The 72089-nt window shown below is 35.0% G+C and overlaps 1 protein-coding gene across 1 annotated transcript; it reads left to right on the top strand.

The window, feature by feature from the left end:
• Nucleotides 1-44158: 44158 nt before the first annotated feature.
• Nucleotides 44159-49485, top strand: LOC145684811 (uncharacterized). Its single transcript, XM_081757179.1, has 2 exons — nucleotides 44159-45300; nucleotides 48130-49485. The coding sequence occupies exons 1-2, from the start codon at nucleotides 44288-44290 to the stop codon at nucleotides 48149-48151; spliced, it is 1035 nt and encodes a 344-aa protein (XP_081613305.1). The 5' UTR covers nucleotides 44159-44287; the 3' UTR covers nucleotides 48152-49485.
• Nucleotides 49486-72089: the final 22604 nt, after the last annotated feature.

Below are 72089 nucleotides of genomic sequence, written 5' to 3'. Positions count from 1 at the left end.
AACCTGTTTGGTCATGAACGCTATATTTTTTGGTCAGAACATTTGGTTGATTAATTTGGTTATGCCAAACAAATCTTAAGTGATTTGGTAAAGATTTGGTTTTCCTGACCAAAGTGTTTATTTACAAAGTCACGTGTATGGATTTGACTTCTGGGTAATCTTTATTAAAGCTATCAGTGTTTTGAACGTATGTTAGTCACAAATAAAACTGACTATTTAGCTGCACAGAATGAATGCTTGAAGGGTGTGATTCATTATGTAAATCGAGGTAAGCTTACTTTTTTGTGTAATATAATGTGTATTGGTTATTTTAGTGGTCGTATATTTGGCATAACAAATAGGCCTTTATACGAGTATACAGATGAAGCGGGCAAGTTATATTGACGACGCTAGGGCAGGGAGCAAAATTATAGCGTCAGGGGTTGGTTCATTTCCTATTCCTCGTCTAGAAACTTCCGGAAAGGGATAAATCAAGTGACACTAACACTAGAAGTTTGCAAAATAAACTGGTGCATTCACAGTTTATAGATGCACAAAGTACAAAATATACGGAAGAAAAAAGTAGTGTTTACTTTCTTCCCCAGATCACTTGGCATAGACTATGGTTCACTTGGTAGTGATTGCCATTCGTTATTTGTAACTGTGATGTAGTCATGAATATAAATGGAGTGTGAACGTGTGGTATAGAAACTACGGTGCATAAAACACGAACCAACTTGTGCTACATGGCCACTAGAAAGCAGGATTGCTATTTAATCGAGTCAGGACAGGAGCGTAGCAGAGGTGCCCGAGGGTTAAAAACGATGTGCGTCCGTAGGGAGCAGACGCGTCAGCGACGGTGGCTCTTCATATAAACGAGATAGTAAAGAACAGCTCACTACAAGTCACATTGCCGACTCCGGAGCCGTCGATGGATTTGGGGGAGATACTAAATGCCATCCGAAATATGAAGCATACTTTTGAAGAACTTTTCATATGGAATTCAAATATGGGAATTCTTACCTATGAGATCGATATTTCCTGAGAAATACGTTAATAAAAGCGTATAAGTTTACGCTTGGGACACCACTCGAAATAATTATTGAAAAAATATATGTTCCCTAATTTACTTCTTACTGACTCCTAAAAGATTTGCACTGGGCGACATGAAAATATCTCACTTGGCATAGGTAAAATTCAAGGGTTCTTTAGAAGTAATTGTTAAAAAATCACAATTCTTTCCGCCCATGAGAGATTGTGATGGACATTATCGTGTCCGTGAGTTTTCTCGAGGTTCTCCCGTTTCCTCACACATTCACATTCCATCATTTTTGTTGCAATCAATCCCTTCCATTAATCACCCGTCACCTTTGACATAAAGGGCACAAACATGGTACGTGAAACGAATTACTTTGTGGAAAGGAGTCGCGGTGGTTCAGTGGTAGAGCGTTCACCTCTGTTGCATGGGGTCCCTGGTTCCCTCCCAGCTCGCATCAAATGAACGTTGTGGTAGACAAACACCGTGTGCTTGGGTTTCATCGGGGTTATCCCATTTCCTCCCACTTTCTTCATTCCACAATATCATTCGTTTATCATCACCGTCTCCTTTAGCCTCCACAGCATAAGTGTGGGACGTAAACCTGAAAGATTCCATTTCATTTTGTGGAAGTTCCGTCAGGGCTTTTGTCGGTGGGAATCATTTAACGCAGATTATTTGAGATAAGTGGAAACGTACCATGAAGTGCACACGATTGGTGACTTTTTGCTTTTAAGTTTCCTTGTTTGTACTTTAAAAAAATGTTTAAATCTTAAAAAAGTTATTACGGGATGTATATTTTCATCGAAGCTACACGTAATATTTTCACATGTACTAACTTTCCATTTGCATATTTAAGAATTTCTTGCTTTGTGACGATATTTGTTAGGAAAAAGGTTCTCATGACTTTCGCGATAACCGCATTATTTTCAGTTTAGTACTTATACAGTATCAACAGTATTTGGTAATTTCTACCAAATGTTTTTGTCAAATTCACTAAATGCAGGTTTAGTATTTACAACCAAATTATTTAGTTCCAAGAACCAAATTTGGACCATTTTAACCAAATTTTTGGTATTCCCAACCAAATCCTGCTTATTTGGTTATTCATTGGTCAAAATTACCAAACACATATTTGGTACTCGTAACCAAATACTAGGTTCCTGCAACCAAACAAATCGTGACTAAATGATTTCGTGCTGGTGACCAAGCGTTTGGTTGGCGCTATATTGACCAAACGATTTGGTAACCAGCACCTATTTTTTGGTCAATTTGACCAAACCTTTTTTTCAGTGAAGGAGTATCCCTATACTTCAACTTCCTTTTCACAGTTCCTTTCATCGATAACGGAAGATGGTAAAACATTGATATTTAGATAGAGAACATACTAGTTCCTGTGTAATTCCTTTAACCGCTTGGGATAGGTTCTATAGTTTCTAAGTTAGGGAATTTTGAAAAATGATTTTTTCGAATTTTCAATGGATCGTGACTCTGAAAGGAGGCATTTTTCGGCCCATGTTTATTAGAACTTTTTTCTTTCATTTCGTATAAGAAATCGCTTCCCAAAGTTGTCGATGAAGTTGCCTACCACCCTTATATATATCTATAATATATATCTATATCTATATCTATATATCTATACACATTTTTAAATCCCCATAAGACGAGCAAATGAATTTTAAATAGGAAATGTTGAGTTCTGAGCACAAATACACTAAATGTTGCATTGTTGCCTTCTCGTTTTTCCATGTAAATAAACTGTAATCTTTCAACAAATTGTATCGCAGCTTTAATAATGTTCTAGCGTTGCCACTGTAGTTATAATTGGCTAGGACTATCACTAGATGGTGCCAGCGAGCAGAAATCTTATAATTTCAGTTTTTTTTTTTTTTTAACTATTTCATTTGCTAAAATTTGTGGTTGGTCGGTAAGATATCTATTAGCTATCGAATGTCCTCGGTTCGATTCCCTTTACGGACGTGATTTTATTTTATTTTATCTTCGTCACAGTGGTGAATCTAGAAGGTAAGAAACAGGGATCAACCAGACCCCAGATTATGATAGGTATATCATGAGTTTACTATAAATTTTCAGAAATATAATAAATAATAGCTTTAATTATATTTAAACTGCCACCACTGAACTATAATTTGTTTCGGTCTCTGCACAACTCTCTGAAGGTTAAGTTAGTTTGAAAAGAAGCTCGTGAAAACCACGTGTCACTTACATTCAAATTTGTATTGTTACGAGTAAGCAGGCCCGTATCCAGGGGGCTCTAGGGGACCGTGCCTCCCCTAAATTTTTGCTGGCCCCCCTAAACTTTTCACGGCAGGCTTGCAAATGAACTGTAATATGGTGATGAACTATAATATGGTTGGATCGGGCCCCTCTAACTTCAGCCGCCCCGTCCCCTACATTTTTGGGCTCGCTACCGGCCTGCGAGGATGCACAGAAGTTTTTTTAGCGACGGGCTTATGGTGTTGCTGCTAAAAATGGCAGAAGATAATGGAACAAAATGATGCATATGTGGACACACAGTGGCGTATTTAGGGGGGGGCTTCCGGGCTTAAGCCCCCCCCGAAATCTTACTTACTATAGTAAAGTATATGAAATATCTTGCAGAATTTTCACATTTTCAGGCAAAGCTCTCCCCGAAAGTTAGCAAAGCCCCCCCCCCGAAAGAAAATCGTAAATACGCCACTGTAGGACACATAATATCATTTTCAAATCACAAGAAATGTCTTCTCAATTTTGACCTCCAAAGCCTTAATACTATTTAGACAACCTGATAGATCGGTCCATTTGAAGGATTAAAAGGGGGAAAATGTTTCAGATTTTGCGGTTTCATCTGGAATATTCGCTGCAAATATCAAAAATGGTCGATTTTCTTTTATTTTTTAATGAAAGTAGTTGTGAAAAGTTTTGTTTCCTCGACACTTTATCCGCTTAATCGTTATAATTGATGAGACAGACTAATCAAAAAGTAATAAAAGCACCAGATTAAGAAGGAGGAGGCACTTATAATAAAGTATCTTCGTAATAAATATCCACCAGATGAACTTATATTTATTGCTGATCCAAACTTTTTAATATTCTTACGAAGTAGCCAGTTACCTTGAGCAAGCAACAGAGGGAAGAGTAAATTCTTAATAAACAGACAACAGGGGCAACCGTATCTTCACTTCTTTGATCCCGATTCAAACACTGTATTTGACTAGAGAAATAATCCAGTCATCCTATTAACAGCAATCATCCTTATGATCATTATTCATCGGTCGTAGTACACTTCTTTAGTTACGAAAGTTATATATATCGAAAAGGGAAAATGAAAATAAAAAAGAATACTATATTGAAGCAAAAAGCAAACAAGTAATTTATATTGACAGCGGTATGTTGTTTCTTATCGCCATTAAAAAGAATGATAGCTTTTAAATTTTAATGTGTTGTACATATTTATAAACTATTTGACAAAGATGTCGATATTAGAATATGTGAAACTAATTTATTTTTGCACAAAAATTTACTCAGAAATTTTAGTTGTTACTAAAGGTTTTTGAAGCCGAAAAACAAAAAAAAAGTATCAGAATTTTGAAGTACATGGTATCATTAGCGTGTAAAAAAAGGTGTATATAGTATAAGATATGAGATAAAAATTCTATTGATAACTCTCAGTGATGTGAAGAAAATGATGTGGATAAGAGTAAAATCTGATGCGTAGTTTTCGAGAAAATCCGGGGAAATAAGGTTTTTTGTAAACTCAATTGTTCTAATTGAAGTACAATAATCACACCACCTGGCAACTATGAAGAAAAAACTGATACTGAATAGTACCTTCAGCAAGCTTTTTATTACCATACTTGCAAGATGATAATACACAGTATGATTAATAAGATATATGGGGTGGAGCAGGGAAACGCGAAATTTTGAATCTAGAATTATCAAAACTGTACGGCCGGCATTTGATTAGGTCCGACAAGACAAATTTTCAAAAATACATAAATAATAGCTTTAATTATATTTAACCCTGGCACCATTTGTTTCGGTCTCAGCACAACTCTCTCATAGTTTGAAAAGAGGCTCGTGAAATCCACGTGTCACATTTGATTGAGAAGATTTTGGCATTTAGTAATAAATGAAACAATGAAGTTGTGCAGAACGTACATTCGCTGTGAAAAACATTTGATAAGAACGTTGACATTCTGTGGCCTCCGAGATCCCCTGAACTTAGTGTGTGCGATTTCTCTCTGTGGCGAATCTATGGGGACATGTCGAAAGCGAAGTGTATCGTACAAGTCCTGCAAACATTGGTGAACTGAACTGAGGGTTATAGGAGGACTCACAGGCCTTCTTCAAGACTTAATACACTTGAGCATTCCACCAAATTTCCAAAGCATACACTTATCATAATGGTATCCCGAGATGGAGCTCATCTTTCCGATGTCATCTTCAAGAAATTATGTAAGCGCCATAGCTAATGTCTCTCTAAATGCATCTCAATCATTAAATTATTATTTCCTGTGTTAATTAGTGCATTTTACGTCAAATTAAAATTTTCCTGTTTTTCTGTCCAACCATGTAGAACAAATTATGATTAACGCTCAAACTTTACTTTTTGCGTAACTATAATATTGTACAAAGATAAGACATTCACATATTAATTGATAAATGACATCGAGCTCGAAAAAAAAGTCACAACCTTCAGGATAAATTCTCAATCGTATTTTTCGAGAAAATCGAGAAAAACGGACTTTTATGGCACTAAAAGTTTGCTATTCATTGCCAATAATATAATTGATAATTCTGATTCTGCTTGAACAGATTTTTTATTTATTCATTTACAGCTGTGTGCACTAACGAAGTTCAAACAAGCGTTTACTCAAACGCGTTCAACATTAAATTTTCAAGTTTAAACGTGGTTCCAGATCTTTTGTTACACCATTGAAAGTCAAAGTTCAGTACCGTACATCTCGTTTAAGTAAACTTCGGTCAATTTGTAAAATCGACTCTGATTGGTTGTCGTCTTTTGTCTCTAATCTTCGTTTAACAAAGTAACAAATGAAGAAAGCATACCGCGGGCCGCGACTTTCGAGATTGTGTGCATACAGTGTGAGTAGTCTAATTTCAGTGATCGTAATTGTGATGGAAAAAAAATAATGAAACCACGAGCAAAATAATTGTATTGTAATTTCATTAGTGGAAAAATACAAAGACATTATGAATGTAAACGGACTGATGGGGATGGAAAGTTAAAATTGCATAAAAACGCAACGTAATTAGCAAGCAATTTAAAGGCGAAACACCAAGTGTTTGTTTTTGTTGAGAAACTTAACTGCTCTTTAATATTCCCCAACAACATTGAAACTGAAGTTTTATTCAACTGGAATCTTCTTCGAAAATCTTTCTCGCTGAACATTTCAAATGGATTACAACGATCTTTCATTACTCTACGAGGACAAATCTCCTCTAAATACTCTAAATCCTCAAGATCACTTTCGGACACCGTGTGCACCACAATAACAAATTCCACTAATACTACAGACTGATTTGGATCAAACGAAGTTTAAACCTCCAAATTCGGCCGCTCAAGCTGAAACAAAGTTTATCCACCATTTGACCGAGACTTAACCTTGAACGTGCAACAGACATTTTCACCGGAACTTGGTTATGACCCTCGTTCAACAGTTGAACTTCATTGGTACAGACGGCCGTTAATGAACGTAAATGAAAATAAGTGCACTGTTAAGTAGCAGATTGTGTGCATTGTTATTTGTCTTCTTTTAACGACGATACACATACTCCAGGCCCGTACCCAGGGGATCAGGGGTCTGCCCCCCTAAATTTTTGCTGGTTCCCCTAAAATTTTCACGGTAGGCTTGCAAATGAACTATAATATGGTGATGAACTATAATATTATTAAATCTCCCCCCCCCCCCCGCACATTTTGGGCTGTCTACCGGCCTGACATACTCCTAAGTGTAACACATTTATTTTTAACAATGATACACATACTTCTAACATAATCATAAAATACGTATAGGGCCTACCCTACGTTTAACTTCATCAATTGGTCGTACAGAATTGGATCCATGGACATAGTCGTTCTATAAAATGTCTCACAATTATGCATAGCATAGTTGAGAAGTTTATTATGGTAAAGAAGAAAGTGTATTCATATACGATACTAAACACTATTCTGTAATGCAACAATACATTCATTATCACTGTTTCAAATTATTGTGATTTTCAACAAGAAACAACAAGACAATCTTGTTTGTCACTTCTAGAAGGAGGGATCAGCCCTCTCTCCAACGTTTACTTTGCCCACGGAATTACATGTAGATAATATCGCATGGCAAGACGAAAACGTCCAACTAGAGTGTTTAATATATTTCTTCCTGCTTGGCAGTGACATCTTCTGCTCTACGTCAAATTACCCTTCGTATTAATTGGCTGGTTCAAGTAGCACTCGCGATTCTCGGCTTATCGCAGTCTATAATTTGGTACCAAAAATTTCAATAATTGCGCTCCAAATTCGAATTATAATGGCCGCGAGATATAGCCCACCATATAAGATCAGAATTATATTTAATTCGGGTCTTCACTTTCCATGTGACACTTCGTTGTTATCCGACTGCACTTGCTCACTACTCACCAGTAATTGCCTGAAGTACATATGGATATTTATTTCACTTCATGTACTCCTTAAATGTAAATGAAGTTAAAAGGAAATACATCCAGTCAACAATGTGTGCAAATTATGGTACTTTAAACTAACACACACACACACGCACAAACTATTGCTATTATATTGGTTCATTTCCAAAGAAGAAAGAAAAATTGAAGCATTTATGTTGGTCAGTCAGATAGCGCGAGAATTTCCCTCGATTTTCACGTTTTACCGCAAAAATTCCCTTTTTCCCTTCTTGCTAAATTTAGCTATGAAATTTCACCTACATTAGGGAAATTTCCCTCAAACTACTCAAACACTGGTCCCAACCTGTCATCGTGTGATAATGCATTGCAGTGTTGCCAAAAAGAGGACACAAGAACTCGCTAAATGGGAAGTGAAATTATTTCAATTTGTAACGAAAAGTCGCTAAAAAATTATTTTTGAAATTCTTTCTGTCTAGCAGAAAACTTAAACTCACTTCACTTTTACTTTTGCTACAAGCACGCCAGCAACGCTGCGGAGAATTTTACACCGTTCCTGAAGATATGTTATGAAAATGACACATACACACAGGTACTTTGAAATTAATGTCGTGTATATGCAAGAACGATTTCTCTATATATTTTGGGGGGGCATTCAGATGCAAAATGAAATGAAATCTTTGAGTTTTACGTCCCACGCTTATGCCAGTTAGGCTAAAGAAGACGGTGATGATGAGTAATGAATAAAATGGTGGAATGAAGAAAGTGGGAGGAAACGGGAGAACCCCGAGGAAACCCACGCACGCGGTGTTTGTCCACCACAGAGTTCACTTGGCGGGAGATGGGATCGAATCCGGGACACTAAGCACCAGAGGTGAACGCTCTACCACTGAGCCACCGTTAATTCAGATGCAAGAGGCATATATGAGGATTTTAAGACAAATTGCATTCAAATTATACCAAAAATTGTATAATCATAAATACAATACGGGGGGCCCACATGAGCATTGGAGGTATCCGGGCCCCTTCAGCCCCCCAGTCAAAGTACAGCCATATTAGCTCAGTTGTTGGAATTAATGTCCAGATTTTGTTTGGAATGCCACGTTAACGATGATTATAGGCATAGCTCTTGATAAAACACGATTTGTTTTTGGCAATTCTTCGCTTGTTATGTACACCGACAGTAAATGCCATCTAGTGGCAGGCTAAACAACTTTGTGGTTGCTTACTTTGGCCACGCTCTTTGAGCGTCGTCGCAACGTCCGGTTCCGCCCAGAAGATTCGCGCACCTCCCGCTCGCCTCGTTGGCTCCAGAACCTACGCCGACTTTCTAGAATAGTCTTGCTTGAAGTTTGAAGGTGGTATAAATATTGCGTACTTCGGCCAACCTATCCAACAGGCCAGTTTATTGCAGTTTAAGCTTTAACGGTTTCAGTTCGCTACTGTTCCTCTTAAGACAGAGAGTTTGTGCATTGTACCTATAGTTACATTCTTCTTAGTGCGATACGATTCAGAGACATTTTGTATACTTTGGTTTCCAAGTTCGGAAGCAATGGAAAGCAAGATGAAGAAAAACCCTCATATCAGATCAACGCGGGAAAGTGTGAAACGAGGCTTATTTGGCATTCCAAGTGAAATGAGTGAAGTGCAATTACCTACGTACGCTGACGTTATGCGACATTATCATTGGTTTCGAAGTGGTTTAAGTGGTGACGAAAGTGTAACTAAATTACGAGTGACTGGCATTTGTAAACTAGTTAAACAAAGAGTTGTACATATTTGGCGTAAAGCAAGCATTTCTGTGGTTTCAGAAAAGAGAGTTTTTTTTACATGCTGAAAACATTTTATAATAAGTGTCGCACCAAGGAAAAACATTTCAGTCGACAAGGACAAGAAGCAACACTTCGTGCAGGTTTTGTTGCACACGCGGAAAAGTCTCTTTTTGATATTGCGTCTTGCAAATGTAAAACCACCGAAGATTGCAACTGTGAAAGGACACGCAAGATTCCAAAACGAGAATTCAAGTTTCTCTGGGACCAGAGAAAATTACGGAAAATGAGCATTGGTAACATTGACGTCCGAACAAGCAAATCTCTGTCAAAGATGTTTTCCCGTAAAGTGAGCAGATTTAAGGGGCAGACAACCAAGAAAGACGCTGGAAGTGTTGAAGCAAGTCCATCAACCAGTGGGATTAGGCATAGGCACAGGTCAAAGATACTGGAGTCGTCAGGGGAATCCAGCGAAGCTGTTGAATGGAGAAGCACGTCGGGATCTGACCTCGAGGCGCTACCAAGAAGGAAACATAGTCTACAGCGCATCTGTCTTCAAAATACAGTGGAGGCAGCGTTTAGAACTGGAGCTTCAGACAGACAGGTTGCTTTGATCGCTTCTACCGTACTTCAGGACGCGAGACTCATAACGCCAGAGGACAAATATCTTGTTGTTGACAAATTTAGGGTACAAAGAGGAAAAAATAACTGGGTGAGAAGATCCAGGAACAAAAGACTCACATAGGCCGGTCGATTACAAGTATCTACTTCGTCGGAAAAAACGATGCGACTCTTGTGCAAGAAAGAATTAACGGCAAAGTACGAAGACGAGAGGTTACAGAAAAGCATATCACAGTTCTATCGGAGCCCGGTTCAGAATACTTGGGTCATGCCACACCTAAGTTAGGCACTGGCAAGGATATTGCCGACTCTATATTGGAGCTTTTAGAGAAGAACCAGTACGAAGTGTCAAGTCCTGAGGCAGTCGGCAGTGATGGTGAAGCCACGAACACAGGATGGGATAACGGCATGATAAGTCAGATACAAAAATCCCTAGAAAAAGAACTGCAACATGTAATTAGTCTTCTTCATACCAACGAGTTGCCATTTCGACACCCGATTACCGAATTGGAAGGTGGGACGACCGGACACCCATTCCCGTTTGAATGGGTGTCTGAAATCGAAAAACCAGATGGTTTAAGCAGCGACCAGAATTATCTCTTTGAAATTTGTAAGGCTGTTGCTACAGGAATGTGTACTACCGATCTAGCAAACAGAAAACCAGGACCCTTATCACATTCATGATGGCTTACGTTGGCCTGTAGGATCCTTCGCCACTACATCAGTACTGATAAACCTAGTTCAAGTTTGTGTATATTTGCCAGTACATTGTTAAAGTATACGCTCCCGTCTGGTTTTCAACACGGCGAAATCCTTCATGCGAAATGGGCGCCATGCACCTGTTTAGCATAGTTAAGCTATCACGTTTTCTGCCGGAAAATCTACAACACATAGTTCATTCTGTTCTACAAACAAACGGATACTACGCTCATCATGAAAACCTGCTGATAGTGATGACAGCAGAAGAAAACCCGCATTTTCGAACGATAGGCTGGACAAGGATAAAAAAAAAGTGAGGCAGCCAGTAGACTCCGAGATCAAGCCGCCCACGTGACTTCATTGTTCCGAAATTAAACTTTACAGCTGAAAATTACTACGACATAATTAATTATCCTAAATGTCTAACAAAGCGCCAATCACACGTAACATAACGGATCAGTAGCTTGAAGAAAGCATCCGAACTTCAGCTACTCTAACAACATTCCCTTGCCATAGTCAAGCTGTGGAACGCACAGTAAAGCTGGTAAATGAAATGAAATCTTTAAGTTTTACGTCCCACGGTTATGCCGGTTAGGCTAAAGGAGACGGTGATTATGAGAGATGAGTGAAATGGTGGAATGAAGAAAGTGGGAGGAAACGGGAGAACCCCGAGAAAACCCACGAGCACGGTGTTTGTCCACCACAAAGTTCACTTGGCGGGGGCTGGGATCGAAGCCGGGACCCCAAGCACCAGAGGTGAACGCTCTACCACTGAGCCACCGCGCCCCCCACAGTAAAGCTGGTGTCCGAGGCAGCGTCGAAAAAGTGCGACCAGAACGCAAGAGATATCTACGTTAGAGCCAAACTGAAGTCTAGAACAAGAATGCCCCGCTTCGAGACCAAGAAGAACTACGTGACCTAAGGTCAAATGTCAACGTATGTCTACTGGGTGGGTGGGTGGAACTCGATGTGCAACCACCTCCCTGTGGTGAGTTCTGGTTTGTTTTGCGTACAGAGCAAAATAAGCGAAGAGTTGCACAAAGAAAATCGTGTTATATCAAGATATGTGCCCATAATCATCGTTAACGTGGCATTCCTAACAAAATCTGGACACTAGTTCCAACAACTGAGCTAATATGGCTGTACTTTAACTCATAAACATTTTAAAATTATTTACTGGCATTGCTACAAGTTTCTTTTAATAAAATACTTGCATTATAGCCATCAGGTAACTCTAAAAACGACCACAAGCAGCTTTTCTGTCATTGGTGTTGTGCGTGTTGCCTAACCAAACACTTAAAAAAATTTTAAGTCCGTTGGGGCAGGGTAAGAGGTTGTCCAAAAAGTTTAAAAAATAAATCAGTAAGTAAAAATAAATCAATGGCACCTTTTCCGCACTAGCCGTCATCGAATTTCCATCAAAAGTGCAAAACGCTCCACCCTATTGTCTATAGCCTCTACAATTTATTCTGTATTATTATTATTATTATTATTATTATTATTATTATTATTATTATTATTATTATTATTATTATTATTATTATACTTTCAAACTATGCTTTGGATAAGTGTTGGAAGTCTTAGGCTATAGAACGGCTTTGTTCGTCCATCTGATGACAAGTATCACAGCAAAAACGTTAACATATATCGAGATGCAATATCTTGTAATCGATTCAGCGTCCCAATAATAGATTCCATCCAGTGCCGTGACGCAGAAAATCAGCGCCCGGGGTGAGAGTATACGACGGCGCTCTCCGTCCCCCCTTCCTGCGTACATATGAGTGAGGTCGACAAACCAGCCGCGGAGCGCCACCATGGTTGGCGTGAATCATTAGAAAATTGTCAAAAATAAACCCTGCTTTTCCTTGATTTTGAGCACTTTTTATTACTTTTCCTTCGATTTTATATATATCTTTTCGGCGCCCGGGGACGTCGCCCCGCTCGCCCCACTATGGCACGGTATTGATTCCATCTCCTCCGTTAACTCACTATTCAAAGCAAAAGTGGTTCAAATTAGTCATTTCGGGTTTCAGGGCTGATCGCCATAGAACGAAAACAGTAACAGAGAGCGAGAAGTTGTTTTTTCTTCCTTTTTTGCAAACGATTCAGCGTCTCAAAACATTATACCATGACTACCTCGAACACTCTATCAAAACCGAAAGTTCAGCGTCCGAAGAACATGTTCCATCTTTGATATTATTATTGCAACCTTAGTTATAGTTGTACTACTTAAGTATTGAATTCCTGTAGTGTGGAAGTCTACCGGAATTTCACACTATGAACTTGTAATTATATTTAGTATTATTATTATTATTATATCATCTGTTTTTATGTACTTTATTCGGGTTCACTGGAGCTGACTGTCATTCCAAATCGAAAATTTATAGGTAAAATAAGATGTGAAACATTTTTTGTGAACGAATGAGAGTGTGAATGTAAGGAGTAGCGCAAATATCGGGGGATGAGAGGGATATGTTCCCTCCAATCTTGAAACTGAAGGGGACTGTCTCCCCTAATAATACGATTTGAAATGATTTTTTTGGGAAGAAATGTGATAATTTGTGTCCGATAGCCACAAAGGAAAGTAAGATGAAATTCTCAGAATAAGCCTCAAATCTGCCCGCTTTCCAATGTTGAACACAACTCTGCTCCCCAAAGCTATGGGACCTACCATAATCGGGTCAAGATTTCACTTAGAAACTAGCATGTACCCTATTCAAATATACATGTTTCAGAATCCTGCGGTACTTCTGGAACAATTTTTATAGAGGTAGTTGGTGAGCACTTAAAATTATATGCCCGTAGACTAATTCCCTCTATAAAAATTGTTGCTTGAGTACCTCAGAATTCTAGAACATATATTTTTGGATAGCGCAATATTACTTCCTAAGTGAAGTCTTGACCCGACTACAGTAGGTCCCATAGTTTTGGAGCTATGGACCTTTAAAGTAAAATTTTCCATGTTTTCGGCAGCCTATAACTCCGAAAGGAAGCATTTGTGCACGCAGATTAGTTTATGCTTTTTGTCTTATCTTGGTGTCTGAAATTACCTCCCAAACGTTGTCGGTGTTGTTTTGAAACACCCTGTATATAGGGACAGATATGTTCTACTCTTGTTAATTTATTTTTAATGTACTTTGTAGATTTTATCTTTTTATATGTGTTCTCGCCAATCGGTTTCCTTATCTTCAATTTATATCTTCAATGTTCTGTAGCTTTCCTCACTAAACCGGTACACGGCTCCACGTTAATACTGGTAGCAGACGTCAAATCGTGTGAGTCGTGTGATCCGAAGAAAACGTAGTGCAGGGGATTTCGAAGAAAGTGAAAAGGAACTGGCGGCGTGTGAGTGAGCTAAGCAATTTGTATTTGAATATTACAAATTTATATGGCATGGGTCGAATCAGGGATTTCTCACACCAGAGGTGAGCGCTCACCATAACAGACACACTTTCCTCTGCACTATCTTTTGGTTCATCTTATTCTTAAATCTTCCCGAACCATTCCGAAAGTGACAGGAACACAGATACTTTGAAGACAGTTAAAAATACCTATGGTGTTCAATGGGAAACGAACCCATGACAGACTTCGTCTTGCGATTCGAAGTCGATGAATAAGAAGCAATGAGTCACTGTGCTTCCCTGAAAAATGTTAACAACCACTGTTAAGTTCCCAACCTATTTCACCAATAATTTATAAGTTAACATATGAATTTACATTCTATTTAACGTCCTGTTAGAACATTAGTACGTAGTTTCGATAACATCTAACGTCCTGTTAGAATATTAGTACGTAGTTCAGATAACGTCTGATTATTCATTTATCTGACGAGTCTCAATAAGTTTAGAGAACAGATACTTCATTAAGAAAAAAAAAATCTTGGTGAAATCTCTGGTAATTGTAGTACTTACCAGTAGGTTCTAACATGCAAATGTTCTTTTTCCTATCATTAAAATCGTGACCTCGAATAATCGATTTTTGTTGAGCATGTCAAAAGGTTAGCAGAAGCGGAAGCTCCAAGGTTCATTACAGTCCGTTATGTAATGACTCAAATGAGTTTCTCTCTATGTATTTTCGTATTACCTAATGACCTGTAGTCACACATTCACACACCTACGCATACATACACACATGCATACATACATACATACATACATATATTCATACACACATTCATACTTATCATTAAGAGAAGAGAAAATTTATTGGGTTAAAAAAAACAAGACATGTATAACTATAAAGATATGCTGAAATGGTCTTTTACCCACCTTCAATTAAATGTAGCATCAACAACACGTTTGTTCTCAAAAATGTCTTTCAATGAACCCAGGACGTGTTTTTCTCTTCCATGAATCAATAACAGGGAGATCATATACTGCTTCCTCTTTAAGAGTTTATAGCAACAAAGGTTAACATTTTTACGAGTCTGCTGACCTGTTGAAAGCTATGTCATGCCAATAAAGAAATTTGTTATGGTTTCCATTTCTCCAACAGAGAAAGAGAGAGAGAAAAATCATCTCGTCTTCCGGATTTGTATTTACATGCTTCAGAACTTTCCAAACAGAACAATTTTGCTATATCAAAATATTGCTTCTCCTAACTAGCTTTGGATATTTGAGTGTGAAGAACAAGAAATTCGTTCATCACGTCTCTATAAGGAAACAGCAATTAATGTTACCATTCAATTTATTCAAGCGGCGAAAAACAAATCAGGTAACGGATTGTAAAGTGTTGTGATATGAATTGCTCCCAAGCAGTTTACTTTCCACCATAAAACAACTCGCATGTTTGTCTGTTGTTTATTCTATATTAGAGTACCTCTAGGCCAAACAGTTAAACATTGCAAAAATAATAATAACTGGAAAATGTGCGTTTACAGCAATTATCACCACTTAGGCTTATATTTTAATACACTCATTCTTCGGTCTTAACCCCTATTTTTTGTCCTAAATTTTTTCGTATTTTTTTGTCGTGGGGTCAAACAGACTCTAATATGACTACTCTAATGATCACTAACAATTTACTATTTAGCTTAATATTCATTTAAAAGCAAATCTTCTTCTGTTTTACATTTTAATCTTTATCGATATTAAAAATACAATTTAACATTTGATACATTTCAACATATTTCTCATTATTAGAGGAGAATTCAGTCGAGAATCGAGAGGAGACATGGGTTCGACAAAAATTTCAGAGACTTGTCTCGTGGACAACGCGTTAAAAGAGAGACGTTAAACTCTAATTGATAAATCTGTCAAAATATGCCCTTCGAAAACATGTAAAATTTTATTGCACGCAAATTTTTACAAAAATTACAATGCATAATGAAATCAGTGAATCTACAAGGAGTCCGTCACTGAAATTTGAATAAGTATGAAAATATTAGTTGAAACAATTTATTAAGATATTCATACGAGGTGCTCAAAATCTTGTGTCAGACGTCCAGTTCAGACGAACTGTATATGAAAGTTACAGAACTCAAAATATTGCCCTCAGTAAAATATTTTAAAGACAACATAGATATTGAATGATAGACTTGGTTATGGTTTTCCTAGTATTTGATTTACTATTATCACAATTGGTAGCTAAAAGAACAATATATGCATATATTCTTATACTTATCCTTTTCTCAATCTTTTTTTTTGAAGGGGGGGGGCTCAAGTAAAAAGAAGCGCACAAAAAATTAACATTGTCCACATGTAACACATATTAGATATTAGGTATTCTCTTCATATGAGCGGAGAGTTCACCAAAGAGCTGATGCTATATGGTAGATAAATAATAAAAAAACTTCCTCATAGTAATATACGTACTACTACCAATACTACAAATAATAACAATAATGAAAATGAAGAAGACATGCACGCAGGTGGTTTGACAAAGCCATTAAGCAATCGGCGGTGACTTTTAAAAATTACACTTTTTTATTTTTGGTATTTCTGTCTTGAACAACTTGCTCGCTATTTCTTTTTTTGTTCAGAACAAAATCAAGAAGGCTCTACAGAGCAGCATTATTATAATAAAGTAGACGTAATTTGACTTGTGACGTGTAGAGAACAGATGCGTAGATTGTCGACAAAATCATGTGAATGAATAGCCACGCACATAAGTATATATATATATATATATATATATATATATATATATATATATATATATATATATATATATATATATATATGTGTGTGTGTGTGTGTGTGTATGTATATATACGAATGTGTGTATATATATGTATTGGGGAAAATGGAAAGGTACCGGGTGTTGCAGATTCCTTTGTGACTGGAGATAAAATTTACGATGGCAGGGACTATTCAACAATTCCTCTTTCAAAATAGATTGTAGTGTCAAGATTAATCTTAAAATAATAAAAAGAAAGAGGAAAAAAACATGCGTAGTAATGGTCAATGACATCATACATAACAGAAGAGGTGATAGGTTGATAAGAATATGCGTGTGGGTATAGTTTAAAAGTGCGTGACACAAAAACCATGATATATATATATATATATATATATATATATATATATATATATATATAGGCATATTTCTGTGTTATTTCTCTCAAGGCATCTTTAATAATAACAATAATAGTCGGAAGATTAATTCACATACACACTGACCATTATGTATATTATTATTAGTATTACTATTGAAGACACACACAAAATTTTGAAGACAAACAAAAGTGTATATATATATATCGTCTCCTTGTTCTTGTCTTTAAAATTTTAAAAAAGAATTTCACAGTAGTAACACTATATTTCAAGATCTTGTTGGGAGATCTATATTATACACTATTCAAAATTTAAGAACAAACGTGTTTGATACGTTGTGTGTAAAAAGTACCATCACATCAATAAACATCAATTTTCTTGTCAAAAGGTTGTTGGTAGTTTTTTTTAGCGGGGTGAGGGGAGAGGGTGATGAAACATACACGAGTCGAGATATAGCTACACTAAGATTCTACCAGCAGTAAAGACGGGAAGAAGAGAGATGAAAATGGCTATCTATTTAAGTAAAACGAGGTTTTCGAACTCATCCAAAAAGTCTTCATATGTTAAAAGACCAAAGCTAACATCAACATTCACACACACACACACACACACATATATATATATATATATATATATATATATATATATATATACGTTTTATATGTGACGATATATGCATAGAAACTACCGAAAAACAAGGCAGCTACGTGTAGCTTGTTTTCTAATATATGCTATTGGATGATTTGATCTGTTATCAGTCACGTTCGTTTTCCTCCAATGGATATATTGTGTTAAAAGAAGAATCACTTTTCAGTCTTCTAATAACAGAAATTACCTTAAAGAAAAATGCTGCTATACATTATTCCTTTCAAAAATAATGGAAGCTAAACAACCATTTTAAATGAATCGTTGAACCTAAAAACACCGAACTAATAGAATACGTATGAAGAAGCCTCCCAAGATGACAATGCCTAAAGAAGAAATATTGCAACATTTATGATATATAGCGTCTTCATATATAGACTATTTTTTTTTTCTGTGCATTCTTAAAGTGTTGTTCGGGATAATATAGCTATACATCACCATGTATAAATTGCTATATTTCACAATAATTTATTTACAATACCTAGATTTTTTTGTTGTTGTTGTTGTTTAAATGCAAAAGTTGTTAAGTTGTCACCTACAGATACATCCGGAAGATTTAGTTTTCTACAAAATGCACAGTAAATGACGAAGACCAGCAGCCGGTTTTGCCGATTTGGAAGTTTCTGGATAAATTGTTTCTGCAAACATTAGATGTTAGTATTAATTATGAAATGGAGAAAACTATTAAATGATACATCTATATTTTAAAAGATGTAACAATAAATTGTTTTATTTTTTTTAAAAAAAGAGTATGGCTTATCAAAATTCTTTATATATTTTCTCTGCCCGTGTGTCTATCCATCTGAGAGAGAAAGAAATAAACTCAAGAATCATTTAATGGATCACCGTCAATTTTGGCCACGATGTTGAGGACAAAATTTCACAATCCACTTCATTAATGTGGTAATATTGAAAACGTAACCCTCGCGCTAGCAATGCGGGGGAGGGGGTACTTTGTGCCAATCATAGTATGTTATTTTTTAATTACTTCAAAAAATTGTAAAAAAAAAATACATGCTATTGCTCAACATCTTTAGTTAAGAGTCTTCATCCCGGCGAAATTAAAGTACCGCTAATTTTACAGTAATTATGTGATATCTTCAAATAGCTAAAAGATAATTGAAATATGGAACAAGAGCGCCCTAGATAATATTATTTTGCGTGAGGTATCGTTATCACAAGTCACCTAGTGGCTTTCCGTTTTCAGCTGTTTAGAAACGCGAAAATAAATGCCGATTTACAAAATGGCTCGAAATCGAAAGCAGATAAGTGAGTCGTGATAACGGTACCTCATGTTGTCTTGTCTAGGGCGCTCTTGTTCCACGTTTCGATTATCTTTTATCTATTTGAAGATAGCACATAATTACTGTAAAATTAGCGGTATTTTAATTTCGCCGGGATGAAGACTCTTAAAGCGTATACCTTACAGTATTGCAAATTGAACGTTAGTGTGTCTTATAAATTTTGCTATTTTAAGTTGGTGAGCACAAAGTATCTCTCCCTTCCCCCCGCCCCCGTTGGTACGAGATGTGACTGTCATTTAGAAGTGTCACTCCTAGATGCCAGTTCTGTCAATAGCCGTGTACTGTTCACTTCAGTCACTGTAGCTTTTTGTGAGAGTTTCTAATTTAGTTTCTTTTGCGAGAATGACGCCTATTTTGGTAGTCCGAATTACAAAAAAAAAAAAAAAAAAAAAATCCTAGATAGTGCGAGGATAAAATTGTAGAAATCAACCCATTTCAGGTTTTAACGTTTATCACTTTAGAGTAAAAAACGATAATAGATAGCGAAAAGCGGTTTTCTATAAACAATTAAACACCCCCTAAGAATATCTTCTATCTTCACTCTAATATCTTTGCCAAAACCGGAAGCGGTAGAAATTTATCACTTTTGGTTTCAATATTAATTAAAGAAAATGTAACGTCATACAAATCAACTTCTTCATGGGGTATTCACTTAGGCACTTGGACCTCTTCGAAAAGTTTTGTTGGAAGAAGTTCAAGTTTTGGAAGAAGATCCAATATTACAAGCCACTACGTCCATGTAGTTTTAAACGAGTAGTGTACTGCAACCGAAAAGGCGATAAGTAAACGTAAAATATCTCCATGTTTTCAGGAAAAAATGATAGAACTAGAATGTTTTTATAAGAGAAAGTACAGATGAAATGTAAGATCATATTTTCATGCTGCACCAATCATTTTCCTGTTAAACAAGTATAGTTTTATTGAGAAACTATACATATGTATGTTGAGTTAGGAAGTTTTGGGGTGGGTGGGTCAGAACCCTGTGCTCCACGTGGCTGCTTCCTTGTTTACAAGTGACAATACTAGTAGTTCTTTTAACTTACCAAGTATGATGCTACACCAGTTTTTACCTTGATAGTTATTGCTAGCTGCACATAGTTTGGTTGACGCCTTCTGTTTGGTTGACGGATCAGTTGATTAAAGTTTAACATTTCTTTTCAATATAAATGAGATGGCGTCTACTTGTTAAACTGGGATTCACACTACTACTCCCCTTTCTATAGACTCAAGTAATCCCACCAGAAATTGAACCTAGGATCATGTGTATGAGCCACGCGGCTACAAATGGACACTGTCTTCTATTCAAGAAAGACATTTTGTATAGGTCAAAAATAGCTTTAGCCAAAGAAGCATTCAACAAGAGAAGATTACTTTTAACCAGTAGCCTTAATATTGGACTAAGGAAAACGTTGGTCAAGTGCTATATGACTGGTTCCAGTGAATAACTGGCTAAGTTGACCTTTTTTTTTTTTTAATTGAGATTTTACAGCTATAAACTTCTTTTAATGAGTTCTACATTGTGTAGAAGCGGCTAAGACGAATTCATAAAACTGAGGAAGCTACAGCATTTTGTTATGTCAATATTAGCCTGGTAACTATTGTATTTAAACTGCACTCCTGTAAAATTTACTTTTCCGGACTTAGCCGGTTATTCACCGGAACCAGCCAATTATATGGAGCACTGGACTCTGGTTCAGAGACTTTGACATTAAGGAAGTTAGAGAAGAAATATTTAGAAAGCTTTAAAATGTGGTGTTGGAGGAAAATGAAGAAGATAAAATGGATGGAAAGAGCAACAAACAAAGATGTTTTAGAACGGATAGGAGAGAAGAGGACACTTCTAGCCAGCATCCTTCGTAAGAGGGCCAATTGGATTGAACAAATCTTGCGAAGAAATTATCTTCATACCTCCATAGAAGGAAAAATGGAAGAAAAGCGAGGAATAGAAAGCAGAAGAATTCAACTGATCGATGATTTGAAAAATACAAGAAAATGTTGGGAGTTAAAAGAGAAACGTGAAAGATATATTTCCAGCGCAAATCTAAATTTTTAAAAAATAACATTGGTTCCAGACCTGCCAAAAGGCAGAATACTTTAAAATAATAATAATAATAATAATAATAATAATAATAATAATAATAATAAATAATAATAATAATAATAATAATAATAATAATAATAATAATAATAATAATAATAATAATAATAATAATAATAATAATAATAAAAATAGACAACTTGGATGCCAAGTGGTGTAACTCCGAACTCGAAATTTGCAGGAAAGAATTTTGAACCTCAACATCTCATATAAATCTTACCAAAAGAAGGTTATTCGCTATGAGCATTAGCAAATAAACTTCATAATTATGTCTTTGGTTGCAACCATAAAAGAAGTATGATTTTTTTTCTGAAATATTGAATTTCAAAATTCTCTCCTAAAGAAATTCAATTTCGGAAGTTACACCATTTGGCATCCAAATGGTTATAAAAGTAGATGGTCCAAGAAATTTATTTATTTTAAAACTTTAACGAATTCTTCATGTTCAGGGTCATGTCTCAGTATTATAATAGAGACACATAGATTTTCTGTGAGAGATATATTCAAATACAGGAGAGTACCAAACCAACTTGTTTGTGTAGGTATTCTTTTTAAAATTAAATATATCGTTCCACTGTTATGCTCTTTAGGTTGAAAGTGACGGATGATTGATGAAAGTAAAGGATTATCAAAAAGGAATTCTTGGAATAATAATACGAAAGGAAACTAAAAAACCCTTGGGGAAACCGATGGATACGATTATATCCACTAAAAACTCACATGATCTGAGACCGAACCAAGAACCCCTACTCGGACCAGAGATAAATGCTCTGTCACTGAGCAACCGCGCCAGTGTTTTTGTTACTCTGCGTTAAGGTAAGTAATAAATAACTGAAATTGGCCGAGTTGTTCCGAAATTTCCGAAATTATTGATAATTGCCTACTAATACCAATAATATCCGAACAAGTTTGGCCGTTTTTTAATTAAGTTTCCTTTGATATTGTCCCAACTGAACTGAACTGAACTAGTATTGAAAATTATGTTCGAATTTAGCTCATCTCATTAGAAATTAGCTGACGAACGATCATATAATATATGTACATAACCATTATTTACTGATAACATGAGGCGCTGTCCTCTATTGCTTGAAACAGTTAATTCTCAAATTATTGAAAACTCCAATTGTCCCGAGTTTCTTTAGGAGTAATATAGAGCATCACTATAAGTAAATGAACAACGTGTTGTAGTAGAGTAGAAACTAAATCTTAAGAATTATTGAAAACAAATGACATACTACTTAACGCCACAAAAATTACTCGATTTTTCTGGAAACTACACATAAGAATTTAACATTATGAATTTCATTTTGTTCAGCTTAATCTCACTTATCAATTGATGCCCCTCTCAGATTCAGACAATATTATAATTGAAATGAAACAAAACGAAATGAAATCTTTGGGCGGTATTCAGAGAGAATTCGTTAATCGACCTTTACTCACAGACTAGTTAGTAAGTATACTAGATCTTTACTAAGGATTTTGCACTTTTTTGGTATTCAAAGTCTACTTTGAGTACAACTAAAACGTTGATTTGGGTATGATTAACTTACACAACTCCAATGCATTGGTGAAAAAATAAATGTGGCAACTACGGAAAAGTAGATGAGTGCATGCATAGTCTTTAAAAATGAAAATAGATGAATTACGAAATCCGAAATGTTGTGTCGCACGCTAAACCGTGGGTAAAAGATTAGCCTCTGCTCTAGGTTAATTAGTCACAGATTAATTTCGTCAAATACGACGTCCTAATCAGAGACTCTGAATACAATTTTGATAACCATCCGTTAGTCAAACCCATAGTAAGGTGTTAATCAGACGTCAAAACGACTCTGCATAAGGCCCTTTGAGTTTAACGTCCCATGTTTTATGCTCGTTAGGCTAAGGGAGACGATTTTGATTAATGCAAGTGAATACCCCTAGAAAATCCAAGGACATGTTGTTGTCCACCACAAACTTACTTGGAACTAGGAACCCCATGAGCTAGACGTGAGCACTCTACCACTGAGCCACCGTTATAATACCCCGTGTGTGTTGTAATTACACAAATATTGACACGCTAAAGAATTATTTTAATTTGTTGGCTACGCTTCCCTAGCTATACTTCATCTTGCTAGTATCATAATGGAAAACTTGATGGGAGTATGCTTGAGAATCAATTTAATCTTAATAGGTGACTTGGTTATTGTGCAGCATTTATTATTATTATTATTATTATTATTATTATTATTATTATTATTATTATTATTATTATTATTATGTGTACCATAAACACTTGTTTTCGGTTTTCTCGGAAACTACGCATGGGAATTGACAATCAGTCAGGGGCGGATCCAGTAGGGGGCGATCGGGGCGGTTGCCCTCCCCAGAAGATAAAACTTTCTTATTCTATATATAAATAAACCCCATTCCAGAGTTTGGAGCTCTTAAAAGTAGCTCTAAGTAGCAGTATTACAACCCACTGCCCCCAAAAAGTCCGTCTTGGATCCGCCCCTGCAATCAGTAATACAGATTTGCTCTGCTAGGCCTACATGAGATCTATCGATTGGTATATATATATATTAGAATAGTCCTTATTTTCCATACAATATGAGGTAGAAGTATCTTATAAGTTTGGAAAGACAATTGTAAGTTAATAAATATGTATTATGAAGGTAATAAGTGTTAAATGGTTAGAGATAAGATTGAAGAATCTTCAGATGTTGTGATGATATGTCACATTCCCCCTAAAACGATATGTCACATTCCTCCTTCCTATTTAAAATTTTGAACCTGAGTCCAAGATGGAGGACTGCAAGATGGCCGATGGAGGTCGTTTGTGGGGGCACGCTGATTCCGTGGTAGGAGTGCTTACCTCTGCTGCGTGGGGTCTCTGGTTCAATTCCTTACAAGTAAGTTTGTGGTGGACAACCTTGTGTCCGTGGGTTCTTTCGGAGTATTCCCGTTTCCTTCTACTTTCTCATTCCACAAATTCTTCCATCAGCATTCGCTTGCCTTAACCATCCGTCTCTCTTAGCCTAAATCGTGGGATGTTAAACTGAAAGATTTCATTTCATTTGAGGTCGTTCGGGGCACCATTTAATGTTATTGAATTGAGCTAATTTTTCTCATGGACTACGCTGGTCAAATATGGAAAAATTTTAGGGGAGTGAGACTAAAAAAAAAAAATCTCGGAACTCGCAAAATAAGAACCACCCTAATCTCTCATCTTGTACATATCATCCAGTTGTATGCTAATGAGAGTGTAATATTTTATTTTGTTTTATTTTTGAGCTTTAAATCTCATTTTTCTTTCCTTTAGGCTAAAGAAAATAAGGAAAAATCACATCAAAATGACTCCTAAATGACCAATACGCAATCCCCATGACCTCAGTGGGATACAAACCCACGAAAGACTGTTCATGCCGTCACCACCTTAAACCATTAGACCTCTCACAGTTATGTCAGCAGACTAGCCATGGTTTCATTACCTCTTATGGCTACGGCATTAACTCTGTAGAGCAAAATAAATTTCCTTTAGCAAAGATAGAGAACATGGACACTAACACATTTGTCGACTTTCGACTGTCGTATGGTATATCCATATTATTCTCCAGTCGCTAACAAAGTTACATCAAATAACGTGGGCACTTGTACACTGGTAAAACATCATAGCTCCGTCTGTGACGTCATTAGGCGGAGAAACTAGAATGGCGCATGTACTATTTTTCGTTCTTCGCGTCCTTTTAAATAATTAACAAATATAGTCACTCATTGTCCCCTTATGGTAAGTGCTAAATATACACTTTTGACACTTTCTAATTTAGAGCTTTAAAAAGAATGCAATTGTAAATATTTACTTTCATTGTTTAAACGTAACATTCATTCACAGTTTCGGTAAGTGTATTTTAAATTTCATTCATTAAAATAGCTTATAAACGTTTTTCACAACGTATCTGTACCTTTCTAAGTAACTTTTCCCCTTTAATATTAGTTGAACTCCGGTAGTTTGATAGAATTCATTTCGGAAATGGTGTGCCATACTAAAAACTAATCCTACAGAAGTTTTGTTTTTCACGATTTTTAAATGAAATTTTTAGTTTATCGTCCCACATTTATATTATTTAGCCTAAAGGAGACAGATGATTAATGAGAGTAAACGTGAAATTAATTTTATTGCACTACCTCAACTGGAATCGAACCATAGACCACGTGTCGTGAATTTTTTCAATGATGTATCAAATAATTGAATTCAGGAACTAATTTGAAAATACTTTACAGTAATATTTATTATTTATGTTACAAATTGTTACAAATAGCACATTTCATATTTTTTTACCAAAATGTTAACGGTTTTAAAACCAAAGTTAATGAACTTTATTTGAGCTCAATTCCGTATAATTTTGACTGTGTGGCTATTACTGAGTCCTGGCTAAAAAAAATGAAATATTTAGTTCTGAATTATTTGATTAAAGATATCAAATTTTCAGGAAGGATAGAAATTTTGAACATTGTGGAATGCGTGATGTGGGCGTTGTGCTCTTAGCCATTAAAAATATATATGCTTCAGAGAAAATAAGGAAATTTGAATTACCGGACTATGAAGATTTGTGGGTTAGGATTAAATTATGAGAAACAAACTATATATACATTTGTGTAATATATTTTCCTCCGTACAGTAAAGAGGAACATTATTTGGAATTTCTTAAGAACATTGAAAGATTCAAAGAATTATCATTATCCCAAAATATTTTAATAATAGGTTATTTCAATCTCGGACTGATAACAGAATATATGAATGGAAATTATTCTGTAACATTAAGTACTTTAGAAATTAATGTGTTGAATAAATTAAACTTCTTAAATTTTTCACAGTTCAATACTGTTAAAAATGTAAACGACAGAATTCTGGATGTTGTGTTGAGTAGTTTATCCAATGTTGAAATGTTTGAAACTGGATTACTTTGTTCATCAAAATAGACATCACCTGTGTTTGAATATTACTATTCAATTTCTTAAAAATTGCAAAATATATAGGGAACTTGGGGATGCGGTTTATGATTTTAAAAAATGTGCTTTTGTAAATTTATATCAGTTTCTGAAGATTAAAAAATGGGATTTGTTGTATGTAATTAAAGCTGTAGATGAAGGTGTTAATTACTTTTATTCTGAATTATATAAAGTGCTTGATGAAAGTGCACCTAAAAAGTCAAAGAATAAACATTTATACCCTCCTTGGTTTACTATTGATATATTTAAAAACTTAAAGAAGAAAGATTTCTTAGACATACATTTTACAAATTCAAACGCTATTCTGATTATATACGTTTTATTGATATTAGGAAACGAATTAAATCTAGTATTGCACTGTCTTATAAAAATTATAATCAGAAAATAGAAGAGAACATTATTAAAGAACCTAAAGTATTTTGGAAATATGTAAACAGTAGAAGATGTCCAAATTTAACTAACAAACATTATGTTCTTAGACGATAAAACTATCGATAATAAATTAAAATGTAAAGCCTTTGCCACACATTTTCAATCCGTTTATAGTTCAGATATAGATTTATCTGAAATATATTCACTTAAAATACCTTCATCTGCAGATATAATGGTTTTAGATAGGATATATGAATTTGAAGTTGAAGAAGTAATAAACAAAATAAAAAGTAAAAAAAATTATTTGGTCATGATAGTATACCATCTTATATTTTTAAGTGTTCTAAAGAATTCCTCATCAAACCATTGACTTATTTGTTCAATTTATCTTTGGATCAAGGTAAATTTCCAGCAAAATTTAAAATTTTAGCGGAATACAAAATCTCTAAAGTTAATCCAGTAAGATTGATAGAAGATTATAGACCATGCTAAAATATTTGAAGCAGTTATTTATAAACATCTATTCAATCATGTTTATAAACTATTCAATCATGTCTACTATTTGTCTAACTCTCAATATGGTTTTAGATGTACTCGATCAACTACTTCAAATTTATTGATTATGAATCAAGTAATTAATGACTCCTTTAATAGGGGGACACAAGTAGATGTATTACATACAGAATTTAAATAAGCTTTTGATTTGGTTGACCATGGGGGTACTTCTTAGAAAGCTGAGAATGTTTGACATATCGAGGGATTTAATTAAATTATTTTATTCATATTTAACTGAAAGAATGCAGTATGTTATCTTTAATAATATCAAATCTAAGCAACATTCAGTATATTCAGGGGTACCTCAAGGATCAAATTTAGGTCCTTTATTTTTTCTGATAATGATTAATGATCTACCAGAAGCTTTTAAACATACATCACGTCTGATATTTGAAGGTGATATTAAATTATATAATGAAATCCAAATAGAGAGAGATTGTAATGCATTATAGTCGGATATAAATAGACTAAATGAGTGGAGTATAAAAAACAAATTCCTACTAAATATTTCTAAATGTTATGTAATGACTTATACAATCAATATAAAACAAATTTTGTTTGAATATACTATAGGGAATCAGAGGTTAAAAAGAAAAGAAATTATAAGAGATTTAAGAGTTTGATTTGACATGAATTTGAAATTCAAACATCATATAAATATAATAACTAATCAAGCTTTTAAAATGCTCGGTTTTATAAAGAGGTTAAGTCATTATTTTAAAAATACTAGAACTATATTAACGTTATATAATGCATTTGTACGATCAAAATTAGAATATGCATCTATACTTTGGGACGCTTTTTATGAGTGTCAGATACAAGAAATAGAGAAAGTTCAAAATAAATTATTAAAATATACTGCCTATAAAATGTTTGGTATACAAACACAGTATATTTGTTACGAAGTACTTCTTAAAAAAATAAACTGTTGTAACTAAAAAATAGGAGGTTTACACAAATAGTGTTTTATCTTTTAAAAATGATTGATAATAGGGAAGATAATATGTTTTCATTCGGCAGATTACCTTTTTATTGTCCTCGACAAAATCTAAGAGAAGGTATATTTTTACATGCCTCATAATAGAATAAATAGAGGAAGTTCTGGTATTATGGAATACCATTATTAGTTCGCTTGGAACTGAGTTAATAATTGCACATTGGAACAAAATGGAAAACAAGTATACACCTTACATATTTTGCTTTATTTATGAGTATCTTGATAAAGAAGTTTCGTTACAGGGGTGGGCAAAATTTATAATTGTAAAGAAACCACTTTGGAGAGTAATATGAAATAGTCGGGTAATATGGAATACCAAATTCTATATACTAAAGAAATGAGTTTTCTGTTGAACATACAATGAATACAGTGACAATATATGAAAATTCTTAGTGCCAAGCGATAACTGAATGTGATTACTTACCAAAGTCTTAAATATAAAACTCTACTTCAGGATCGGCACAGTCATTGTGTGCTCACATTAAACATGATGAACGCTGGACCCAAGCTCACCCCTTGTATCATCAGAAAATTTGCAGTAATAAAAAATACGCTTAGCATTGTTATCATCATAAATGTATGTTTAATTGCCCAATACCGATAGATATTTTTGTAATCGGAATACCATACTAAATACGGAATACCATGCTTTTTTGCGGGTATTCCATATTGCCCTCCACGGCAATTTGGAAACGAAAGAGCTATTAAACGAATTCGAAGGCTTATAGGATAATGACGCTTATCAAACTACCACTCTGTATATCCAACGTCATAGTAAACAAAGAATTGTTATTCTATTACATTTCAATAGGAAAATACAGGTTGTAAAACACTTACCTGTAAAAGTTTTCAGGAATAAGAAATCAGATTTTCACGTCTACCAACACAACGAATGTCACAATCACAAGGAGACTGTAGAGCATCATGGAAACATGAGGTAGTAGTTTCTTTCCTCTCCGCTTGAAAGCAATACATCACAGGCGAGATAATGAGGTATTCCATATTATCCGACTATTCAGTAATACCCGAACTTCCTCTACTAATAAAAGTTCTCCACTGTATAAATTATGTGATGCGGATAATAGAATTGGGACTATGGGTTTAGATATATTTCAGTATAAATTTAACACTTCCAAGAGAAAGTGTTTTCAGATGTTAATTAAGACATTGTAGATTTTTTTTTGTATGTTATAGTTTATAACCTGAAGAAGGAAAAAAAGGATATAGGCCTACTTATTGTAATTTTATGTTTAAATACTAACTATATGTATATTTGGTGTTTCACATCCTTTGACGATAATATATAAAAATTTGTACTTTGAAATTGCCTTTGGGTGTTAAGTACAACGAAATATATTATTATTATTATTATTATTATTATTATTATTATTATTATTATTATTATTATTATTATTATTATTATTATTATTATTATCTGAAGACAAAATTATTTCCATTAAGCGCTAATAATATTGTAGAATTAAGATTTTATGCTTATCATGTTGAGTAAAGCTAAATTATAAAGCAAACGACTACAAACATTACATAACTTCAAGATCAAATACAGTACAGGAGTTTTAATATTTGGTTTTGAATCAACGTTTAAACAGATGAAAAGAGTATCCTTCTCTTTTTCTTTTAAATCTCTTTCCGTTGAAAGCAAAGGTGTTGGAGGTAACTTTAAAGAGTTCAGAAAACAAGAAAAGAAAGCTTGTAAAATACAGTAATTGTATTGTATGGTCGTTTGCAAGCGTAGCACGTACGTTACCAGTACATACGTCTTCAGTTAATACATACGCATCACATACGAATGAGTGTTTGCACTTTGCCAGTAGGGATTTTCCCAATACGGAAATTTAAGTTTCAATGTCATGAGAACGTAACAGCGGGGAAATCTATTGAGATCATTTTTGTGTTTGTTTCTTGAATTATACGTGTAACATCTGCGCTAGTCTAAACTCTAAGTAAATATATTTTTCTCTCATCAATTGGAGGTTCTTAAGCACCTTTACAAAACACATTTTTGGTCTAATCAGTGCGGTTACCTATTATTGCTACTGCGGTTGGACTGGAGTTTAGAATTCCTTTATCAGCACCGAGTTATGAGACACTTTATCTACAATTTCATTGATTGATTCATTGCGATTTAATAAAGATGTCAGTATTGCGGCTATTTGTTCCCGACACGATCAACACGACTGACAAATTCAAACTGCCATAAATAAAATTTAAAAACGAGCATGTCAAAATATAAGAAACAAAAAACTGGTACATAATAGAAATAAAAACCTAGACGAGATAAAAAAAATAAACATATGATAATAATAAATATATAAATACAATAAAAAGTATGAAATAACCATAATGCGTTCAAAATTTTTAGTGTTCTCCCATCAGAAATCGAACTTGGGACTCCGCGAACCAACGGCGTGCATACTGTACTGATGCTGTCTTCGTTTTCTGATATTTACTAGCGCTATATTTCTCAACCTGGAGGTCGAGACCTCTAGAGGGGTCGCGAATGCAATACATGGAGGGGGGATCACGAAAGGAGGTGAAAAAGACAAATAGTTATTACCTAGTAGCGGAAAAATATTAAAGATTTTTGTAAATGTGTTATTATGATGTGCATACTTTCAATACTTATTCTCTAAGTAGTATAGAACATCAAACAAAACTTTAAACAAATGGAGAATCGTTTTAAAAAACATTTGGAATAAAACTGGTAAAAAGAAACTGCATGTAGAATTACAAGAAAAATACAGATGCAGCTGTAAACATGGGGACAACTTGGCTCAGTGATAGTTCGCTTACCTCTGGTGTTTGGGGTCCCTGGTTTGATTTCCGGTCAAGTAAGTTTATGGTGGAAAACATGGTACCCGTGTGTTTTCTCGGGTATTCCCCTTTCCTCCCACTTTCTCATTCAACCAGTTCTCCATTGTTATTCACTTGATTTAATAATTGTCTCCCTTAGCCTAATGGACATAAATGAGGGGCGTTAAACTGAGTATTTCATTTCATTTCATACAACTGTAAACAATAGCCAAGAATATTCACTAAACTTATTAGAAACTGGAAATTATTTATGGGGTTCGCTGGCAATAGGATATGATAGAAAGGGGTCATAATATGAAAAATAGGTTGAGGAAGCCTGTACTGGCTTATCTGTTCTTGGTTCCACATATCTAGTTTTTACTTCCACTTTCCTTCCAGTACTGTACAAAATCCAACTCTGAATAGTGAGTTAAAATGTTTATTAATACTTGCTCTTATTTGGTCAATTTTGGCCAAACATTATCGACATTTGTGTGTGTCTTTTAACACATCTCAAATAATTTCCTTTCCGTCTATGATATATGATTCAGTGTATATTGGCTCAAACTTCTTTAAATTTACAGAAATATGTACTAAAAGATTGTACCCATTTCTAAGTTATTGATATGGTATTTGTATTCGCTTTTACTGCTGACTGTACATATTTAGGTATATTGTGTAAGTTATAATACCTGATGGACTTGCTCATTATTTCGTCCTCGTGTAATTCCCATAAACGTGTATTATTCTGCAATTTGTTTCTCTACAACTTTATTAGGCAAAGAGATCTCTTTGTCTAACACCAGTACTGTAGAAGAGCAAAAGTGCTCCCCGGCAATAATCTCTAAAAACGTGCAGATTAAATGTAAGTTCGAAAAAATAATCCGATAAAAATTAAAATATCTAAAGAAAATAAAATTCGTCATAAAAATTCTGAAAGGAAAAGGAGGAAGAAATAGGAAAATACAAAATTTACACGTATAAAAAGACACAAACTCGAAAAACAGCAATAATACAAATAACGTATAACAGGTAAACTCTAAAAGGAAGATGGAACCAAACTATTCCAATGTCAGGAATAAAAGTAAAAATATATTTACTTGAGACCGTATTATCCCCTAAAACCTGATTGATCCCTTATAGACAGTTCTAAAACGTTTTCTGTGATCTGAGTATTTTGGATACCATACAAAAATGTGTTGAATATTCAGTAGGACCTAATCATAGGAACAGAGCGGGACTAATCATAGGGTATGCTATTTCAATTATCATATTTTTACTATACCACAAGTATCCTATAGTATACTATAAGGTCTTTTTTTTCTTTTTTAGGTCTCCACATTCCCCTGCCGTTGCCAGTTACTTTTGGACTTATTATAGGGCAGTCGCAACTTTACCTCTGCCTTTCTCTCTTTACTTTTATTTTCGTGTATCTCTCTTTCTTTTTTCGGCTATTATTCCTCAGAAGGTTGAGGTGAGGCATATTTTTCTAGCATGGCATCTAATACTTTAAACCATGTCCTTTAATGTACCTTTTTTATTTTTTTATTATTTTCATTTTTATTATTATTATTTTCTTTTCTTTTTCTTTCTTTTTTTTACGAAAACAGACAAACCTGTAAAAGAATATTACAAATATATATAAGATAAATTTTCTTTTTTTATCATTTGTCATTCATTAAAGTTTTCATTGCACTATTTTGGGCTGGTTCCTCTACCGCCACCTGAAAATAAATTAAAAAGAATATACATTAATAACAATATAACAACAAGAGACACAGTGCGAAACAAATATTGGTTTGTACAAATTTCTTTCTGAGTTTTTCCTGTCTTTTATTACTTCTTTTTATGTTATTATTTTGTTTATTTCTTGAGATCGCACCAAACATTCACATTTTGGGTCTACTATAGGGTCTATGTGATTTGAATGCTTTCCCTTTCCTTTTATCAATTAGACAAATATGGTTCACTCTTCTCTACGAAAACTTATATTGATTAATACTGAAAAAGAAATGCTGGTACTTTTCTTCCCTCTTTTACCGAACTCCTGGTACAGCTCCACGCAAAATCTGAATTAACGTTACTAGCGGAAACTTTGTTTCGATTCCTCGTGAGAGAATAAGTTGTTTCAATCCCACGCTAAGATGTACGTCGAAGTCGCATATAAGCTCGGTGCTGAAAAGAGATATTGATTGGTTGACTTGGAGTTTACTGTCTCTTTTCAGAATCAAGATTATATGAGACTCGGACCTACAGCTTAACGTGGAATTCGAACCACATAAGTTCCCACCTAGAGTCAAACCTGGGTCTCTCGTCCTAAAGACGTATACGCTGACATATAACCACGAGAGTGTTCGAAAAGAAATATTAAACTCCAAACCAATAATCATCAAATCTTGATTCTTTTCTACATATATCCTTCACAACATTAGAATTGCATATAGAAATAGATTTTTCCGTCGGTAATGTTTAAAATCTTTTGCTATTTCTTTTTACTTCATCTTACTGACACATTTTTCAAACCAATCATTTCAGATTATGCTTTTGGGGAAAATTTTATATTCCTCACAACATAAGTAGTTTCACATTTTTCATTAGTATGTTACTTCTTGTTTGCTTGTTCCAAGGGTGTTGACTCAAAAAATAGATTTTACGGGAAAATTTAATTGAAAGTTTAAGCATGTTTATGTTTTCTTGACAAACCTCAGAATATACAAGTTCGTAACTTCGGTACAAGTTTGAATCTGTTTTACTAGGGAAGTTCGCGTGGTGTTACTCTTGCTTCATACCAAGGGTGCCCATGTTGAGGTTTCCAAGGGGGGGGGGGCAAGTATAAGTGACATTTCAAATATAGTCTCAAATTTTGCTGTAACTATTCTAAACTATCTATTGGGTTTTCGATCTTCCGAATCACAATTTCCTGTAAAGGGGGGGGGGCAAGCGCCCCACCTTGCCTCCTTGATGGGCCCTTGCTTCATACCGATACTATACTCCTTTTTACATATGCAACAATTACACAAATGGAGAAATCCTCGATCGCTAGCGTGTTTGAAGTACGAGCGTTAAAAGTTTAAAATTGAACAGATTTTGCAGAAAGTTTGAAGTAACCATCTCTCGAGATACTCGTTTCGTTTTTGGTATCGGGAGGTTTCCATGAGTGCCCCAGTACAATGATGTGGTGAAAAGGTACGCATTTTGTTAAGATAAGGATACTTATTTGGGAGGGTGTGAAAGGTAATGGCGTCTTACAACTTGCAAATTGCTTCCTGTGTAACATATCGAGTTAATAAGCTAATAAAATGTATTTTTTTAAACTCTATTTGACTGTATTGTCATTCAAATATCACTTTCCTGTGTGGCCAACTTCAAATTGAACAATGACACTCGTCTCGGAAACGGGAACAATGTAGAAAGTCGTGTTATTCATAATTAATTTTGTGATAATCTACAGCAGTGTTACCACAGTCCTAGCTCTGGAGTGGGCTGAAAAATAGTACCAACTTGAAACAAAAGGGGCTGAATTCATTATTTTATACCAGTGTAATACATGGCTCTATAACACGAAACCAAAAGAGATGAAGTTCTAGAACACTCCCACCCCCCTCTTCCAAGAGAGCAAATCAACAATGCTCTTTTTTAAAAATTACTTTTTAAAACCATCCAAATAGGAGAAACCCGAACAACCTTGGAAGTAGACGAAACTTTTCTCGCACGTAGGAAGTATAACAGAGGCCGCAAATTAAAAGGGAAAACAGTTATCACCTTCGGTACGTATTGTAACGAAACCAAAGGCTCCTCTATTTCTAAATGACCAATAAACCAAAAAAGTATTATTACCATATATGAAAAAATATAAAACTAGGAACAAATCAATCATCTCCGAGTTCGTGTATAAACAGTACGTTATAATAAAATATTAAAAAATAAATTATTGCACCTTATTCTCGCTTATTTCATGACCAAAGAAGGATAATAGACTGTATGAAGAATATAAGGTAAGTTAACTGACACTTGTAAAAAATGTAAAACCGGTCCAGGGTCCTAGAACCTTCCATGAAAGACATCAAAAGAAAGAGATGTAGGAAAAGTGTTACTGACACTTTTGAAAATGTGACATGTATTTGTTAAATGGTGCTGAATTGGGTAGAATTGTACTAACTTTTTCACAAAAGGGGCTGAAAATGCCAGCGTGGTACCAACGGGCCGACGAATGACAAAAAGGGCTGAATTTGGTACAATTGTACCAAGTGTGGCAACAGTGATCTACAGTATGATGTTCTTTCGCTTCTGTAGGTAGGAGTAAGATCAATATTTTCTCAAAAGTCTCTGTCACCAAAGTGTTGTTTTGTCCGGATCAGCTGTCCAGCAAAAATTTTGCACTTTGCGCACTACAATATAGTGGAAAAGAAAAATCAGTTTATTGTTAAAATGAAGTTAGTCCAAATAAATTATCCACCGCAGGCTGGCACTGACAGTGAAGACAAATATCAGTTTGCACCACCGGCATTTCATTTGTTGTTACTCGTGCGGAATTGGCGCTTCTACTAACAGATCGCGCAGCGCGAGAGCGGCCGGCCGCGAAACCATCCTGAACGGTGCTCCGAACCCTGTCGGCATATGCTTATGCACTACGGAACACGGTGTTTCAATACATCATCACTAATCATGTCTTTTTTTTTTTTTTTTAATTTTCAACGAATTAGAATGAAGATTATGGGAAAATATTGATCAAATTCCAGGGAATATTTGAAGATATTCAACGACAAAGTAAACAGAAAACTAAGTAATAATAATAAAATATATTAGATGAAATGTTCGCTCAAAGCTGTGAACAAGTTGGGTTTTATTCTGGAGAAAACTGATGTTTGCATACATCGTCGCTAGCCGATTGTTTGTTTTTTGGCCACATTTATCGCCGAATATTGTATAATATTCCCTGAAGTTTGACCAGTATTTTCCAACAATGTCATTAAAATCCGTTGAATTTTTTTTTAATGACTAGTTATGAGATATAAAAACACCGTTTCCATAATGCATAAGCAGAGGCCGACTGGATTCGGAGTCCCGTTCACGTTAGTTTCACAGCCAAGCGTTTCGGAGACAAATTGCATTGTTCAATTTGAAGATGGTCGTAAAGGAAAGTAACATTTGAATGACATTATACTTGATTAGGGGTAGCAAACACATTTTATCATCCTATGGACCCGGTGTGCCAAACAGAAGGCAATTTGCAAGTTGTAAGACGCTATTACCCTCCACCTCCTCCCCAATTAGTGCCCTTATCTTGCAAAATGCGTAGGTTTTAACCTCATCACTGTGTTGGGCGCCCAAGAAATCCTCCCGAAACCAAGAATGAAGCCTCTATCTTTAAAAACAATAAAGTTACTTCAAACTTTTGCAAAATCTGTTCAATTTTGAACTTTTAACGCTCGCAACTCAAACATTTTTGTGATCTAGGATTTCTTTGAGTAATTGTTTTATATGCAAAAAGGAGTCGACTAAGCATGGTATCGATATGAAGTCAGAGTAACATCCCCGACCTTTCTTACTTAGTTCTCTATACACAATGTGTAAAGAATACAACTATGTTTCCCTCTTTTCAGTGATACTTAAGACTCAAAAATGGAGTTTTATGACCTAATACTCTGCATAAGCATCCGAGATCAAACCCAAGGGGATGCAATTTCCTCCTTGGTTCTCTAATTGACCCCACTGCTTCAAATGATTTAAGCTTACTTTAAACTAAACTATACTTAATTCAATTACATACTACTGTAGCAAACGTGAATTAGAAAGTGAAAATAAAAACCATGATGGCGATAATAGCATGTTACGAGATATAATAAGATAGAGCAGTAATAAAACCCAAGCCATTTCACTAGAAATTAATTTGCAGTCACAAGAAAGAATAGAATTTAATATATCCCGACATATGCCAGTATAAACAATATGGTAATTAGAAAGGAAAGCATGAAAATAATTATTGACGCAATATTAATAAATAGATTGAAAGTGAGAAGTTAATTACATACAAATTAACATTACTATATTGAATTGGACACTACTGAAATTACAATATTTTCAGTTGTTTTCTGATGTGCGAATCAGTAATTAAGTATGTGTATTTTAACACTCACCAAGAAAGTATATGTATGTAGTAACCCATTTAACGTTAATTATCCGGTTGTCAGGACCATCTTGTTGAAGTCAGGAGAGAAAAAATCACGTATTTTCCTTAAGTATGCAGTAAAAGTATTTAAAATTATATTATCGTCTAGTGTTCCGTGACAAGACATTATAACGTAACATATTTCTCACCAATCGAATGTAACCCACTGTTTTAAAAGATTGATAATTACTGTAAAGTGTGCCTCTTTATGTTTACTGCAATTTACTTAAGATAATTTTAGGACCAACAAGCAACCATTATACTGGTTTCTACTATATAAAACATAGCGCTACTTGGATAATAAATGTCGTAATTGAAGGCAGGTCCGCAACCAGCCACAAAAGTTTGGGAGAGCCATAAATATGCTAGGGAGCAAAGTCGTAACAATTCTAAACCTCGCTATATCAAGAATTATTCCTATTTGATATCCATAATTCTCATTATACCCGTTCACTTTAGCTCCCTAACATCTCCCTAATTTCTCTGAAGCACATTCCGATCATTACATCTATTTATCAGTTACCGCAAACTTTGTGTACAGCAACAAAAAGCCCCAAAAATCAATCATAATTGTTATGCTGATTACCACAAACAAATACCCCAAATTTCGAGTTGTGTCAGCACGAACGGCTAGAGAAGTGGATGGGAATTATAGCGAATGTATTATACTGGATCTCATAAAAACATCTAAATTTTATTTTTTGTATTAAAGGAACACATAATGATGCATTGTGATTTTGGGGGCCAGACACCCTAGCCTCCCTCTAGTTGTGTGTATGATTGGAGAGCACATGTGGACGTTATCAATGGTTGAGATGAGCTGGGATAAGCATGTATGGTATGCCAGTAATAATTTAATATCATGAAAAATCTGAAATCTGTGAGTTTTACGTCCCACGATTATGTCGGTTAGGCTAAAGGAGACGGTGATGATGAGTAATGAATGAAATGGTAAAATGAAGAAAGTGAGAAGAAACGGGAGAACACCGAGAAAACCCACGTACACGGTGTTGTCCACCACAAAGTTCACTTGGCGGGGGCTGGGATCGAACTCGGGACCTCGCGTACCAGAGGTGAACGCTCTACCACTGAGCCACCGAGGTGAATATCTAAGTTTATTAGTGTTCCTGTCTCTACCCATATGTCAAAATAGGCAGCGTACATTCACTGAGAATTTTGTGCTTTACATTCACTGGTATTTGGTTTTCAATATGAAGCTCTTTCTTTTGAATGCGTTCCAGCCTATATCTCTTAAATTCTTGTTTAATATTACTTCAAATGAACAATCTTCCTATCTCAAGTACACTTAGTATCTCTTAATTTCTTGTTTAATATTACTTCAAATGAACACTCTTCCTATCTCAAGTACACTTAGTATCTCTTAATTTCTTGTTTAATATTACTTCAAATGAACACTCTTCCTATCTCAAGTACACTTAGTATCTCTTAATTTCTTGTTTAATATTACTTCAAATGAACACTCTTCCTATCTCAAGTACACTTAGTATCTCTTAATTTCTTGTTTAATATTACTTCAAATGAACACTCTTCCTATCTCAAGTACACTTAGTATCTCTTAATTTCTTGTTTAATATTACTTCAAATGAACACTCTTCCTATCTCAAGTACACTTAGTATCTCTTAATTTCTTGTTTAATATTACTTCAAATGAACACTCTTCCTATCTCAAGTACACTTAGTATCTCTTAATTTCTTGTTTAATATTACTTCAAATGAACATTCTTCCTATCTCAAGTACACTTAGTATCTCTTAATTTCTTGTTTAATATTACTTCAAATGAACACTCTTCCTATCTCAAGTACACTTAGTATCTCTTAATTTCTTGTTTAATATTACTTCAAATGAACACTCTTCCTATCTCTAGTACACTTAGTATCTCTTAATTTCTTGTTTAATATTACTTCAAATGAACACTCTTCCTATCTCAAGTACACTTAGTATCTCTTAATTTCTTGTTTAATATTACTTCAAATGAACACTCTTCCTATCTCAAGTACACTTAGTATCTCTTAATTTCTTGTTTAATATTACTTCAAATGAACACTCTTCCTATCTCAAGTACACTTAGTATCTCTTAATTTCTTGTTTAATATTACTTCAAATGAACACTCTTCCTATCTCAAGTACACTTAGTATCTCTTAATTTCTTGTTTAATATTACTTCAAATGAACACTCTTCCTATCTCAAGTACACTTAGTATCTCTTAATTTCTTGTTTAATATTACTTCAAATGAACACTCTTCCTATCTCAAGTACACTTAGTATCTCTTAATTTCTTGTTTAATATTACTTCAAATGAACACTCTTCCTATCTCAAGTACACTTAGTATCTCTTAATTTCTTGTTTAATATTACTTCAAATGAACACTCTTCCTATCTCAAGTACACTTAGTATCTCTTAATTTCTTGTTTAATATTACTTCAAATGAACACTCTTCCTATCTCAAGTACACTTAGTATCTCTTAATTTCTTGTTTAATATTACTTCAAATGAACACTCTTCCTATCTCAAGTACACTTAGTATCTCTTAATTTCTTGTTTAATATTACTTCAAATGAACACTCTTCCTATCTCAAGTACACTTAGTATCTCTTAATTTCTTGTTTAATATTACTTCAAATGAACACTCTTCCTATCTCAAGTACACTTAGTATCTCTTAATTTCTTGTTTAATATTACTTCAAATGAACACTCTTCCTATCTCAAGTACACTTAGTATCTCTTAATTTCTTGTTTAATATTACTTCAAATGAACACTCTTCCTATCTCAAGTACACTTAGTATCTCTTAATTTCTTGTTTAATATTACTTCAAATGAACAATCTTCCTATCTAAAGTAGCCTTAATATCTAATTCTGTATTTCAACTTCAATGCTTAATTTGCTTACGAAATTGTTTTGGTGAACATCACTTTTGTATTTTCTATATTCATATTCAACCCGACTTCCTTGCTCTTCAAAGTATCTACGATACCTTCCAGATATCCGTTGTTCGCAAAGGGATTGATGCCATTAGCGAAACGAAGGTAGGTAAGATGTTTTCCTTTATATTTATCCTTCGTTCTAGCACTTCAGAAATAGAAACACGGTTTGTGAAAATGTCTGGTAAAACTAGTATCACCCTTATGTATTTCTTTCTCTATTCTTATAGCTGTAGTCTTTCTAGTGGAAAAGAGTTGGAAATCTATAATTTTAATATAAGGTTCTTCAACAGAACTTGCTAAGGTCTTCACGGAATCAAAAGCTTTTACATGGCCAATGAACGCAGTACATAAGAGTAATTAATACTTGTTTGACCATTTGCTGAATTTTCTCATCACTTGAATGTAATCTAGTATGTTGTAAATCTTCTAAATGCAGCCTGTTTCTAGGTTGAGTGTAATTTAAACTTATCGAAGAGAACTGTCAGTACTTTAGAAAAATTGTAAATTTCAGGAAAAAATAAAGGTCTATAAGACGTAATGTTTGTCCTTTTTATGCCGCATATGATCATGGCACTTCTTCACTTCTTAAAAAAAACTCAATCACTTGGTAATCTTTTTGTATAAAACTGTGTTCGGATTTCTTCAGTTCTTCGTCAGCTTACTTTACTATGTCTAATAACTTCATCTTCTGATGTCTTTCTTCGTTTCATGCTTCTTATCTCGAATTCAACGTACAGCAATGGATAATCTTTGTTACTTTATCTAGGCTTTCTTTCTTTCCCGGTTCATCATTTGAATGTAATTTTTTGTTGAATAGTTAAATTTTCTTTAGAATTTTTTTCACGGGTTTTAGTGGTTGTGTCATCTTCTCTTTTCAATCCTACGATTTACGTCAGTTCACTGCTTACGCTCTGCTTTGCCATTTTAAGACTCATATATTCAACTATTTTTCGCACATTATTGCTGTTAAACATTCTTATACCTTCCGTAATGTATTTTCATATTGCTTTGCGAGGTTCCACATATCCTATTTTAGATGTCACTTTGTCATTCTTTTCATCACTACATCTTGTATGTCTGGAGATTTTCTCATTTCTCTTTATCTTAGTACTTCCCACCTTCGTAGCTATATCCATCAGAATGTTTGTGATCTTTCCGTCAGGTTCTGAAATGTTCATGGATTTTTCGAGTGCAGAGAAACAGCTTTTCAGTCTCAGTTGAAATACGTTAAGCTGCTCTTGGAGAATCTTCCTTTCTACGTACAGTCCTACGTAACAAGATATGAAGTTTCTGATTTTCAGAGGTGAAGTTTACACCAAATTATTTGAACGTTAGTTCCTATATTGAAGTTGTTGAAAATATTTCAGTCTTCAACCGTGTATATTCTGTTTGAAATAGTTCGTTTTGCTTGTCCTTCCATTCGGGTGTCGCCATGTCCATTTTTTGGAATCTTTCCTAGAGGAAATTCATAATATAAATCTCAGTTTCAGCGAATTCTATTAAGAGGTTTCTACGTGTTTCCTTTTCGCCACTCCTGAAATATCTTTTAGAATTTCCGTTTGTCTCTTTTTGTCCTATTCTGGCGTTGAAGTCTCACATGATAATGTTTACGTAATTACCATTTTCTCTATTATTATTAAACTTTCCAATTTCTTTGTATTTCTAATTTCTTACATTCCTTTTCCTGAATTATGTGTTATGAAAGCTTGCAAACGGTGTCTGATATCTGACAGATAGGAAACGCTAAGAATCAATTGAAGATGTGTGGAACCCGGCGAATCTACTTACAAATATTTTGCCCACTATTCGCAGTTGTGCAGACGGGAACTTTTTATTACAGATTTACAAACTTACGTATTTAAATAATGGTAGGGGAACGGACACTAACAAGCTTGGCCAGCTGTTGTATGTAAAAAAAAAAAAAAAAGTCAAACAAATGTTATTAAAGTAGAAGTATTGGTAACACTGATATATTGGTAACTATGCCATCTAGTGAGAGTTTTGAACGTGAAATTCTGTAGATACGGTTTACGTCAGAATTCAGGGAAAATTGAAACTGGTCGGACCTTTTGACCAAGTGTTGTTAAAGTTATAATAATGGTGTATAATATTCATCTGTTATTAACGACTAATTATTGTGATTTCCGGAATATAACTTTGAGTTAAACATCTAAAATTGGGTGAGTTTGTTCCATGATTTTGCTATTTTGAGTAAATATATCTTTAGAATCTGTTATAGACCGTCATTCAATTAATTTGTCAACTGTAACCTGAAGGTTCAAATTGTTTAACAGTCAACTTGTAAATTCAGCTTTTGTCTTAAAATTTAATTATATATATATTTCAAAATTTCAATATTTCATGAGCCTAAAATTAATATTAGAAATTGTTATAATTATTAATACTTGAAATTTCATGAATTATAGTTTGAGCTCTTGGGGTAGTTGACTACTGGAACCATTATTGAATGTTACATTTTTTGAAAGATGTTGTACCTATTTCTTGTTCAATTCGAAAATAATAATTATTTACATTAAATTCAGAAACTTGTTATTCAACCTAATTGATTATGGATATTTGAACACTCTTTACTATTTTTGGTACGTGGAATTGAGAAGTTGAAATTAACTAACTTGATATCGTCTATGCAGATTAATAGCGTAAATTAAAAGCTGAGTGCTTATACATGTTTATAGACTCTCTTTAATTTTTATGCTGATTACTCTCTACTATAATATTTGGGGGTGGCGTATTGTGACCCTGACCAGTGACGGTGCGATATTACTTTTTCAATTCTTTATCTTTTTTTATAAACGCACGTTACACATGATTTTCCCTGAATTCTCTCCTGCCAAAAAGTTGCATTTGTTGAAAATTAAAATTTTGTCAATGGTTGTAGTTATTTGATATGTTAGAAATTGTGAATGGTAGGATAATCTAAGTAGGGAGTATCAGTGTGGAACTACGACTCACCATATTAGATTTATAGGTTTTGACTAGAAATATTATTAATCAAAAGCGATTCATTTTAGCATAAGTTGTATCTTATAACTTATTATATTATCTAAATTGTAAGAATGCAGGTTAACCGAGATTATCCGATTAGGCAGCAATTGCATTTAAATTCTTTCCCAAATGGCGATGGAGGGATAGTGGAACCTTATAATCCCCTTGATTGGGATTTATCATTTCTTGAAAATAGAGGAAATGTTTCCGTAAACGCTACCTTGCATAGCACAAACCCATTTTTATCTTCAACTTCGTATCAAGAAATACGAAGAGAAAGACATTCGTCCTTGACTGATAATGCCAATAGATTACGTGTCGTTGATAACCATTTAGTTGGTCAAGGTCAGTTACCTGTGCAAACAGGTGTTCAGGGCGAATACTCAAACCCGTTCTTCGATACTCACGAAGAAAAAGAAAGCAAAGGTGCTTTTGTTCCACCAGCTGGTTGTGCTGGATTAACTTTACGTACAAGTCTTTCAAATGTGACTCAGTCAGCTGCAACTGTTAGCTTTTTAGAAGCAATAAAAAGTATTCCACAGTGTGATGGTTCACGTTATGAAGAATTATTTAAATTTTTGAAGGCAATATATTATATTAAATCCACTGAGTTATATCCCGACGAGGCCTTATATTTTTCTGCTTTATCTCGGACTTCGGGTAAGTTGCATTCGAAGTTGATAAGTGAGTTTACAACAACAAACAATTGGTTGGTTGTTTGTGTTCATATACTTAATGACATGGTTTCGGTGCTGGGTAAACGAGAATTACGAAATAAGTTTATTGATCGGCTACAATATCCTAATGAAAGTGCTTCTGAATATATTAGGGAAATACGCCTTTGTTATGAGTTGCTGGAGGGTAAATGTGCAATGGATAATATAGCTATTCTTCGGCAAGTTTATTATGGTTTAAATCCGCAACTTAGGTACGATCTATTTCGCGATAAAGAACCGGAAAGTTGGCAAACATTATTGATTGCGGTAAATCAATATGAACTTTACAAAAATGATTTGTTGGTTTATAAAGGACTGACATCTGCTTCAAGTGTTAAAGAAAAGAAGCAGTTACAGTGCTATGTTTGTGGTGGTGCGCATTCTTACAAATACTGTAATGTAAGGCGGACAGTTGGCGTGAAAACAAACATGGGCGTGAGTGATCGGCATCGCTCCACTACTCGTAATGTGCATTCCTCGTATCAATCCCGGCCTACTAATAGTGATCTGATGTGTGAAACTGGTTCTGTAAATAGTGGTCGTGGGGAAGGAACTTCTACTAAAAACTGTTCTACCAGAATAAAAACTTCAAAAAAGGGGCAATTTATGTCTGAGCATAACTCTGAAAAACAACGTAATATGATATGTATGGGGCCCACGAAAGTGAAATCCCGGTGTGATTCAAGTGTTGAGGAATTTATGAAACCTTCAAGTTCTGAAATTAATAAACAGTATCCAGATACCGCTTTACGTCAAAAACATATCGTTGCTGTTTTTGTTCAGGCTTTTGTTATGGGACAAAAATATTACGGTGGTTTAGATAGCTGCAGTACTATTTCAATGGTAAATAAAGAGCAATTTGAACGTTGGAACTCATGCATAACAAAACCTATAACTGTGAAAAGTGAAACTTTTACTGGTGTTGGTGTGGATAATAAAACTTTGACATTAAATTCATATGTGGTGTTACCTATAACTTTCCGTAGAAGGGTCTATAATTTGAAGTTTTTTCTTGTGCCTAATTTGAGTCCAGTTTTTATTGTGGGCATAAGGGAACTTAAGCAAATTCAGGCAAACTTGGATTTGGTTGCTAACAAACTGTGGTTGAAATTAGAAGGACAATTTGCGCCTTTAACTTATTCGCCGGTAGATTCAATGAGAGGTGGGGGGTCAGAAATTTCTCCTACTTATCCAAGGAAAGACAACGATGATGCTGGTGATTGTTTTGGTTTTTCCAGCCAATTTCCGAAGGGGTCCTTGTCCAGATGGTTTATTGGAGAATCAACATCCAATGTGAGTGGCCCAATGAGTAGCAGAGTTGCCAACTGTACGGAAGAAAAAGTACCAAATTCTTTACTGCAGAGCGGTCTTGGGGAGAATAGCTGTACAAATCCTCTGATGGTAGATCCAGTATTATTGGAACAAGACAATACATTGCAAGGGTATGTAGATGAACTTGTTAATAATTATTCTGACGTGTTTTGTAAGAAAATAGGGAAGGTGAAAGGTGTAGAATATCAAATACGTGTTAATAATGAAACACCAATTAGGAAAAAGGCGTATCCATTAAGCAAACAAGATCAGAAGCATATGGATATTATTCTAGATGAATTGTTAAAAGAGGGCGTGATTGAAAAATCAGATAGTGAATGGTGTTTTCCAAGTTTTTTGGTTAATAATAAATCGGGAGACAAAAGATTAATAGTTAATTATCAGGATTTAAATTCCCGGTTGTATTTAAATCCTCAATATACTCCTAGGATGGAGGATATATTGGCTGAGATATCTAAAGGTAAAATAAGATCAAATCTTGATGTCCGGAGGGCGTATCTACAAATTCCTCTCACTGAAAATTCTAGCAAATACACTGCTTTCATGACACATAGGGGGCTGTTTCAGTGGCGTGTTTTGCCATTCGGTTTAGCCGCAGGTTCCCATATGTTATCAAAAATTATGACAGAAATATTGTATCCAATAAAACATTTAGGAATTGAGTGGTTCTTCGATGATATAATAATTTTTCAAGATACTATAGATGAACATAAGCGTGTATTAGAATTGGTATTGCAGAAATTCAGAGAAGCAGGGATAACGTTATCTTTAAGTAAGTCAACCTTATTTCAGAATAAAGTATCATACCTTGGATATATTATTGACGGAAATCATTTGTATCTAGATCCCTCTAGACTTGAAATTATTAAAAATTTGCCTCCCCCCAAAAATCGAAGAGGTTTGTTAGCTTTAACAGCGTTTCTGCAATATTATTCCAAATTTATTCCACATTTTCAGGAAGTTCTGGAACCCATTAACCGATTAAGGTCAGCAAAAGTTGAGTTTGTATGGGGTCCTGAGCAGCAAGCGGCACTTGATAAATTAAAAGAATTATTCGAGACTCATATTGTATTATGTTTACCTAATTTAAATGGTAAGTTTGTAATTAGTTCAGATGCATCAACAAAATCCTTAGGGGGATGTCTCGAAGAATATGATAGTAATGGGGTGTTACGGCCTATTGCTTATTTTAGTCGAAAACTTCGTCCTTATGATTTAAATAAGCCTATATATTTATTGGAATTAATGGCCTTGGTTGAATGTATGGAACGTTTTAAAACATATTTACATAATAAATTCGAGGTACGAGTTGATCACCAAGGATTAGCATATGCCATACGAAATTTAAAGAAAGTAAAAATCTATGGAAGCTTATTATATCGGCTGTTAGGGTTTGATTTTGAAGTCAAACATGTACCTAGTGTGTTAAACACGCCTTCAGATTTTATTTCCAGGGTCCATGACACGCAGATGTTCGAGTCAGTTGATTTACAACCTACTTGGAAAGATGAGGTAACAAATATGTGTAAAATTAACTTGTGGTTAATGCCATTTGCGTCTCAGGCTGTGTTTACACACCAAAGAAGGGATGAAGAGTTGATGAAAATAATTGAACAATTAGAAAATAATGTAAACGTAGATGGATATAAATTGGTAAAAGGGATATTATGTAAAAAGACGAAAGCTATTAAAAATCCCTTTAAGATTTGTATTCCTAAGAGTTTGATAACATCTATAATTGATTATTATCATAATAATATATTACCGGGTGCTCATGCTGGAACGCAGAGAAGTATCTCTAAAATATGTGCAAGATACACGTGGAATGGAATAATTAGGGACATTAGGGATTATGTTTCACGGTGCAAGGAATGCCAAATAAATAAAAGTACAAATAGACAGTCTATGGGACAACTCATTTCTCAATATGAGAAAATTCCGAACGCCCTATGGTATTTTGATGTATGTGGGCCACTATGTGAATCAAAATCTGGCAAATACTGTCTCATTGTTGTAGATTCTTGTACTAAATTTATGTGGTTAGAGCCTTTTAGAACTTTAAATGCTAAAACGGTACGAGATAAGCTGTATAAAATTATGTGCCGATTCGGATTTCCCCATTCGGTTTCCCATGATAATTCAAGTCTCTTTGTTTCATCTTTATTTAAAGATTTTCTGTACGGACAAGGAATTAGGGATATTTGTATATCTCCGTACCACGCTGCTTCGAACGCATCGGAGCGTTATTTGCGTGTTTTGAAGGATTGTCTGAAAATTTATTTCCGGAATAAACAAACTAAGTGGGATCAGGGTATCCATGAAATTGAATTTTCTATAAACTCAGCGGAGCATACTGAATCAAAATGTTCACCAATGGAGCTAGTGTATAATTATAATGTATGCGATCCCCTAGATGTGAAATGGGAAATTGATAAATATGAAATCAGACAAAAGGACAAAAATTTATGGGTAACAGCTTTAGAAAATTTGGAAAAAGCGTGGCACCGTAAGAAGAGAGAATATGACAGGAAAAGATCTCCAGTAACATATCAAGTTAATGATAAGGTTTTAATAAAGTCCCAATTTAAATCTAGTCTAGCAGATAAGGTGACTAAATCATTATGTCCTAGGTGGCTTGGCCCATTCCAGATTTTGAGATTACTTACAAAAAATACATTACAAGTTAGATCAATTGAGAATCCTAATGATGTAAGAAAAGTACATGTTTCAATGACAAAAATTTATCGTGAACCTAGATTATCTGTTAATAATTAAGATCAAACCAACTGTAATTTCATTTCTGTGGATCAACTATTTCTAGTCAGAATCTTGAATTAAGTAAATTAAATTAAAGATAGAATTACACAAATAAACAACTTGGTCAGCATATATTTTAAATATTGTATGAATGTGATGTTAATATATTTTTTGTATTCCAGGCCTGGAATGAATGTCGTGTGACTGTCCTTTTCACTTTGTACTTCGTGTATTCAATTTTGGATTGTAACCTGTTTGCTGTACGCAAGTTTTGTTGTCCTGGTAAAAATAATTCATTTTGATGTTGTTCTGAAACTACCCGAGCTGCTGTAATGTAAGTCATTGTTTTCATTTCTAATATAAAATTCTGTTACTACTTCAGGAAATTAATAATTATAATTATATTGAAGGTCTCCTATTAATGGAAATTATTTAAAATTGGAAATATAAATTGTGGAAATCAGTCTTTCGGTCTTTATTGGAATTGTTATTATAAATTATTTTCGATTATTTACTCATGACCTTATATTACTAATACGGGGATATGATAGGTCGGGCGAGTCAGATGGATGCATGCTAATTGAATGAGATTTTGGGGGAAAATATTTTTTTCTTTTAGTTTTTACTTTTATTTGGTGGTGCATGAGAGAAGGAGTCTGGTATTAGTAGTTGGTGGTGGAGTAGGTGTTGATATTCTAACCAAATTGACACAAGACTGCTATAATCAAAATAATTTATAAAATAAAAGTACAACTTTTATTTTATGGGGGCCTCTCGATGTTGTTGTATGTAAAAAAAAAAAAAAAAGTCAAACAAATGTTATTAAAGTAGAAGTATTGGTAACACTGATATATTGGTAACTATGCCATCTAGTGAGAGTTTTGAACGTGAAATTCTGTAGATACGGTTTACGTCAGAATTCAGGGAAAATTGAAACTGGTCGGACCTTTTGACCAAGTGTTGTTAAAGTTATAATAATGGTGTATAATATTCATCTGTTATTAACGACTAATTATTGTGATTTCCGGAATATAACTTTGAGTTAAACATCTAAAATTGGGTGAGTTTGTTCCATGATTTTGCTATTTTGAGTAAATATATCTTTAGAATCTGTTATAGACCGTCATTCAATTAATTTGTCAACTGTAACCTGAAGGTTCAAATTGTTTAACAGTCAACTTGTAAATTCAGCTTTTGTCTTAAAATTTAATTATATATATATTTCAAAATTTCAATATTTCATGAGCCTAAAATTAATATTAGAAATTGTTATAATTATTAATACTTGAAATTTCATGAATTATAGTTTGAGCTCTTGGGGTAGTTGACTACTGGAACCATTATTGAATGTTACATTTTTTGAAAGATGTTGTACCTATTTCTTGTTCAATTCGAAAATAATAATTATTTACATTAAATTCAGAAACTTGTTATTCAACCTAATTGATTATGGATATTTGAACACTCTTTACTATTTTTGGTACGTGGAATTGAGAAGTTGAAATTAACTAACTTGATATCGTCTATGCAGATTAATAGCGTAAATTAAAAGCTGAGTGCTTATACATGTTTATAGACTCTCTTTAATTTTTATGCTGATTACTCTCTACTATAATATTTGGGGGTGGCGTATTGTGACCCTGACCAGTGACGGTGCGATATTACTTTTTCAATTCTTTATCTTTTTTTATAAACGCACGTTACACAGCACAGTGATTTTTGTCAAATGTGTAAGAAACTTCTCACACCAATCATGACAGAATAAACCAAGCTCCTCATGTTCCGGAAATTTAATTGTGAATGAGCAAGTCAACGTTCAGAATCACATGCAGGCAAAGGGTGTTAAGAATACAGAATTACAGACTACATAGCTATTTAAAACTGATCATTGCTATGTATAATACAAAATTTCTGTCATAAGAAGCAAAAAACCTACGGAAGATCAACTGAGAGTCATCGGATTAAGCGAGGTAAGAAGAAATGAAAATGGAGTACGTTTCTATTCTAATGCAGACAACCAGAATGTGGTAAGGCTGGCACCGAAAATGGAAAGAGCAATTTCCTTGAAAATAAATAGTTCATCTAGTCGAGTAGCAAGGCTTGTTATCAAACTCTCTCGTATACATCGAATGTGCTAGAGAGTTCCTCCGTGGCTAAGCGGATAGCGTACGCGCCTTTGCCGTGGGAGGCCCGGGTTCGATTCCCGGCGGGAGCTCATGTGATTCGGATTCCACGTTAGACAGTAGGTCCACGTCTCATATAGCCTCGCTGTTGAACGGGATGTTAAACTCAAGTCAAGTCCAGTCGAATGTGCTAGAAAATTTTTACTTATGACGTAGGCGCCAGTTCCGAAAATCAGACCTCACAATAATAGAAATTGAGACAAAATAATATATGTTTTGGTTTAAATTGTCTAGGCGCCCAAGAATCATCGAGCCCTGTGTATGAGAATAAAAGTGGGTATACGAGTATCATAAAATCAATTGAGTTTAGAGTAGCCTTGGAAAGGAGGTGGTTGCCTCCACCACCTCCCGTGGATACATACACTGCTACATACACTTAAATAAGAGCACATCATGACGAGCGAAAGAGACAGAGGAACACAAAGAAGGAAATTCACTGCAGAGCCACAAAAGATCTACAGTCGCTTGAACTAAACATAGCTTAAAGAAATAAATCTACATATCCAGAGGGAATATATTTGTTTTATCCTGCGGGAAAACTACAAAAAAAAAAAAAAAAAATAGTTTCATCACTGGGTAATATGCGTAGCTTAAGAACGAAACGTTCTTTCAGCTACTATGGGACTGATAAACCTACGGTTTCAGTTTAGCTTAGTTATGCATAGCATAGTTTGCAAGTCTGAAAAGTCAACGAACAATAAGAAGAATATACTAAATGTGTTGAGTTAATAAACCACTATTCTATATGGAAAATGTGCAACTCGTCTCTCTAATACAATTCGAAATCGTACTGAAATATTTTTCTTTTCCATCTTGTACAGACCTTAAATCTCTCTTTACGTGTATGAACATTTTTGTCCTAATATTCAAGCATTGTTTGTAATATTCAAGCATTCTTCTTCTGCGTCAAGAAGTTTCCAATAGTCGTAGCATCAAGGTATTATTATTGTCACCAGTAGTGGTTTCAGAAGAAGACTTTGAATAAACCTTGGGGGTGAAACTAGTACTGCTAAAATACCGGTAACAAGGGTTGAGTCCAATTGGAGAAATGCCAATGGAGGATTCATTTCAGCCACCAATGAAATAGTCATTGAATGCCACCAAAGAGTGTTTAGATAGTCATTAAATCCATATTTGTAAATTTTAATTTAATCGAATTTATAATAATCTCTAGAAAATTTGTGAATATTTTACCCGTGTGGGGAATTCCAAATTTGATCAATTCACAATTTGGTATATACAAAATCACGAGTTTTTCCACCTTCTTCGTCTAAGAACGTGCAGAAAGCACTATTAAGATATGGTTCCCTTATGAGCAGCCCTGGCCCCGTGATCAAGTTCACTACATATTTTCAGCGTAAGAAAATAATCTTCCGTTACATAAAGTTGGTAATAGTAAATAAATAACATCCTTTTACGAAAAGATAATTCGGATAGATACAGATTACCGATTTCTATAAGATAACAATTCATAAATTTACTAATTACGATTGTTTCGTTCAAATTATATAAATCTTTGGAATAAAATTTTGTATAAAAATTTGATAAAAGTTCTCAGAAATTTATAGAAAATAAGCGTTTGTCAATAGACTAATTTTGGTGTCATCTGTTTGTAATATTCAAGCAAATATAAGACCAATTTCATATTTTATAGAAAATATCAAGTTAACATTTCTATTTCGATTCTCTTGTCTAAAGCAGATTGATTAATTAGTTCTACTCAGTAATAACCTTCAGAATATTTATCAGTTATTTTCTGAATTGTAGGTAGATTCTCTTTTGAATGACGTAAATATTAATAGGCCTATTAAAGTTCAATGTCCATATGAGGGATGGTACACAATGAGATTATTACTAAGGGTGGACCCATCTAAATGCAATTACAATGTATACATGCCAAGTTATCAACACGACCACAAACATGCTTTTAAAAAAATGCTGACCACAGTACAAGTGCATACAATGCATAACCTTCTGGTTGTGGATAATTTCTGCAAGATGCGCTTTGTGTTTCCTATTTCCTTTTTTTTTTTTTTTCCTCTCTTAAGGACAAAAATGTTAGGTGGAGTACAAAAAAGTTTGTATGCTAACTGCATTGGAATAACATATCTCTCGCACTCTGCGCAATATAATTATTTCCTTTCCACCGATGGAGAAACAATGATAATAATTAATTTGATACCACGGGAAGTTGTTTGAATGAAAAATTTGATTTATGGTCCATTATTACATTAATCACTAGCAAGATGTAATATTGTTAACAGAGAATTACAATAAAATTTTCATAAAATCACGGTAAATCCTATATCCACATAAAATATAATTGAACGTTGCTCAAAAGCGAATGAAATTAACAAATGAGTAAAATGCATTTCAATATATGTATTCTACAAATGTGGAATAATAATAGGCCGTATTGGGCCATACGCTAGGCTATAAGTAGGGACGATAAATTTGGACATAAAACAAATTTTGTTGGGAATGCTAAAGTTAAGAAAAGATTTTTCGAAATACGTATCCTTATGGGGTGGGATTAAAAACGGTTCATTCTTGCTTCAAAAATAGTGTTTCGCAAATCTTTGAAGTTAGTGAAATGAACCTTGACATGTAGTAGCTCAAGTAGTAGAGTAGTCGCAGTAGTCCAAGTGGTAGAACGTTAGCTTCGCATTCTGGAGATCGTGGGTTCGATTCCCGCTGCCGACCATCCTGACTGGGGTTTTCCTGGATTTTCTTCAGTCCTACCAAGTAAATGCTGGGATGGCATCTACTAAACAGGCCCTGACTGATATTACTTGACCAGGATAGCAGTGCGGTTTTGGGAGGATGGCGCTACTGTTGTGTTTACATCAGATTCATGGCAAGCGCGTTGGGACAGGGGAGCGGAGAGTTTCACTCTGCAGTGTATCCAACGGTTTTTAAAAGTTGCAGTTTAGATGTTATGCATAGCCTAATCTCTTTACGCTTAATAAAGAACGCCGTAAGTTATGTAGTTGTAGTGAACCACTCCTGCAGTAATGCAGATGTATTGTGAATAGTGATATATGAATGCAAATTACCAATTTAAGAACAACATAGCACAATTGACAATTCAGTGAGCTTCTACCCTGTATTAAGTAGACTGTATAAAACTTGATTACGTTTTATTCGATGTCATTATAAAACAAGAGCAGCCTGTTAAACGCAGGAATGACAGTATCAATGAGTAAAAGATTAATTTAGGATTGATAGCTTAGAGATTTGCGCAATACCTTGTAACTGTAAGTTTAAATCAAGTTAAGGTTAAGGCTCACGATGCTTGTGTTTGTTTTAAGTGTATGTTTATCGGTTGACAAATAAATTATCTTTTCGAGTTTTAGCCAGGGATAAATTCCGAAACGTTTCCTCTCGAGAACTGTGAAAGTCCTTTCAGTTGTCTATTGACTAGCGCATGTGCTTTTACTGCTGTGGCTCTGGGTTTGATTCCCAGCGAAAAACCAATATTTAATTTTACAATCCTTCACTTTCATTAATCATCTGTCTCCTCTAGCATAAATAACATAATCATGGGACGTTAAAATAATGAAATTTATTTATTTTTCGAGAAATGTGAACCTTTTTGGGAACAAGGAGATGAAGAAATTTTTCCTCCACTTTTTAAAAGATTTATGGGATTGAATAGGTTGCCTTTCGGGATTGATTTGTAAAATTTGATTCAGTGCATCCTTCTTTTAGGATCATTATATAAATCCAGCCCTTGGTAGAGTTCGAATAAAAGTATTGATAAAACATCAGCGTATGGATAGTGTAAGCGTAAGTATCATTGCTTCAGCACACAAATTCAAAACTTTTATTTATGAGGAAAGAAATTTCCTCTGGACTTCCTCTGAATTTCTGTCAGGTTCTAGCTATCATGTGACAAAGAATTAAATCTACTTACTGTTTTCACACAAAATATAATTTTGAAACTTCAGAGCCTAGTGTTATATTTGTGTCTGTAGTATATAATAATGCTGATACGTTATTCTATCGAACATCTTAATGACATTTGTCTATTGGCCTCAGAGGACTGAGTTCTGCAGAAATGTTCTGCAAATAACTTCAATAACTTTTGAAACTGTGCCATTGACGGATCCAGGCTGAATGCTTGGGGGGGAGGAAGCGGTCGTTCGAAGTCAAATCAAGGTAAGAGTGTATTGCAAAAAAAAAAAGAAAAGAAAAGAAAAGAAAAAAAGAAAAAAGAAAAAGAAAGAAAGAAAAGAAAAGAAAAGTAAAACAAATTTAGTAAAGGAGAAGTAGGTATTGTCTGTAATTTCTAGAACAGAAATGGCCACATGCGATTTCGAAGGTGGACATTTTTTTAAGCAAGAACGCCAAGGGAAGTAATTTCTTGGTATTTATTGCTTTATTTGACTTCTGCAACGTAAAAGAAAAAAAAGGTCTACCTATTTTAGGTTTTATTTTACATTTGCAATACAAAGATGAACATTCTTAGGTTTTATTTTTAAAATTAAAAATATCCTATTCTGGGGGGGGGGGCAATCGCCCCAATATCCCGCCTCCCTGGATCTGTCCATGACTTGAGCATATGCGTGAAGTAGTTTATTACGAACAGGACAAACAGAATTGTGATAGATTGATTACAAGTAATCCAGTTAGAAACACTGCTCCTTGCATTTTAGTTCCAAAACCGGCCGCCCGCACTCGTTCGCTGGTCAGGTAATACCTTCCCAAATTCTTTACATTGTTGGTTGTTAGATATCCAGTATAAAATAACCTCTGAACTGTACCTGGCAATTGTTAAGTAAATAAATATACTTTCTATTAAAAATAACAGGTGTTTTATTGAATTCCAAATCTAAAAACAGGTGTTTCAGTAATTCAAGAATTCCAAATCTAAAAAAAGGAAAGGGAACAATTTTTTTTACTTTTCAAATTTTTCACTACGTATTCAAAAAATAGAGGAAAGGGGGGCAAAGTGGATATATGAGGCAAAGCGAATAACGCAATTTATAGTCAACTGAAAACAGAGGGCAGGAAATGTTTGCCCCAGTTTATGACATCACTAGTGAAAGAAGAGAAAGACGTTAGTGTTTTGTGTGTACGTGTTGTTGTTTCGACGAGAGAGGAGAAGAAAAGAAAATACGCATTTTGCTAAAAAATTCAAGAGGCAAGGATTTTGAAATCTTTTCTTACTATTCCGGATAATGTTTGCGAACACACTATGCATGAATAGGGTGGGATCTTACCTTTGTTATCATGTTTGAGAATTATCGTAAATACTTCGTCCATATGCTGTAGACAGTCTTTTGTCTCATGTGGTAGTGTGGGGCAAAGAGAATAATTTTAGAAGGGGCAAAGCGAATAGCGATTCACTTTGCTCTAAGCATAATGCAGTACTGTTTTAGATCATTTGTTTGGCACTAAATGTGGTATTGACGGTACGTATACGTTGCAACACAGCTAATTTGAATATTGAAATTCATATTGAATTTGTTCCGTTAACACTCGCCGTACAAAAACATAGCAGTAGTAATAGTAGTAGTGCTGGTAGTCGTAGTAGAGTAACATCAGTAGTTGTTATAGTAGTAAGTTGGGTTAGGATAGGAGTTCCGTTAAATAATCGCAGCAGCTATTAACGCAACTTACCCTGTATTAAACTATGTAATTCTATACAACTGTTAAGAAACTATTAATTTGATTTTACATCTTTTAAAATGATTTTAATTAATTCAGTTCTTTGTTTCTCTACTTTTTGCCTCGAATCAATTTACGTAAAATGTTCCATACATGTTCAATACTAATGACTACAGTGGGGTACAGTGAAAGTTTGTTCGGGGAGGGGGGAAGCTCGAGGTCTCTACGTGCAGAGGAACTAACGAGTACCCCTATCAAGGAATGTTTAAAACAGAAGAGTGCGAAGAAGTATAGCAAGTCTACTATGTCTACCGAACCAAGTACTAGTGCAACTTCCGTAAATGAACTACCAGAGAAAAGAAGGAAATCTACCATTCAAGGTTCTCCTGCAAGATGAAATGTTTTGCTGCGGCTATAGCTCTACCAAGTACATCTGGAATTACAAAGAAAAAACCTTCAAAATCACCAGAAGGAGACGGTAGTTACCAATGCAAGTTCTGTCATGAATATTATTCAGATCCGCTTAATGAAGACTGGATTCAGTGTTCTATTTGTCTGTCATGGTTTCACGAAAAATGTACCGATGATTATAAGGGACAAGACATTTACATTTGTTTCTGTGCAAACCAAGCGTGTGATGTGATATTATTTTCAGCCCTAAGGCTTATTATTGTTTTTTTTTCAATCTGTTTGCTACTACGTAGATTGTACTCACTAGGGTTACTATAGATTCAAAGAAACTAGATACTAGATGCCTACTTGATAAGAAAAAAGACTTCTATGGACTTGAGCTTTTTAAACATATTTAGGGATCATGTGTATGCAAGCTTTGTCTAGACTTAATTCTATATTTATATGTGTTAGGCTAATACTAACAAAACATTAAACATTTTAATCTTCTGGTAGGTAAAGCAGTTCATCTAGATGTCATTCTTTTATTATCTTAGACTGTGTACACATATATTGTTCTATACAATTTATATTTTGCATATCTGTATTAAAACCTGACTTTTAATGTATGAGTTTTTGCTTATTCACTTTGCCCCACTATCATGATCCGCTTTGCCCTACCGGTGGGGCAAAGTGAATAAATTGCAGTAGTTCAGTAATTAAGCAATATCATTTATGTATATGTAATTCTCCTTACTATTGTATTGTTATTTGAAAGTTTGATAATCATAAAATATTTCCTCAAAACTTTGGTTTCCTAGTCTTAATTTTAGTTGCCATTTGAGGCCTTTGAAGTTAAGTGATCCGCTTTGCCCCCCTTTCCTATACTCAAAGTAAGAATTCGATTAAGTTGAAGGTGCCATATTCGACATTTGAACTTAAATAAAAGTAAAGGAATACGCGTGTCCGCCTTAACTGGGCGACAAAGAAGCCAATTTCTATAATATTAAAATTTTCCCAATATTCATTCAAAAAATTAGTAAATGTAAGAATTCACTAAAGGTAGAGGTGTAAAATTCAGTATTTAAATTCTTATCTAAAAATAAGGAAATATATCTTTTAGCATTTAAAATATATCAGTCTTCTTATTTGCGAAGGTAGGGGACAATTTCTACTGTATAAAAATTCCTCAATATTTATTCATAAAATTCCTAATGTAACAGTACGTTTATGCTGGAAGTGTGAAATTCGGTATTTGAGCTCTTGTACAAAATTAAGGAGATACGTGTTTCAGCGTTTCCGAAAATTCCGCTCCTAAGAACAGTAAAGAGGTACTCTCTACAATATTGAAATTTTCTAATATTTATTCAGAAAGTGTCCAAACCCAATGTAAGAATTTGGTTAAGTTGAAAACGTGAAATTTTGTATTTCTACTCATAACTAAAAATAAGGGAATGTGTGACAACGTTTTCGAAAACTCAATCCTAAAGGGAAAAAGGAGACAAACTAAACTATTTTATAGAAAAGTAAAAGCGACTCGCTCCGCAACGCCCAGGTCACACTACAGTAGCTATATCTAGAAAGGTAAGATTTGGACAAAAAAAAAACTTCTTTGGTTAAGAGTGCATTTCTTAATATCCTTTTTATAAATAGGTACTAGCTATCCTAATGGGATATACGTTACTCAAATTTTTGAAAAAATATAAAATCTCAGGAATTTCTGAGTTAGAAAGATGAAACTCAGTATCTGAACTTCCTCTTTTATTAATATAAAATCCCTTCGCAATATTTATGGTATATATATGTTTCTTAAGAAAAGCTGGCAACCCTGGGTCACCCATTTTACATTGTCGCCCTCAGCTCAGTTCACTGCACACTGGTGTTTTGCTGCTCCTTATGTGGCACGAAGTACGCCATAACATACAACCACCAACGTTTCAGTGCTGCGGTTACCGCCTGACCGTTGTCAACCCAGAGATCAGATATGTTTTCAACTCTAGCCGCCTTATGCACGGTCGTTCTGACGTATGGTTAGTGTCATACTAAACGCCTGACTTCTGCAGGAAACATATGTTAGTCGAACACTTTAGTATGGCACTAATCCCGCGTCAGAAGGACTCTGCATATGGCCCTAGATGTTTCAATTAAATTGACAAGTGCAGATACAGACATTTGCTACAAATCTATTCTATTCATGCGAAGAACGGGGTCTTTAGCTGATAGTAACTGTAATAATAATAATAATAATAATAATAATAATAATAATAATAATAATAATAATAATAATAATAATAATAATAATAATAATAATAATAATAATAATAATAAAAATAGAGTTATCATTTCATGTGCCTTTGGATCAAGGTTCAATCTCAGATAGAAGCGCAGATTTTACTCATTCTTTAACTCGCCTTGCAGGGAGAGAGTTTTCTCTATGTAAACTGCAACACATAGTATGTTAAGTAAAACGTTATTTTGCCCATAAAACAACAACCACATTTTCAAATCCGAAACGAGAAGAGGAACATAATAATTCTCGTCTAGTTTTTAACGAGAGGAAAATGTCTCGAGTCTTATGGGCAACACTAGCTTACCCAAGTCTTACATCTCAAATACTGTTTTAGAGTTACATAAAATTGATTACGTGATATACGAACATAATGAAGAGAACTTGCCAACTTTTCAAGATATGCAAATCATTATTTATTCATAGAGCAATCCACATTATGCTTTTTTTGTTTAAGTATGCTTTATTTTTTTCCAAATTATGCTTTATTATGCTTTATTGTTAATTTCAATCATTGTTTTACATTAATTGTGTATAATACATAATATTTACTATACATTAAATATTCTAAATATCTTGATCTATTTATTAATATTTTATAAAATCAGTTTCTTTCATATTTAATGAACTTTCTACTTAATATACTGTAAAGAGATATGCTTTACTCGAGTCAGTTTTTTTAATTACTTGTGTGCGCCTTATAGGTGCATATATACAGAAAGGGAAAGTAAAAGATGCCACCTAAAAGTACAGAAAGTGCTCAAGTTCAAGTGGTACACCTAACAATATAGTCCGGAGCTCTTGTGTACTATTCATTGTTGGCGGAAAGTTTTCTTCTTCTTTTCCTTTTTTCTTTTCTCTATATCAAAGGATTACACCGAAAAGTTTACAGAAATAAAAATTAGCTTTTCATTGTAGCATTGTTATGTTTTCAATAATTTTGCATTGTAAATATTGTTTTTAAAAAATATTAATACAGTATGTTAAACTTGCAGTTAAACAGAATTTTCGAAGAATGGTGCTATATATTTTAAATTATGCTTTGTTTTCTAAAATTATGCTTTATTATGCTTTTAAAATTAGTTTATTCTGGACCCTTAAACAACCGCACCTATGTTCAAAGTTCCAACCATATATGTAAATTGCTGTTATGCTTTTTATGCTTTGGGGTTGCCCTATTTATTCATTTATTCACTAAGTTTCATATAGCACAAGGCTATTTGGCTGAAAGTCAACAGCATAAGAAAAAAAAAAGACAAAAACAAAAAAGCAAGAAACACAAGAATATAAAAGGTACAATTTTCTCTTCAACTGAGTTCTGAAGTTTCGTTCAGAAGTAAAAATGTTGACATCTGCCGAAACTGTATTGTAATCAGTGGTGTCCACCCCCTCTCATGTCCATGACGCACCCCCCTCAATTGTCTATCCGTAAGTGTTCTTCCATGAAAAAAATTTTTTTTCGATTAATTTTTACACACCCTTAAACATATTTATATAGATTTTTACTCCCCCACATATTTCAATGACGCAGTTTGCGTCACAGCCCCCCCTTGTGGTCACCCCTGTTGTAATCATGCGCTAGTCTGTAAAACAAGGAGCGCTGAACAATTGATAACCTAGGAGGCTCATAAGTAAATTAGTAAATTTAGGATAATAAGTAATACTAGGAGTAAATTAAGAGAACGAGTTTGCCACGGTGAAACACGAATGTTGATCTGTGATAATAAGAATTCAGAATCAATTTTACCATTGATAATCTTATATAGATAAAGTAAGTCAGCAGCGCGACATCGTTTGGCACGGGTACTTAAATTCATTATGACATTAGTTCCTGTCTCGAATGATCACATAACTCAGAAATTATAAATTTAACTATGGCAAGAAAGAAGTTTAAAACCGAGTCAATGCGACATAAATTAGTAGGTACTGCCATATTCCACACAGGTGAGCAATCTTCAACGATCGGGTAGATGAAAGCCTTACAAAACATCGTAAGGACAGGGAGACTTTGTATTTCCGGAAATCTACAAAGTAGACTGAGTAGTTTTATGGCTCTGGATGAGGTTGCAATTTGCTACAATATATTACTGTAGACAGGGGTAGAAGTGGATCAGAAAAGGTAAAGGGACGGTAGGTAGCGGCATGATGTCACGCCGTTCCCCCTGCCTATCTTTTAGGAACTGGGGGGACGCCGTACATATTTTTTCGGGAGGACGACGTCCCTCCGCGTTCCCCCTCCCTTTTACCCCTGACTGTAGAAATACACAAATATTAATCCTGAAATCTAAATAAAGTTACAGCTCTTATGATATTTTAAAATAACAAAATTGAAGCAATACAGTGTTTAAGCTACAATTAAATCATGATAATAGTTGTATAAAAGCAAACTGTTTGCACTCTAGCACCATCTATTGATATCAGGCAGACAGCACTATCCACAGATTGAGACGTTATTCTTTTATAATAAGGATTAGCACTACACGTCTTCGGTTACCTCCTTGCCGCTTATACTGTCCGTTAAAAATGTTGTTTTTTATTTTGCTTTTTCAGAATGACCCAATACTACTACTACTAATAATAATAATAAGTAGATAGGTATACCAGTGGCGGTCAGAGAAATAAAAAGGTGATTGTTTTTATTTTGAAACATATAAATACAATGCAAGAATAAGGACTATTGGGTTACTGACCATTGAAAAATCTTGAGTTCATTAAGTGAGGGAGAGTACCATGTAAATATCTAATACACAATAAATAAACCAGTTTGAAACTATTCAATTGTTTTCTGGAAGTAGCATTGTTTTTTTCTTCTTTTTCTCCTTTTTCGTGTAATGTGGGTTGCTGTCACCACGGCACTGCGAATCCTCAGGCTACGGATCGAGAAGGCCTTTAGATATAGAGGTTAGCTTCGAATGTACTGAATAAGCAGTCGCCGACAGACGACAAGGAGTGGTCCTCCAGCTTGGGGTTTTGGGTGAGGCCAGGGGTAAAAGTGTCGGGGAACACAGGATGACAGCGACCCCCACTTCCAGAAAATATATGTAGCGCCCCCCACTTTCTAAAAGAATGCAATGGGTCAAGATAGGCAAGGGGGACGGCTTGACTTATCTGTCCCCCTACCTTTTCAGATTCACTTTTACCCCTGAGTGAGGCTAACAATTTCATCCTGTAAAGAATGTTCAGAAACCTTCACAGAAGCATCGGACAAGGACTGATAACTTGGCACGACCTTAGCAAAAGAAGATAGACATGATATTTGGAACATGGAATATTAGAAGTCTTTATAGGGCTCGTTATAATCCGTAACGAGTGAGCTAGAGAAATACAGGATGGATTTAGTAGGAGTTCAGGAAGTTAGGTGGGAAGGAAATGGAACTGTGAATTTTGGAAATTTTACGTTCTTTTACGGGGAAAGAAATAAAAATTACAAACTAAACAGCTGTTTTCGTTCACAAACGAATATAAGCAATTAAGCGAGTAGAATTTGTTACTGACACTTTCGTTTATTACTCTTAAGGGTCAGTGGTGTGATATTATTGTCTTAAATGTATATGCCCCAACAGAAGATAAGGATGACGATATAAAAGATACTTTTTAAGAAGAAGTGGAACGGATATTTGACCAACTCCCGCGATACCATATGAAAATTCTATTAGGGGATTTCAATGCGAAGGTAGGACGAGAAGGTATTTTCAAACCGATTATAGGGAACGAAAGTCTGCATAAGGAAAATAACGACAATGGTGTTAGACTCGTGAACTTTGCAACATCCAAAAACCTATTCGTGAAGAGTACGAAATTCCCACATCGCGACGTTCATAAACTTGGACCTCACCAGACGGAAAAACACAAATCAAATTGATCATGTTTTAGTAGATAGAAGAAGACAATCTAGCATATTTGTTGTTCGGTCGTTTAGAGGGCTGATTTTGACACTGATCACTACCTGGTAGCAGCAATAATAAGAGAGAGATTATCGTTGAATAAAGGAAATATTCAATGTCAGAAACCGGAGAGATTTAATTTAAATAAATTAGAAGAGAGCCAAGTAAGAGAGGAATGCCAAATTGAAGTTTCGAATAGATTCTCGGTTTTAAAAGACTCGGAGTGCACTAGTGTTGAGGATATTTGAATTGAGACTAGAGATAGCATTACAATTTCAGCAAAAGCAAAATTGGGACACGCGGAAATAAGTAGGAACAAACCATGCTTCGACCAGGAATGCATTAAACTAGCAGACAAGAGAAAACAGGCAAAATTACGTTGGCTACAAAATTCGAATGAAATAACTACACAAAATTTCGTAGATATCAGGCGGGAAGTTTCCAAGACTCTTAGAACAAAGAAAAACGATTTCTTGAAAGCTAAAATTAAGGAACTTGATGATAATAGAAAAACTAAATACATTCGAGATATGTATAAGGGGATCAACGAATTTGAGAAAGGCTATCAACCTCATGCTTACAGGGTGATAAGAAATAACCCGGACGAATGTTTGTTAACACACATTTATTAAACCGAAAAAAATTTAGCAAAACAACACGTAATACCAAGAGAATGGGTATTTAGGAACAGCATGTTCAGCCGGTTTCGAAGTGGCAGCCCGTGGCTGCGATAGAGAGGTCCGAATGTGCTTTCAAATGTTCGGCGTTGGGCAGCAGGTCCTAGGTTGACAATCGGTTCCACTCATGACGCATTGATTGCTTCAGCCACTCTTTTGTAGCATGTAGTCAATGGTTGAAGTGAGACGGTATGCGGTGGTATGCCATACCGACTCTGGTTTGTCAGTGAGGAAGACATACCGTCTCTGGTTTTTCAACAATCAAGACATACCGTTACTGCAAAGACCTTTAATAAATCCATTTTTATACACAGTAATTGACGAATAGCTTAGCTCGTGGAAAAATTTTATTTCTTACGTAGAAATAATTTCTAAGTTGACAACACTGACATTTTTATCTTTTTCCTACCTTTGTTTTTAAAAATGAGTTGAACAAAAATATTGAATTGTTTCTTTCTTATGTATGCGTGTCCCTTCATCCCTTTATGCATATAAATGTTTTGAAAATGGGCGGATTTAGGGATTTACTGCTGTGGTGGCAAATCTTCCAGGGGTTTGGAATACCCCTCAATCGAGTAGGGATCACTTAGTTTCTCCGCAGGAAATTGTTAATATAAAAACGTGGTTTTTGAAGGTTTTCGTGTATAATCCTCTATAATACAATTTCAGGGAATATATATATATATTTTTTTTTTTCAGAAAATTGTTGGCAGGGAAACAAAGTCTCTCCATGTCCGTCCCCGTAACTACAGAAAGCTCTCTGATGATTTTCAGTCATCATGTGCATGGAAACGCGATCTTTTGGGCAACATATCCTCATTGTATTTCAATATTTAGATAACCAGTATATTGAGTCAAAATCGTAATAAAACATACCGCCTCTGCCATTTTTCCACTTCGAACACTGAGTGTTGTGCATGCCCTGGCCTCCAAAATTGACCATACACCGTGGTCCATGGGGTTGAGATCTGGCGAATAGAGCGGGCATTCCGCAAAACAGATGAAGTCTGAAAAATGGGTTCTGCACCAGTCTTTCGTCCGTTTCACTCTGTGGGCTGGAGCGGAGTCCTGTTGGAAAGTCCATTCCGTATCTCCGAAGTGCCGCTTGGCACACGGAAGGACCACGGTCTCGAGAATGTCGCGTCGGTACACCTCGAGGTTGATCTTAATCCTTGACCCACGAACACCAGAGGAGTCTTGCCGCTTGCGCAATTTGCGCCCCAGACCATGACCGACATCGGATTTTTGCGATGTTCGACAATGGCTGAGGTGCCGGGAGCCTCTGCGGACCAGGTCCGGGTGCTTGTGCGCCAGTTTCACGGTTAACAGCTTCTCGTCGGTGAAGAGAATGCGCTCCCATCGCTGACTTGCAGCCGGTGCTTGAGAAGTTGGCATCGTTCGAGTCGCATGCGCTTACTTTTGTCCGTGAAGAGCTGAACTTTTCAGAGCTTGTAGCCTTGAGATTGAGTTTCCTGTTCGCTATTTGCTTCACCAATTCACGTTTGATCCCTGTCTCACGAGCGATTTTTCTCACGGAGGCCCTTGCACTTGCTTTTTGATGATCCTGCGGTTCTTGGACGTGTTGATGGTGTGCTTTCTTTCTCTTCTGGGTCGGTCACCTTCATGGCCGAGCATCTAAAATCGTGAACTGTATTTCAATCGTTTTTGAAACACAAGCAAACGAACAATTTCTCATTGACGCTTTCCTTGACGAAACAGTTCCAACGTTGTCCTGCGTTTGGTTCTCATTTTGAAACAAAAAATAAATTCCTTGTGCGGAAGCCGAGAAAAATGTAAAGATACAGCACAATCCAACAAAACAACATTTATTTGGCTACAGGACACTACATTCCTGGCAGAATATGCTAAACTTTGTACAGGTTATTTCTTGTCACCCTGTATATATTAAAGAAAGCTGACCGAACAGTTCTCACTGATACAGATAGCATCTTAAATAGATGGAAAGATTTCTTTGACTATTTGCTTAACACCCAGCCAAAAACTAATGTGCCTGGAGAAAGCGAAATACACACATTAGAACTGTATATTCCAGAACCTAACCAAATAGAAGTGGAATCCACTATAAAGAAATTAAAAAAACACAAGTCTCCGGGTGTAGACTAAATTCTGGCTGAGTTAAATTAGCTGGAGGAGAAAAATTATGGAACAAGATACACAAACTCATTCTCTTTATCTGGAATAAGGAAGAGTTGCTACAAGAGTGGAAAGAATTAATCATTGTTCCAATTTACAAGAAAGGCTACAAAACTGACTAATAATTATCGAGGCTTTTCTCTTCTGTCAACATCCCATAAAATCCTTTCAAATATTCTATTAGCAAGATTAACCCCATACGCAGATGAAATTATTGAAGATTAGCAGTGCGGATTTAGACGAAATCGATTAACTATCGTCAAAATATTTACCATTCGCCAAATACTCGAAAAAAAAAGTGGGAATACAATACCCCGGTACATCAACTATTTATTGATTTTAGAAAGGGTTACGAGTCGATTAGGAGAGAATCATTGCACAACATTCTTACAGAATTTGCAATACCGAAAAAGCTAATTAAATTGATCAAGATATGTTTAAATGAATCCCAAATTAAAGTCCGGGTAGGAAAATTTTAGGAAACAAGGAGATACGTTGTCGCCATTATTATTCAACTTTGTCCTGGAATACGCTATGAGGAAAATGAAAGATAGAAAGAAGGACCTAGAGTTGAATGGTGTTCATCAGGTTATGGCGTACGTTGATGACGTAAATTTAATAGGGGATGATAAGAGAACAATAGAAAGAAATCCAGAGATCTTTCTAAATGCTTGCAGAGACATGGGTTTAAAAGTAAATGCAGAGAAAACTAAATACATGGAAGTTCGTCGAGATCGTAATACGGCGAATTATAGATGCGTTAAAATATCGAATAATACTGTTAGTAAAGTGGATACTTTCAAATGTCTAGGATCAATATTAACAGACGAAAACCATATTAAATGTCAACTAAAAGCGGGGAATTCGTGTTATTATTCAGTTGAAAATATCCTGTGGTCGCGAATTTATCGAGGAATTTGAAGCTTAAAAAATGTAAAATGATAATCATGCCTGTTGTTCTGTATGGTTGCCAAACATGGTCGCTTACTCTGAGAAAAGAACATAGACTGAGGTATTTGAGAACAAGATCCTGGGACGAATATTCGGACCCAAGAGAAACCCAACGCAGATGAAATGAATGAGGAATGAGGAATGGCGGAAATTTCATAACGAGGAATTACATAATTTATACGGTTTACCAAAAATTGTTAGGGTCATCAAGTCTAGGATGCTCAGGTGGGCAGGTCACGTAGCCAGGATGGAAGAAAGTAGAACGCTTTCAAAGTCTTAACTGGAAGACCAATCGGAAAACTACCATAACGAAGAGCTACGCGCAGATGAGAGGACAATATTAAGATGGATCTCGCAGAAATAGGAATACAAAGTTGAAAGTGGATCCAGTTGGCTAAGGATAGAAGTCAGCGGAGAGCTTTTGTAAACGCGGCATTGAATCTCCGGGTTCCATAGGCCATAGAGTTAATTAGTTATTATTATTTCCAAAGGTACGGAATTCGTAATACTCTATGGTGGGATTACCAGATCTAACGTTTACTCCATAAGTTTTAAATTTATCTGGCGTTTTATATTATACGCTCTTTATTTTTCACATGAAACAATTTCTTTCCTAAATAATTGAAACAAACAATAGTCCACTACACTTTTATAACTTATAGTTTTTCTTTAATTATTAGAACTGATTTCTCACATACTGTTAACAACACAATGTGATGATATAACTAAATATTCAGAGAGCTGATGCAACAAGATCCTCTTTTATCTTTTATCTCACGAGCATCCCAACAGTCCGTTTAAGCACATTTTAGTTTCAGCATGTTGGTTTTCATCTGTTAACACAGTCTCAATAATACCACAATTTCGTTCCAACGTAATATACCGATGTCACAAAGAAGGTATTGTGAAGTAATCAATGCAGAATTTCAAATGTTTTTGAACATTTTGATAAATCTTGTTTTTGGTATATAAAGTATCTGATACTACAGAGATGCCTTCATCAAAATACTACTTAAAGACAACAAAGATTTGTGTAATATACTGAGTTGGATTAAAAATTAGCGTTCCTATCAGTACCGAGGCTATGTAAGACGAGGACCCACAGTTTAACATGTGATCCAAACCACAAGAACTCCTACTAGCAACTGTAAAATACTTTTTTGCTGTAATTATTTAAAAAGAAATTGACTCGGTTTCAAATTAAAATTATTCTACACTACTATATATGAAACCATGTATGTGTTTTTATATGCAAGTTCTGAATATCACATGTCTTCATTTATAGTAAATCCTCTTTTCTCCCTGGAAACTCTGACAACTCTATGGCCAATAGTGCCTATGCCCAGTGGCTTCTATAATCAATTTTGTGATTAGGCATGTACAGCGGTGCCCACCCCCTGACGCCCCCCCTCAATTGTCTATCCGTAGGTATTCTTCCATGAAAAAAAAAATATTTTCGATTAATTTTTACACCCCATCAAACATATTTATATAGATTTTTAAACCTCCCAAATATTTCAATGACGCAGTTTGCGTTATAGCCCCCCTTTGTGGTCACCCCTGGGCATGTATGGCAGGTTGGATGTGGTGTCCATGATTTGGCCACTGAAGATACCCCACAGAACTCCCTACCAAACAGGTGCGGATCCAGGGGGGGCGATAGGGGCGATAGGAAACTTTCTTCATTTTATATATATAAATAAAACCCATCTCAAAGTTTGGAGCCCTTAAAGTAGCAGTATGACAACCCACCGCTCCCCCCCCCCAAAAAATGTCGGTCCTAGATCCGCCCCTGCTACCAGAAGACATCTCAGGTGCTTATTTTGTTTCTGTCTGAAAAAATAAACTAGAATACTTTATCAATAGACCAGTTCCTATATTTCAAACTTTTTGTTGAGAAGGGATCCAAGGTCTGGAGAGAGGTCCCATAATACAAGACACTGTACAGTCGAATGAGTTATTCTACAGCCGAAAAAAAAAAAACAAGTAATTTTCAAATACTGACACCTATGTTCTCACGAAAAATGATAAAATTAGGTTGTTTTTATAAAGAAAATAGTACAGATCATGACTAAGTGAAATCTTTAGTCTATATCAAGTATTTCTCTGGTAAACAAGTGCAGTTTTATTAAGAAAGTGTACTGTCAGCAACAAAAGTTACTTCCATTTGATGAAATTGGGTTTGTAAATAACTTCAGAATGGAAGAACGATTTGAATACAGTTTTCATAAATTAAAAAGATTGTAATTTTCTATACGTTCCAGCCATAGCACCGTTATTTCCAAAATTAATTTTATGAAAAGGAAAGAATTTTTGTCGCTGACTGTACAAATCTATTTTCAGTTACCAAGTTTAGAGGGGTCCGGACTTGGTGGATTCCCTGTGGTTGCGCCCCTGTCACGTAGCCTACAATATCAGTTAGAGAAGTGATCTTACCAATCAGAATTAATTAAATATACAGTATTTACCTATGAAGAGGACATCGAACTTCTTCTCGTGAGTATAGAGGCATCTCTGGATCTTTTATTCAATGATATTTCATGCAATGCATCCATTCGTTTCCTTCTGATATAATTTACCCGACACGTAAAGTAAACACATATTAAATCATGTACTACAACATGATTCTGATCACCTGCTGTTTACATTTCAGCGAGCGTAAATGGGAAATATTTTATACATTGTCGGACCCCACACAATAGAATAAGTCTTTTGAGTTCTTACGCATCCGCTAGTTTATTTGTTTGGCGATTTTTATGCTTGTCAGCTAGCATAAACACACTAACTTTTTTCTCTCTTTTTTTTAAAAGCTGTTCTTTATTTATATTTCATTTATTTATTTATTTATTTATTTATTTTTCTGAAAATAAAGATGTCTCACCAAACAATAGAGTAATTAATCACAACAGGAAACCAGTCTAGCATTCATCCATTGCATATAATTAAACGTTTATAGTGGGATTGTGTCCCATAAAGGTAATATAGAATTATATATGTAAGGAAGCAACAAATATTGTAGTTTTAGAAGCAAAATTGTAAATTTAACAGTGTTAATTAGGCCTATTTACGCCATCTTTAGTTTTTATTAGCACATTCATTTATTTGCTTAATTTTTTTAATGAACTGGAATTTTAATGTTTTTATTTAATTGGTGCCTTCAAATTTAGTCAAATATCCCTTGCTTTTACAAAATGAATTTACATTATATAAAAAATGTATCACACATTAAAATTTATTATTAAAAAAAATAAAATTATAAGTAATAAAATTGAATTATCCTACTTAAATTAAATTAAATTTAAGTAGGGGTACATAAATACACAGGAAAAAACTAATTAAAATCAAGCCATCAAAATCCCAGGTCATTTAAAGTAAAACATAAAATAGTTCTCCATATGAATCAATGGACTAAACATCAGTGATGACGTCATTATTCGATACCATTAACAAATATATTTGCTACAAATTTTATTTTGAAGTATAAAAGATATAGGCCATAGAAGAAACACTATGATTACATCTGTTTAGACTATCTCTCCAGTTAAGAAATCGCATCTTTTTCACTTTTTTATATATCAAAATTTTGAACTAGTTTTGTATTGTGCTATACTGGAAGTGAAGCAGGGGCAGATTAAAGGGGGCGAGGGGGGCGATTGCCCCCCCTCAAGATCCCTCCAAAATATTAAAATTACACACACTGCTGCTTGTAGCTTACTGCCACACGAACGAAAGTTTGGGATCGTTCTTGCGTTATTTCAAAAGAGTGTTAATTCTTTAAATTCTATTTAAAAATTGTCTCTGCCTAGCATGCCGCGTTTACGCTAACGACAGCTCGAGTTATAAGCTCAGATAAATTTCAGGAAGAAGGACAATGTTACTTGAGGCCATAACATCAGGAAAATTATCCATGGCTGGTTCTTTCCCATAAGGAGGGGGTCTTTTTTTTTTAATATTTCTCATTTTTTGCAACGGGTTTGGTTGGGGGCTATCGAATAAACATGCCTCTCCAAACTCTTGTGACTAAAACTTTGAAGAAATTCGCTAATTTTAGAAACTCACAACAAGGCATAATAGTACAACGCTGTTGAGGTCTGAAAAACTACTGGGAACTAGTGAAACCAGTCGAGAATCAAATTAACTCATCAAAAAGACAAGTAATCCTAAATCGCGACAAACTGAAATTAATGTTGTAGAATGTGATATTCCTTGGAAGGCAAGGCATTGCTTTTCAAGGCCACAGGGAAGATGATTGTGTGGATAATTGGACCTCAGATGATGACGGTGTAGAAACTAAGTTCAACGAGGGCAATTTTCGAGAATTGGGCAAATTTAGAATTACTTGTGGTAACGATGTCTTAAAGAATCACTGGAAGAAAGCGTCTAAAAGGACAATTTTTGCCAATAAAACCACAAAGTGCCCTCATTGAGTGTTGTGGATGAGAAATCACATCTGTAATATTGTCAATCGATTGCGAGAGGGTCAGTTTTATTATATAATGTTTGATGAGGCTACAGACGTTTCGCACACATCTCAGCTGTCTTTGATTCTAAGGTACGAACACATGGGCGAAATAAGAGAAGACTGCTTCAGTTTCATTGATCCTCGATCAGCAGAGCTGAAACGTGAGGACATTGGTTCAAGCTCGGAATCTGAAGATGCAGAACCACCCGAACTCTCTCTGACTGGAGAGAAATTTGGAGAAATGTTCTATCTTTGCTACAAAACTTCTCACTCGACCCGAAAAACTGCGTTGGTATTGGTACAGATGGCTGCGCCGTCATGACCTCTCAAAGTCGCGGGGCAGTGCAGGAGATCCAGAAGGAGGCTTCAAACGCGCTGCACTGTTCATATTGCAATCACAGCCTCAACTTGTTCATCTTCAGGTCATCGTCAGTATAGTGGGTGAGGAAATGTCTGGGAACAATGAGAGATCATTGCATTTTCCATCGCATCGTCAAAACGTAATACTGTCCTTAAGCTTACTGGCGGTTGGTGGCCAGTTGAAGACATTTTGTGAAATGAGGTGGGTTGAACGGAACGACGTGGTGTTACAATTTCACGTGAAATCTCAAGAAATTAGTGAGGCTCTACAGTGCGTTCCAAGTGATCCAAGTTAGATACAGCAGCCAAAGCACGGGCACTTTCTTCTGCCATGCACGACAGTGAGTTTATCGTAACTATTACTTGTCTCAGGATGTTCTCACAATAACCCTCCCTTTAATCGACTTTTGCAGAAGACAGATTTAGACATGAACGCAGCGTCAGATGCCATTCAGGACACTATCGCAGCATTAAACAAGAAGCGTTCAAACAGCAAAGAAGAATTCAAGGCAATTTTCGAAGCAATATCCAGAAAGGCTGCCAGTGTCGACGAGCAGATTCGAACTCCTCATCTCACCCAAAGACAAACACATCGCACGCACTTCACAGCAGATGACACGACATCTTATTACTGAAGAACTGTCTACATTCCGTTGATAGAATCTGTTGTAGAAGACCTCAAAATGCGTCTTGCGCCGGAAGTTTTAAACGTATACGGACTCAACATTCTATTGCCAACACGCGCAACTGACAAAACTCTGAGCAACACCTCCGCGTTCTAGCAGAAAGACTTTACAAAACTATCAGAACTGAAGAAAAAATGCTGCTTTCCCTCCTTAGTTCTGAATTTGCAATCTGTACTTTTAAATGGAAGATAATTAAAGAAGAAGGTGGAACTCTATCATGGACTGCGTTGGAAGCCTTGGCCACCAGTGACGAAGATCTTCACGTGACTATTCAAAACTGCTGTGCGTACTTGTAACCCTGCATTCGAGCGTGGGCACTGCAGAACGATCTTAATCCACATTGCTCCGGCTGAAAACGTGGTTGCGATCTCGTTCTGGCGAAAAGCGGCTGAATGGAAAAAATGAAAATGAATTTTTTGAGTTTTACGTCCCACGCTTATGCGGGCTAGGCTAAAGGAGACGGTGATGATGAGCAATGATTGAAATGGTGGAATG

This window comes from Thermobia domestica, chromosome 5 (genome assembly GCF_964235325.1).
Source record: "Thermobia domestica chromosome 5, izTheDome1.hap1.1, whole genome shotgun sequence".
NCBI classification, from domain to species: Eukaryota; Metazoa; Arthropoda; class Insecta; order Zygentoma; family Lepismatidae; genus Thermobia; species Thermobia domestica.
This window is presented reverse-complemented; position numbering and strand designations above follow the sequence as displayed.

What these genes read in the sequence shown, in the direction of transcription:
- LOC145684811 (XM_081757179.1), top strand. Translation starts at nt 44,288, where the DNA reads ATGGGCGTGAGTGATCGGCATCGCTCCACTACTCGTAATGTGCATTCC. An exon ending in CAAGACAATACATTGCAAGG is followed by an intron (nt 45,301 to 48,129) that starts GTATGTAGATGA and finishes TTTGTATTCCAG; the next exon opens with GCCTGGAATGAATGTCGTGT.